At 46.5% G+C, this 61,775-nt stretch overlaps 10 non-coding genes across 10 annotated transcripts; 6 read left to right on the top strand and 4 right to left on the bottom strand.

Annotated features, from left to right (window-relative positions):
• Positions 1-18,444: 18,444 nt before the first annotated feature.
• Positions 18,445-18,516, bottom strand: TRNAA-UGC (transfer RNA alanine (anticodon UGC)). Its single transcript has one exon. It is a non-coding gene; the product is annotated as a tRNA-Ala (tRNA).
• Positions 18,517-19,146: 630 nt separating this feature from the next.
• Positions 19,147-19,218, top strand: TRNAA-CGC (transfer RNA alanine (anticodon CGC)). Its single transcript has one exon. It is a non-coding gene; the product is annotated as a tRNA-Ala (tRNA).
• Positions 19,219-20,820: 1,602 nt separating this feature from the next.
• TRNAA-UGC (transfer RNA alanine (anticodon UGC)) lies at positions 20,821-20,892 on the bottom strand. The gene has a single exon. It is a non-coding gene; the product is annotated as a tRNA-Ala (tRNA).
• Positions 20,893-26,486: 5,594 nt separating this feature from the next.
• Positions 26,487-26,558, top strand: TRNAA-CGC (transfer RNA alanine (anticodon CGC)). The gene has a single exon. It is a non-coding gene; the product is annotated as a tRNA-Ala (tRNA).
• A 4,567-nt stretch (positions 26,559-31,125) lies between these two features.
• TRNAA-CGC (transfer RNA alanine (anticodon CGC)) lies at positions 31,126-31,197 on the top strand. Its single transcript has one exon. It is a non-coding gene; the product is annotated as a tRNA-Ala (tRNA).
• Positions 31,198-31,764: 567 nt separating this feature from the next.
• TRNAA-UGC (transfer RNA alanine (anticodon UGC)) lies at positions 31,765-31,836 on the bottom strand. Its single transcript has one exon. It is a non-coding gene; the product is annotated as a tRNA-Ala (tRNA).
• A 335-nt stretch (positions 31,837-32,171) lies between these two features.
• Positions 32,172-32,243, top strand: TRNAA-UGC (transfer RNA alanine (anticodon UGC)). Its single transcript has one exon. It is a non-coding gene; the product is annotated as a tRNA-Ala (tRNA).
• Positions 32,244-32,809: 566 nt separating this feature from the next.
• TRNAA-CGC (transfer RNA alanine (anticodon CGC)) lies at positions 32,810-32,881 on the top strand. Its single transcript has one exon. It is a non-coding gene; the product is annotated as a tRNA-Ala (tRNA).
• Positions 32,882-33,331: 450 nt separating this feature from the next.
• Positions 33,332-33,403, bottom strand: TRNAA-UGC (transfer RNA alanine (anticodon UGC)). Its single transcript has one exon. It is a non-coding gene; the product is annotated as a tRNA-Ala (tRNA).
• A 337-nt stretch (positions 33,404-33,740) lies between these two features.
• TRNAA-UGC (transfer RNA alanine (anticodon UGC)) lies at positions 33,741-33,812 on the top strand. Its single transcript has one exon. It is a non-coding gene; the product is annotated as a tRNA-Ala (tRNA).
• Positions 33,813-61,775: the final 27,963 nt, after the last annotated feature.

The raw sequence follows: 61,775 nt of genomic DNA, 5'->3' as shown, positions 1-61,775 counted from the left end.
AGATGTCGAGGCAAGCTAATCAACAAAAAAAGTGGCTAGAAGAGGCATAGACTGGGGTGATGTCTAGGGGCGAAAGCAGTGTAGATGTGGAGGCAAGCTAATCAACAAAAAAGGTGGCTAGAAGCAGAGGCATAGACTGGGGTGATGTCTAGGGGCGAAAGCAGTGTAGATGTGGAGGCTAGCTAATCAACAAAACAGGTGGCTAGAAGCAGAGACATAGACTGGGGTGATGTGTAGGGGTGAAAGCAGTGTAGATGTAGAGGCAAGCTAAGCAGCAAAAACGGTGGCTACAGGCAAAGGCATACAAAACTCTTCCCTGTTGCAAGACTTATTCCTAGGTCTGGGACGCGTTAATGGCCCCCCTGGCCAAATTACCGCTACTGAGGGGCCTAGTGTCACCAGGAGGGACAAGTATAGGCGCATGTTATGGGAATACCTGGCCGGCCCCAGCTCTGTTCTCTCCGATCCCTCTGTGCTCTACAGCCTACACTTACGGTCCTATGAAAACGTTTGGGCACTCCTATTAATCTTAATCATTTTTAGCTCTAAATATTTTGGTGTTTGCAGCAGCCATTTCAGTTTGATATATCTAATAACTGATGGACACAGTAATATTTCAGGAGTGAAATGAGGTTTATTGTACTAATAGAAAATGTGCAATATGCATTAAACCAAAATTTGACCGGTGCAAAAGTATGGGCACCTCAACAGAAAAGTGACTGTCAGGATACGGAGTCGCCGCGGTCTCCTTGCTGCGCGGCGTCTCCCTGGGAGACGTGTTAGGAGTTCTATTGGGTGTGCTTAGGTCATTAAGGGTTAATCTTTTCCTTGCTTTCAGTCTCCATGCCATTAGCCATCAGGTGTGTTCTCTGCTGCTATTTAAACCCCACCCAGGCATGGATCCTTGCCAGCCATTCACTTGTGTTTCCTGGTTCCCCTGCTCAGTCTGATTCCCTGTCTGTTTGTATTCGGTCTGTTTCTTGGTTTGTATACCCGGCTTGTATTTTTGACTATCCCTTGTCTTTTGATTTGGTACCTTTATTATATCTCCTGGCTCGACCTCTTGCTCGTCTGACCTCGCCTTCTCTTCTGTGTCTTGCTGGGACTTGTGGTCCTCCCTGGTTCCATGCTGTTTAGTCTTTGGTTTTGCATTGCATTTACACTGTGATTTCTGTTTAGGTGTGACCCCGTGACTCCAGTCCCTAGCACTTTCAGGGCCTCCTCTTCCCTTATCCTAGCCGCCGGGATAGAAGCGTAGGAGTCGTGGTAGGCGCACTTCAATTAGGAAGTGCATGGGTCTGCCTCATCTCAGATACTACAGCATAGTCATAGCCGCAGGGCCTACGACCCCTTTTTGTCATTAGCTGCACAGTGTTGCTTTCCAGCTGTGTCCCTTTGCACTGCCTGACCCTGACTCCAATCCTTACATAATGGCTGGCCCTTACCCTAGGCAGACCGCCCGGCGGTTTAGTATGGATGCCGAACACAGGTGCAGGGCATGGCTGGGTTAATTAACCAAGTCTCGCAGCGTCTCGAGGCTTTGCCTGATCCAGCATCAGCCACTGCAGGTTCTTCTATTCAAACGCCAGTTTTTCTCATATTGAATGCCCGTCAGGATCCTAAAATGCTCTTGCCTGACCGTTTTGACGGTAAACCAGACAGATTCCGAACATTTCGGGAATCTTGCCGTTTATTTTTCTGTTTTAATTTCCTTTCTTCTGAAGCAGAGCAGGTGGCGCTGGTTGTGTCCCTTCTACGAGGGTCACCACAAGACTGGGCCTTGGCTCTACCTGCTGGAGCTCCTGGAATGGAATTTGTTAAATAAGTTTTTTCAAACATTAGGTCAGATTTATGCTTAAACGGGTTTTATTAAGAATTTTTCAATAAAAACACAACACAAGTACAAAGAAAATAAGTCGAGCATCAATGAAAAAGCATATAAATCAGTAGGCTGGGAGGCCAAAAAAGACCCCCCTACACATAAACCAAAAATAGCTCAACAAGGAGGAGAAAAGGAAACAGGGAAGGGACAAGTAGCAAACAGAGAAACACAAGACAAAGACGGAGAGACCACAAACAGTACCAGAACGAAAAACGAAGGAAAGGGGAAGCAAGAAAGAAAAAAGGGAAGGAAACAGACGGCCATGTTACACTCCAGCAAAGGCGGTAGAGAAAGCAGAAGACTCCTGGAACATAATCCAAGGGCGCCATTGAAGCTCAAACTTGGAATAAGCGGGAGAATCCTCCGCCACCAAGGTCTCCATCCTCCGTATAAGAAGGAACTCCTGGAGGAACTCAAGCAGGGAGGGTGGAGTGGAGCTGCGCCAGTGTCTTGGAATAACAGCCCTGGCAGCCGTGAGAAAATGTCTCAGGAGGTCCCCCTTAATCGCCGACAGCTTGCCAGGGATGACTGACAGGAGCGCCAGCTGAGGAGAAACAGTCACAGAACGCCCACTGACCGTGGAATATAATGAGAACACCGCGTCCCAGAAAGGCCACAGAACATCACAATCCCACCAAATACAGTCCTATGAAAAAGTTTGGGCACCCCTATTAATCTTAATCATTTTTAGTTCTAAATATTTTGGTGTTTGCAGCAGCCATTTCAGTTTGATATAGCTAATAACTGATGGACACAGTAATATTTCAGGATTGAAATGAGGTTTATTGTACTAACAGAAAATGTGCAATATGCATTAAACCAAAATTTGACCGGTGCAAAAGTATGGGCACCTCAACAGAAAAGTGACATTAATATTTAGTAGATTCTCCTTTTGCAAAGATAACAGCCTCTAGTCGCTTCCTGTAGCTTTTAATCAGTTCCTGGATCCTGGATGAAGGTATTTTGGACAAACAATTCAAGTTCAGTTAAGTTAGATGGTCGCCGAGCATGGACAGCCCGCTTCAAATCATCCCACAGATGTTCAATGATATTCAGGTCTGGGGACTGGGATGGCCATTCCAGAACATTGTAATTGTTCCTCTGCATGAATGCCTGAGTCGATTTGGAGCGGTGTTTTGGATCATTGTCTTGCTGAAATATCCATCCCCGGCGTAACTTCAACTTCGTCACTGATTCTTGAACATTATTCTCAAGAATCTGCTGATACTGAGTGGAATCCATGCGACTCTCAACTTTAACAAGATTCCCGATGCCGGCATTGGCCACACAGCCCCAAAGCATGATGGAACCTCCACCAAATTTTACAGTGGGTAGCATGTGTTTTTCTTGGAATGCTGTTTCTTTTTGGACGCCATGCATAACGCCTTTTTTTATAACCAAACAACTCAATTTTTGTTTCCAAAATGAAGCTGCCTTGTCCAAATGTGCTTTTTCATACCTCAGGCAACTCTATTTGTGGCGTACGTGCAGAAACGGCTTCTTTCTCATCACTCTCCCATACAGCTTCTATTTGTGCAAAGTGCGCTGTATAGTTGACCGATGCACAGTGACACCATCTGCAGCAAGATGATGCTGCAGCTCTTTGGAGGTGGTCTGTGGATTGTCCTTGACTGTTCTCACCATTCTTCTTCTCTGCCTTTCTGATATTTTTCTTGGCCTGCCACTTCTGGGCTTAACAAGAACTGTCCCTGTGGTCTTCCATTACCTTACTATGTTCCTCACAGTGGAAACTGACAGGTTAAATCTCTGAGACAACGTTTTGTATCCTTCCCCTGAACAACTATATTGAACAATCTTTGTTTTCAGATCATTTGAGCGCGGGCTGTCCATGTTCGGCGACCATCAAACTTAACTGAACTTGAATTGTTTTGTAGAAAGAAATGGTCCAAAATACCTTCATCCAGGATCCAGGAACTGATTAGAAGCTACAGGAAGCGACTAGAGGCTGTTATCTTTGCAAAAGGAGGATGTACTAAATATTAATGTCACTTTTCTGTTGAGGTGCCCATATTTTTGCACCGGTCAAATTTTGGTTTAATGCATATTGCGCATTTTCTGTTAGTACAATAAACCTCATTTCAATCCTGAAATATTACTGTGTCCATCAGTTATTAGATATATCAAACTGAAATGGCTGTTGCAAACACCAAAATATTTCGAACTAAAAATGATTAAGCTTAATAGGGGTGCCCAAACTTTTTCATAGGACTGTATGTAGCATAGTACCCCTAGCGGAGCCACAGCGCCAACATAAGTCTGAAACTGCAGGAAAAATCCTATGAAGAAGCACCGGACACCTATACCACCGGGACAGTATCTTAAAATTTCTCTCCTGAGCGCTACACGGGAGGGCCATCTTATGAGAGAGCAGGAAGGATCTGTCCCAATCCGCAGATGACAGACCTACAGGAAGATCGGAATTCCAGGCAGCAACATAGGAGGGGAGTTCCGCAGTGACATCCGAAAGGAGAACGTCATACAACAGCGAAAGAGCGCGAGGAGGGGAGGACCGTCGTCCAACAAAGGATTCTAAAGCTAAGGCCGGAGGAGAAAGGTGAGAAGTAAGCGAGAACCGCTTCAGAAAGGACTGAAGTTGGGCATACTCCAACCACGAAAGGCGTAAGTCAGGGTGAGAGCTACATAACTGGGCAAAGGGAAGGAGCGGGGAATCACCCGCCACCTCCTGAAGACGAGTACAACTCTCTCTCTCCCAACAGAGGAACCGGTCCACGGAGCACCCAGGGGGAAACATAGGATTCTCGAAGAGAGGAGTCAAAGGGCCCGGAACACGGGCCAAGCGACCAGAAGAGCAGACCAGATCCCACACCTTCAGGAAGTGCGAGGGGAGAACGTAAAGGCCAGGGGGTTTGGGACGAAAGTGAGGTGGAATCCATGGCCAAGAGGAGAGCGAGGAGGATAACAGGTCAAATTCGATGGACATCCACTGCTTATCTTGGCGACGGAATTGCCAGTCAAACAGACGAAGCAAAACCGAGGCACGATAATAAAAGCGCACATCCGGAAGGCCGACGCCTCCCCTGGACTTACGTCTAACAAGAGTACTAAACCCAAGTCTGCTCCGAGAGGAGCCCCACACAAATCTCCCAAACAAGGATTGTACCCTAGCCAAAAAAGTAAGTGGAAGAGGGATGGGAAGGGCCTGAAATAAATACAAAAACCGGGGGAGGACATCCATTTTAAGGGCATGAATTCAACTGAACCAAGAGGGGAGACGAGTGCCATAAGAGCGTAGGTCCATAGTAATGGCATCCAAAAGTGGAAGATAATTAAGTTGGAACAGGGAAGCAGGATCAGGGGAGATACGGATCCCCAAGTATTTGAAGGAGGAAGGTTGCCATCTAAAAGGGAAAGTCTGCGCCAGAAATTCAGCCTCGGAAGGTGGAAGTGTGATATTAAGAGCCTCACTCTTAGATAAATTAACCTTGAAATTACTAAGGGCACCAAAACGGGAAAATTCACGTAGAATAGCCGGAAACGACACCCGCGGCTCAGAGACATAAAGCAAAAGATCATCCGTATATAACGCCGCTTTGACCACGCGAGACCCCAGGGGAATACCGTGAACATCTGGACAATGGCGCAACGCCACCGCCAGGTGCTCCATCACCAAAGCAAAGAGCAACGGCGAGAGGGGGCAACCCTGGCAGGTACCGTTACGGACAGAAAAAGGGTCCGAAATTACCCCCTTCGCCCGGACACGCGCCGACGCATTCCCGTAGAGAGCCAGAATCTTGCCCAAGAAGCCGGAACCAATACCAATTTGCACAAGGGTCTCCCGAAGAAACCCCCAGTGGATGCGATCAAACGCCTTCTCGGCATCAATCGAAAGCAAATTAGATCAGATTTATGATGACCCTAATAGAGTTGCCTTGGCCGAGTCCCATCTGTTGTCTATGCAGCAGGGAGTTAGAACTGCCGAAGATTATTGTACTGAGTTTCGTCAGTGGAGCTCTCAGTCAGGGTGGACAGACAGACCTTTGTTAACCCTTTTTAGACAAGGCTTATCTGATTCTGTAAAAGATGCTCTAGTAAGTCATCCAGTCCCTGAAAATCTAGGAGACTTTATGTCCTTGGCTATTTCTATTGATAGGAGGCTTAGGGAAAGGCGTAGAGAGAAATTAAGCAAACCTGGGTCCTCAGCTAAATCCTGGTCTGTCCTTTCGGAACCTATACCTCCTTCTGCTGTTCCTACCTCTAGTTCTATACCTGAAGAAGAACCAATGATATTGGGGTCCACAACCGCCTCCAGGAGAAAGTATCGCCTAGAAAACGCTCTGTGTCTGTATTGCGGCAAACCTGGACATATTCTGAGAAACTGTCCAACCAGACCTAAACCACCACCGGGAAACGCCAATGCCTGAGTGATTGCCGGGAGGGTCACTCAGGCACACAGGTACCTCCTAATAATATCGAGAAATGTTTACTCCCTGCTATTCTTGTTAATGGTAACAAAACTTTTGCATGTCAGGCGATGGTGGATTCAGGTGCCTCCATGAACTTCATCCATGAAGTTGTGGCGCAAGCTCTAGGAATTGAATTAATTCCCTTGAAATACCCATTTCAGGTATCTGGAGCAGATCTAACCCCTTTGTCTGAAGGGAAAATGTTAGCCCGTACTGCTGAGGTGCAGTTTTTTGTCGGCAGTTTACATGTTGAAAAAGTGTCATTTTTTGTTATGAAAAAACTGGCTGCAGACGTTATTCTTGGTTTACCCTGGTTGCGTGTACATAATCCAGTGTTTGATTGGGGAACTTCGGAGTTGGTTAGATGGGGAGATTCCTGTACTTCTCATATTAATACTGTTTGTACTATCAAAAACTATATCAAAATTCCGGAATTTATTACTGACTTCAAAGACGTCTTTGACGAGCTCAGTGCGGAGGCCTTGCCTCCACATCGACCTTATGACTGTGCAATTGATTTGGTTCCTGGAGCTAAACTACCCAAAGGTCACATTTTTAACCTTTCAGCTCCAGAGCGCGAGTCCATGCGCCAGTACATTAAAGAGAGCCTATCTAAAGGACATATCCGACCTTCAGTTTCTCCTGTGGGGGCGGGGTTTTTCTTCGTTGAAAAAAAAGATGGTGGCCTCTGACCTTGTATTGACTACAGGGAATTAAATAAGATTACGGTCAAAGACCAACATCCTCTGCCACTCATCCCCGGATCTTTTTAACCAGGTGGTGGGGGCTCGATGGTTTTCTAAAATTGACCTCCGCGGAGCTTACGACTTGATTCGGATAAGAGACGGGGATGAGTGGAAAACCGCATTTAATACCCCTGAAGGTCATTTTGAATACCTAGTTATGCCTTTTGGTTTGAGCAATGCTCCGGCGGTATTTCAACGTTTTGTGAATTACATTTTTAGGGATTTGTTAGGTAGATATCTAGTAATTTATTTAGATGACATCCTCATATTCTCACCAGACTGGGAGTCACATCAGCAACATGTAAAAGAGGTTCTTCTTAGGCTACGTCAAAACCTCCTCTGTGCTAAGTTATCCAAGTGTCAATTTGGAGTCCAGGAGATTGGTTTTTTGGGATACATCCTTACTCCTGGAACCATTGGTATGGATCCCAGAAAGGTATCTGCAGTACTTGAATGGGAGAAACCTACTACCTTAAAAGAAGTTCAAAGGTTTCTAGGTTTCGCCAACTATTACCGAAAATTTATCCGAAATTTTTCTTCTATTGTTAAACCTCTCACTGATTTGACCAAAAAGGCTGCGGATCCTGCCTCCTGGACACCAGAGACGAAGGTAGCGTTCGCCACCTTGAAACAACTCTTTACTTCTGCCCCAGTCCTGGTCCATCCTGATCCTGAATTGCCCTTTATTGTAGAGGTTGACGCTTCAGAAGTAGGTGTAGGAGCAGTCCTGTCTCAGGGCACTGAACCATTTACCAACCTCCAACCTATCGCCTACTTTTTCAGGAGGTTCTCCACTACAGAGGCCAATTATGATATTGGCAATAGAGAGCTTCTGGCGATTAAGTGGGCCTTTGAAGAGTGGAGACACTTCCTGAAGGGGGCCAGACATAAAATTACTGTACTAACTGACCACAAAAACTTATTATATTTAGACAAGGCGAAAAGATTAAATCCCCATCAAGCCAGGTGGGCTCTATTTTTCACTAGGTTCCACTTTGTAATTACCTACCGTCCCGGTTCAAGGAACACTAAGGCAGATGCCTTGGCTAGAAGTTTTGGTCTTAGTGGTAGTTCTGATGGGGAACCTGAAAATATACTTGCTCCTGGGGTGGTAGTGGCAGTTTTGATCTCGGATCTTGAAACCCGTATTCTCAACACTCAGGATGCTGCCCCTAGTGCGCTACCACCAGGTAAATTGTTTGTCCCTAGTCACCTCCGCTTGGAGCTCTTAGAGGAGATCCACTCCTCTGTTCTGGCAGGTCATCCAGGCATTACTGGTACTGGGAATCTGTTATCACGTACGTATTGGTGGCCATCTTGGCAACAGGATGCAAAAAGATTTTTTTCATTCTTGTGAGACCTGTGCCAGATCTAAGGTGCCCCATCAACTTCCAGCGGGTCTTTTACATCCACTCCCGCTACCCAATAGAACCTGGTCACACATCTCCATGGATTTTATTACCGATCTCCCTTCCTCTAAAGGGAAATCGGTAATTTGGGTTGTAGTAGATCATTTTTCTAAGATGTCCCACTTTATTGCCTTGAAAAAATTGCCTTCAGCTAAATTGTTGGCCTGGTTGTTTATCCGCCACATTTTACGTCTGCATGGTATTCCTTCAAATGTGGTGTCGGACAAGGGCGTACAGTTTGTATCCAGGTTTTGGAAAGCCTTTTGTAACAGGTTGGGAGTCTCTCTTTCTTTCTCCTCAGCCTTCCACCCAGAGACTAACGGTCAAACAGAGAGATTGAATCAATCTTTGGAACAGTATTTGAGGTGCTTTGTGTCTGATTGCCAAGATAAATGGAGTGAATATTTGCCCATGGCTGAATTTGCACTAAATAATCATGTCAACTCCTCGACTCGGTCGTCTCCTTTCCACATTAACTATGGTTTTCACCCCAGATTCTCCTCAGGAACAGGCAATGAATTTGCCTTTTCCTCAGTAGAGGACGTTGCTAAATCTCTCTGTACTGTATGGGCTGAAAGCCTGGCATCGCTGAGAAAAGCCCAGGCTAATCAAGTAAATTTCACCAACAGGAAGCGCCGCCCTGGACCTGACTTTGTGGTGGGTGACAAGGTCTGGTTATCCACAAAAAATCTCCAACTTAGTGTTCCATCCTCTAAGTTTTCCCCGCGTTTTATTGGTCCATATCCCATTTCTGAAATAATCAACCCTGTGTCATTCAAATTATCACTTCCTAGGTCCCTCCATATTCACCCAGTTTTTCATAAGTCCGTACTCAAAAAGTATGTTCCGGCAATGGTCACTCGTTCCCCACCCAAACCTGTGATCGTTCAGGGGGAACTAGAGTATGAGGTGGAACGGGTCATTGATTCACGCAGAGAATTCCCTTCAGTTCCTCATACATTGGAAGGGGTATGGACCAGAGGAGCGTGTTTGGGAGGCAGCCAGAGACCTTCACGCTCCTAGATTGGTGGAGAAGTTTTACCGTTCTTACCCTACTAAGCCAGGGGGTCCTCTTGAGGGTCCGGAGGCCCCTCCTCAAAGGGGGGGTACTGTCAGGATACGGAGTCGCCGCGGTCTCCTTGCTGCGCGGCGTCTCCCTGGGAGACGTGTTAGGAGTTCTATTGGGTGTGCTTAGGTCATTAAGGGTTAATCTTTTCCTTGCTCTCAGTCTCCATGCCATTAGCCATCAGGGGTGTTCTCTGCTGCTATTTAAACCCCACCCAGGCATGGATCCTTGCCAGCCATTCACTTGTGTTTCCTGGTTCCCCTGCTCAGTCTGATTCCCTGTCTGTTTGTATTCGGTCTGTTTCTTGGTTTGTATACCCGGCTTGTATTTTTGACTATCCCTTGTCTTTTGATTTGGTACCTTTTATTATATCTCCTGGTTCGACTTCTTGCTCGTCTGACCTCGCCTTCTCTTCTGTGTCTTGCTGGGACTTGTGGTCCTCCCTGGTTCCATGCTGTTTAGTCTTTGGTTTTGCATTGCATTTACACTGTGCTTTCTGTTTAGGTGTGACCCCGTGACTCCAGTCCCTAGCACTTTCAGGGCCTCCTCTTCCCTTATCCTAGCCGCCGGGATAGAAGCGTAGGAGTCGTGGTAGGCGCACTTCAATTAGGAAGTGCATTGGTCTGCCTCATCTCAGATACTACAGCATAGTCATAGCCGCAGGGCCTACGACCCCTTTTTGTCATTAGCTGCACAGTGTTGCTTTCCAGCTGTGTCCCTTTGCACTGCCTGACCCTGACTCCAATCCTTACAGTGACATTAATATTTAGTAGCTCCTCCTTTTGCCTCTAGTCGCTTCCTGCAGCTTTTAATCAGTTCCTGGATCCTGGATGAAGGTATCTTGGACCATTCCTCTTTACAAAACAATTCAAGTTTAGTTAAGTTTGATGGTGGCCGAGCATGGACAGCCCGCTTCAAATCATCCCACAGATGTTCAATGATATTCAGGTCTGGGGACTGGGATGGCCATTCCAGAACATTGTAATTGTTCCTCTGCATGAATGCCTGAGTCGATTTGGAGCGGTGTTTTGGATCATTGTCTTGCTGAAATATCCATCCCCGGCGTAACTTCAACTTCATCACTGATTCTTGAACATTATTCTCAAGAATCTGCTGATACTGAGTGGAATCCGTGTGACTCTCAACTTTAACAAGATTCCCGGTGCCGGCATTGGCCACACAGCCCCAAAGCATGATGGAACCTCCACCAAATTCTACAGTGGGTAGCAAGTGTTTTTCTTGGAATGCTGTTTTTTTGGACGCCATGCATAATGCCTTTTTGTATGACCAAACAACTCAATCTTTGTTTCATAAGTCCACAGGACCTTCTTCCAAAATGAAGCTGGCTTGTCCAAATGTGTTTTTGCATACCTCAGATGACTCTGTTTGTGGCGTGCTTGCAGAAACGGCTTCTCTCTCATTACTCTCCCATACAGCTTCTCCTTGTGCAAAGTGTGCTGTATTGTTGACTGATGCACAGTGACACCATCTGCAGCAAGATGATGCTGCAGCTCTTTGGAGGTGATCTGTGGATTGTCCTTGACTCTTCTCACCATTCTTCTTCTCTGCCTTTCTGATATTTTTCTTGGCCTGCCACTTCTGGGCTTAACAAGAGCTGTCCCTGTGGTCTTCCATTTCCTTACTATGTTCTTCATAGTGGAAACTGACAGGTTAAATCTCTGAGACAACTTTTTGTATCCTTCCCCTGAACAGCTATGTTGAACAATCATTGATTTCAGATCATTTGAGAGCGGGCTGTCCATGCTCGGTGACCATCAAACTTAACTGAACTTGAATTGTTTTGTAAAGAGGAATGGTCCAAAATCCCTTCATCCAGGATTCAGGAACTGATTAAAAGCTACAGGAAGCGACTAGAGACTGTTATCTTTGCAAAATGAGGATCTACTAAATATTAATGGCACTTTTCTGTTGAGGTGCCCATACTTTTGCACCAGTCAAATTTTGGTTTAATGCATATTGCACATTTTCTGTTAGTAAAATAAACCTCATTTCAATCCAGAAATATTACTGTGTCCATCAGTTATTAGATATATCAAACTGAAATGGCTGTTGCAAACACTAAAATATTTAGAACTAAAATGATTAAGATTAATAGGGGTGCCCAAACTTTTTCATAGGACTGTATTTTCTCATCTGTTTTTCTGTACTACACATCTCTTGTCAACTTCCTTTGGGATATCAGAGGTGGTGGCCTCAGTGCCGAGAAACACATCTGAGTCCCCTTAGCAATATGCATTAAGAGAACCGTGAAGCAACCAAGTGTAGTCAGCTAGCATAGCATCCAGCATGGCTAAATGCAGAGAAAGACGTTGTACCACTTCCAGTGATGGTAACTTCAGTGCTGCAGTTGGCAATGGACGGTGTAACGGGATTAGCTGAGGGATCGCTGTCTTGACCACTTTTTGGCACAAAATGAAAGTCCAATCAAGCCAAGTATGGTGCAAGGATATGATGCAAGGACACCTACACATCTGTCTCTGACACATTGGGGAGTTCACGCTGATCCGCCCTTTTGACCTGCACCATCATGCGCTTCTTCCCAGCCATTCCCCATCTCCCAGGCGTTTCATTGCAGGCAGAAGTACAATGCAAGCCACCCACATGCCCAAGCCTTTAATGGCATCATCGAAAAACTGCTGGCCCTGGAGATGTTCGCGTTTATGCTTCTGGATACCCAGGCCTTCCGTCACCAGATGGCAGCTGGGGCACCTCCCTATGCTGGGCCTAGCCGTTACTACTTCTCTTTGTTTGCTGTCCCTGCCTGCGCCTGCACGTGTCCCATAACATCAGTCGGGCCCAGAGCTCCGCGCTTTGCTGCAAGGTCCACTTGACCACCGATGCATGGACTTATATGTATATCGAATACTTACGGCGAACGGCGTTTGCTCATCTCTAATCTTCAGGAAAAGTTTTGAAGCTTACCAACAGTGACTATTTGCATGAAAGAACTCATAACGTTCATAGATAACTGATTACAGCATAAACAGATTCAACAGTCGCTTAAAACATTTAGAATAATCGATCCGCCATTGCAAACTCACCTTGATTCAGCATCGCAGGAAATTACAGAAGTTGGTGTACGGTTCTTTTGCAAAGTTCTAAAGAGTTTTCAAATAATGAAGCCAAATTAGCAAATTTTGTAGAATTCCGTAAACGAAACATGCAATGGCGATCACTCAAAAGCTTACGACAGTTCTGTTAACTTGTGTAACTGCACACAATATTGTGTTCCATGCAGACACATGCTTTTAATGAGAGAAACCGAATCAATCCCTTTGTATGATAGGAACTGCTTCCACAAAAAATACTGGGAAAATTTGCAAACTGAGCCTAGTTTTGAAGACACAGAATTTGATTTATATTGTGCTGTGGAAGAACAAGAGTCTATTGACGAAGAACCACTCAGTAGTACTGCTAAGTACAATCTGGCGTTCCAATCCCTAACTCAGTTGGCGGATATTTTATCTAATCACGGAACTTCAACCTTTCTAAACTACTTGGAAGAAATCAAGGTTATCCAAAACAATGCCAGACGAGGTTCTTCGTTATTACAACCCAGCTTGTCATATAACCAGTCTGTACATCAAGATGTTGCAGGTGCTGAGACTTCAAATGTTCCGGATATAGTTGATGGAAATACACCACCTTCTACAAGCTGCAAATCTTCATCTGCGCGTCCGCAGGTAGTTGTACCTTTTCAGGCTGAAGGTATCCACAAAGAGGAGAAAAGGGAAACAACGAAAACACTAAAAAAATTGCAAGGAAATAGAGAAATGTCTGATTTGCCACTTTGATTTGGGGAAAAAGTCTAAAAAATTGACAACTTGTTTTTCTTGTTGTTCCACACTACATGAAGATTGTTATAGAGTGGATGGGTGTCCGCAGTGCGAGGAAGATTAGCCATTGTAACATAAATGTCTTAATAAAGTGAAAATTTACTGGGATAAATATGATACATCTGCAGTTCTTAAGTTTATAGGCACGGTACACGGATGGTACCTAAAAATAGCCAGGAGTTCATAGGTACGGTACCTAGAAATAGCCACATCCAGATTTTAATTCAAATTATTATTATTATTAATTTTTTTTTCACACACACACAGTCACATGACCTTACTTCTGTGATGTCATAAAACTAGGATCTGCTTACCTATTATGTGAGGTTCTGTTCAAATTTGCATATGATGATGTCATAATGCACATATTTGCATATGATGATGTCATAACGGAACCCTGAGGGTATATAAACCCTGCGCGCTGTGACATCACAGCCATTTCTTGAGTTGATGCTTTTGCTGACACTTCACTTTGGTTCTGGAAGAGCGAACTAGTTTGTACTACATATCTAGTGATTACTTCCATTCATTCTTACTGATCTTTGATCAGGGCCCAGTAATATCGGAGCCACCTGAGAACTTAGTTCTCTAATATTTCATCAGATCCGCCTTGGTAACTAAGCCATGAGCGCACGAGAGCTGCGTCAGCTGATAGCTGACAATGATACATGGCTGCGCCGACCGGAGAATCAAGGTAAGTGAATTGTTCAGGAAGAGAGAGACAATATTCCCCCCACCCTAGAGGAGATTTCCTGGGAGGAGTTATCCCTGGGCTCTGCTGAGCAATGTTTCAGGGTAAACAGCACATTTTCCATTCCTAGTCGTTTGGGGTGGGTTTTACTTTCCTCCGAATTCCACCCCTGCCCATGATAGAAAACAGAAGTTCTTTATTCAGGCAATTTGACAAACTGGGCCCCATAATCACAAAACAATAACCCGTCTAAAACATAACTGTTATTCCCAATAAATCAATAAAAGAAATCCCAACAACGTTAAACCCCCCACTCTAAGGGTATGTTCACACGGAGGAAAAGGTCACGGAACATTCCGCAACAGGAAAAGACAAAAGGATATATCCAGCACTCGGAATCCGGCCTAATAAAAATAAACTTAACTTTTATTAAGAATTGGTCATTCTTCCATTAAAATTTTTGATCATACGAGGGGTAAGCTAATGTCCCTTGTATGATCATAATTTTTTAATGGAAGAATGACCATTTCTTAATAAAAGTTACGTTTTTTTTTTATTAGGCCGGATTCCGAGTGCTGGATATATCCTTTTGTCTTTTCCTGTTGCTGCATTTTGGCTTAGCCGAGAGAGCCATTATCCGTGCACCGATCTTTTGGAATCCTGCTACAACGCTGACGGCTCTGACACGTGAGTAGTGCACTCCTAAATTAATATCATTTTTTCTATATTAAGAGCTGTGACCTTCATATATTTTTCACGGAACATTCCATTTGAACATTCCGCGACAAAATGCCGATGCAGCATCAGCTTTCTATCGCGGCAACCCACTCCTGTGTAGACCCGAATAAATGGTCAAACCATGGAATTCACGGCTGATTCTGCGCAGATAGGGCATGTCGCTTCTTTTTTTCGCTACTAGCTAGCGTTCGATCCAGTTTCTTCATATCTCCCATCACTACCTTGTTCAGAAAAGAAACTGCCACCCCCCAGACCCTTAAAGAGGACCTTTCACCGATTTCGGCGTAGGCAATTCTATATACTTCTGGAACGCTGACAATGATCTGAATTCAGCGCACTGTCGGCTTTCCCAATCTGTGCCCCGGGTAAAGAACTATCGGCCCTGGTACCGTAGCTCTTTACAGTCAGAAGGGCGTTCCTGACAGTCACTCAGGTACATCCTTCTCCACAGCAGTGCCTATTGCGCTGTACTGGGTGAGCGGGGAGGAACGCCCCCTCCCACCAGATAATATTTGTCTATGGACAAGCACTGTCAGCTTTCCAGCAGTACAGAGTAACTGTTCAAGCATACATCAATATGATCAGCAAAGTGAGTTTTTGCTGAATAGATTTCTGGCGAGAGGTTACCCTCTTTGAACGGGCAGCGGAACAAACAAGGCTAACCCCGAGAGAAACTGCCGCTATTATTATACCCTGGGGTCTTTTCAGACCCCGGAGTATAATAATCAGAGACTCAGGGGAGGTGAAGAAGCATAATAAACAGTGTAACACACCTCTCCGGGATACATTGTTACTCCTAGCACAGGCTTCAGGACTTTATGGCAATGTCCCAGATGTGACGTCCCCACGTGACATCTGGGACATTACTGTTCAGATCTGTTTTCAGGGCATCCTGTCTTGGGCTGGTTAAGAGAAAAAATAAGGAAAAAAATAAACTGGTAAAATTGCCGCCCCTTTGAAAGTGCTGCCTGAGGCGGCTGCGTGACCTCGCCTCAGAGGTGCGGCCCTGGTTGGGGGAAAGCTAGCGCTCACCTGTGTGGAGAGGGAACTTATGGGCTTTAATCCTTGGTGGCCAGCGCACATACAAGTCTATGACAGGGAGAGGCTGTTGCTTGTGTTTCCAGTTAATTTAGGGAACTAACAGCCCATTGGGGTTAGTGTTTACTGGGGAGAGTGCCTTCTATGCCTCCCTGTTGTTCTTAATGGCATATGCTATGGACATGCATTAATCCCCGCGATTGTCAGGTTGGGCAATTATATCTCCCAAAGATCTTTGTTTGGCATTAGATTAGGCTTCTAATCTCTATAAATCCCCATTAGATTATTATTGTTTTGGTCCCTGTATGATTACTATACACTATGAGCAGCGGAACCATTAGGGCTAGTTCACACGGGGGCAATGAGGCAGATTTTGACAGCAGATTTCACCTCAAAACCTGCCTCCGTACAATGGTGGTCTATGGAGACTGCTAGCTTTCATTTTTCCGCTAGCAGTTTTCCCTCCCCTCTATTCACTTTAGGGGAGGGGAAAACCGCCTGTCATTTTCTGAAAAAACTGCTCCAGAAAACGCTCCAAAGAACGCCTCAAGGTAAAAACAACGCTTCCTAATTAGGAAGTGTTTTTTTTTCGGGACCAAAATAAGCCAGGCGGTTTTTACGTGTGAACTAGCCCTTAGCATTGGGGATTTAACATTGTTGGGAGTTCTTTTATTTATTTATTGGGAATAAAAAAAAAAAAATTTCAGACGACTTATTGTTTTGTGATTATGGGGCCCAGTTTGTCCAATATTAGTTGATGGCGTCCCTTCATCCAGTGAATGATATATATCTTTATTCAGGTTACTGTTGAACTTAACTATACTGGGGTCTCTTCTCCTCAAAACCCTTAGCAATAACAGGATCCATTCCTATGGGCTAAATGTGTTACCTTTATATATTTACAGGTCAGGCAGCAATTGTCCATAGATTGAGGTCATCCCTAGGACATCGTGGAGAACCTTCTACTGGACATCAAAGAAGCAGGAATCCTATCACTGCGAGGACAGGGAGACGCGACAGAGCTCCTCCACAGCACAGAGGACTAGAAGAGAGCAGGGAAAGAAGCCGCTCTCCATTAAGACCCGCCCCTGCAGAGCCCTCCAGAATAATAGGAGAGAGTAGCAGTGATAACAACCATCCAGCAAGTGGATCCACAGCTGACACCACTGAATTTCAACGGCTAAATCCGGTTCCACCCCCTGAGGATCCAATTCCAAGCAGATCTCCTGTATACTCCTACCCTGCAACCCGTGCATTCAGAAGATTCATTCAGCTGCTGGACATGGGTGGGATGACCCCAACGTCACTGGCAATGCCACAGGGGCAACCACTTGAACCACATGCACAATATCTACTTTGGCAGGAGAGACGGCGGCGTCCGCCCAGCAGGAGAACTCTGCAAATTCAGAACTTACCCACTAGAGAGGTAATACCTCAGGAGGAGGCCCAGTCATGTGTAATCTGCATGACTGAATATGAGATCGGAGAGCGAGTCACAGAGCTTCCCTGTACTCATAACTTTCATCAGGGTTGCATCTCGACCTGGCTCCGCTCTCACTCTCAGTGCCCCCTGTGCCGTAACCACTGCTTCCAATGAAGCCCCATGAAGGGCTATGAACAGAGACATCCCAAAATAATGGAAGGTAAGCCATCTATATTTCATCTTTTCCCTCTGCCCTATCAGATGTATGTGACATGTAACATAGAAATAATAACATTTTATCTTTTTCTATCCAGAAAGAATATCCAAGCCTGGAAAAAGAACAGCCTGAACTACAATCCGTTACAGGACACGGCAGCTCCAGACCCGGATGGTGCCATATACTTTATTCCATGGCAAATTCTTCCTAAAAAAAAAAAAAAAAAAAAATGTAAATTAAAAAAAAAAAAAAAAAAAAAAAAAAAGATTGTGTAAATTGTTTTTCTTTTTTTACACTATATAATAATATTTTGTGATCTAGGAGCCTATAATGATAAGTAAGACAGAGGTAGCAGTTACACCAAATACACGACCGCACCAACAGATATACATGGGCCTAAGTGCACAAGGAGGCTCAAGGCCAGCGCCGCACCTCCCATGAGGCGACCTGAAGCAAGCGCTTCAGGCGGCGCTATGCCAGGGCCCCAGGGAGCGCAGTATTTTTGCTTACCTAACCCAGTCCAGGACAAGCTGTCCTAGAATGGCTTAGCACCAAGCGGTGGATTGGGGAGGCCGCTGGAGCAGCGCTGATCCAACGGCCTCCCCTCCCATTCAGGCAGAGAGCAGGTCCTCTCCATGCCTGCTCTCTGCCTGCGAACGCCGCTTCGCCCCGATCCCTCCTCCCGGGGGAGGGGGGGCGGCTTTCTGTCGTTCGCCTCGGGCGGCGAAAGGGGCAGGTTCACCCCTGCTCAAGGCCCCTCTGTTATTCTCCAACTCTCTCAAAACATCTGTGAGGGGCCCCTGGATATGATACGGTGGTATAGGTGAACTGTCTGGCGGTATTATATGAGCAGGGAATACAGGGCCGCATTAAATATAGGGCATATAGTGCACTCCTATCTTTTTTTAGTGATTATTATGTAACACGAAACATGGAGATGCCGGGGATTGAACCCCGGGCCTCATACATGCAAAGCATGCGCTCTACCACTGAGCCACATCCCCTCATACACAGTGTGGAAACGCTCCTGTTTCTGAGACTACATATCACCTATATGGCAGTATTACATTGGTATTGTTATTATTATGGGCAGGTATATGGCACTTATATATGTTGGTACTATTCTGTCTACATTTCAGGTCTGTTATCAGGGGTTGTAACTAGCAAAGACCGGGCCCCATAGTAAACACTGACTGGGCCCCCACAGCACCTACAGGGTATAGTGCACATAGAACATATAGGGGGCTAAAAAGGGTCTCAGACCCCACAACATTGTATATTCATGATCTTTTCTTAGGACAGAACATCAATATTATAGTCTCTGAAAAAATGACATGAAAGTGTTTTTTTACGTGTACTGCGTGGTAGCACTACTAATATGTATAGTATGGGAGTATTATCCGTGTGCACTATATGGTGGTATTATTGTATTGCACAGTGTGACAGTATCATTTATATGCACTCTATGTTTTTAGTATTTATTTGTAGGACAGTGTTATTTCGGTGTACTGTATGTGGGCGCTGTATGGCTACATTATATCTAATCACATAATGATATCCAGTAGTATCAGCACAATAGGGCTACACGTAGTATATTGTCTCAGGAATTGGAGGATTTTTAGAGGTTTCCTATAGGGGATGTAGCTCAGTGGTAGAGCGCATGCTTCGCATGTATGAGGCCCCAGGTTCAATCCCCGCCATCTCCATGTTTTGTGATAAACAACGACAAAAACATCAAAGATCCAGAAAACTGATAAATGTGCAGGAATTCAGGAAACATCTGCCCGTCTGTATTATAAAGGCTGAATATTATCTGTTCACCATTTTAGAATCCTATGCCGATAGTGACCACTAGGAGGCGGTTTAACTAACACAATTCGTGTATAGAAATACATGGCCAGTGATGTAATAAATAGTGCTCCTTATCTCTATAGCGCCATCCTATGTCATTGTGTCACCGGCAATGTATTCCTGTATATGTATTGTGTAGACTAGTCTGCCCCCTAGTCAGGGCCGGCTCCAGGTTTTTATGGGCCCTTGGGCGACAGAGCCTCAGTGGGCCCCCTTGTAAAGGAGGTGGGGGAGTGGAGACACTGTGCGTTGCAGATGAAGCGAGTGACGTCATGCAGGAGTGTGGCGTCACCAACACCATACCTCCCAATCTTTTAAAGAGCAGAAAGAGGGGCAAAATGTGCTCTGCGCGCCGCTGCAAATTTAGCTCCACCCACTTTTATGTTGATTCCACCCACTCATTCATTATGTGCTCCCACACAGTATAATCCTCCTACAGTCACCTGTAAATTATATGCCCCCCTCCATCTCTCCCCCAGTTTCATATACACCCTTCCTCTGCCCCCAGTTTCATGTCCCCCCTCCATCTCTGTCCCCAGTTTCATCACGTTCTCCCCCTTCATCTGCCCACAGTTTCATGTCCCCCGTCTCTGCCCCAGTGTCATGCCGTTCCCCCCCCTCCCCTTCATTTGCCCCTTCAGTTTCATTGGGCCCCCTCCATCTCTGTCCCCAGTTCCATGCCGTTCTCTCCCCACCCCCTCCATCTGCCCCAGTGTCATGCTGTTCTCCCCCCCCCCTCCATCTGCCCCAGTGTCATGCTGTTCCCCCCTCCCCTTCATTTGCCCCCCAGTTTCTTTGGGCCCCCTCCATCTCTGTCCCCAGTTTCATGCCGTTCTCTCCCCACTTCCTTCATGTTCTCCAGTGTCATGCCGTTCTCCCCCTCCCTTTGCCCCCCAGTTTCATGGGCCCCCTTCATTATGTTTCACCTTAATATGTAATACAAAACAAACACTTAACTCACCTTCTATCACTCACCTTCCCTCGTTCCCCCGACGCTCCTCTCTCTCTCCCTCCAATCACATACGCGATGCAGGAGCTGTGAGATCAGCTCCTGCTTAGCTCCGGCCCGGCTTGCGTGTGTAGGCGTGATGTGATGACGTCATCGCGCCTACACACGCAAGCCGGGCCGGAGCTTTAAAGCAGGAGCTGATCTCGCAGCTCCTGCATCGCGTATGTATTCAGCTCATCGGCGGACGGACGCCGATGAGCTGAAATTGTGACAGGCAAGTGCCGGGGGGCCCCCAGAGGCTCTGTGGGCCCCGGCACTTGCCCGACTATGCCGTGCGCTGACGCCGGCCCTGCCCCTAGTGTCCATCATTTTCTCTACAGACAAAAGGTTAAGCTCTTTTACATTAAATTCCGTCTTCGTATTATCCCCGATCATATTTCGTGTGACTTCCTGCCTGTATATCAGTTTTACTGATCTTTGATGTTTTGTAGTTCTTTGTCTCAAAAATTGGAGATGCCGGGGATTGAACCCGGGGCCTCATACATGCAAAGCATGCGCTCTACCACTGAGCTACATCCCCTATGCCATGTTTCTATTAATGCTCCCAATGCATCTGAGAAAAATAGTCGTGGTACCTATCATTCGCTTACACTTCAGCCCTCCAGGGGGCCCTGTGCATTGCATATCACATTGCTGTCAACCACGTACTGACACTGTTCAGCCTCAGCTACATGATATGAGATGCATGGGGCCCCCTAGAGGACTGAGATGTAAGCAAAGGTGGCTGTGAGCAGCGGCAGGGACCGGTAACTAAATAGGACCTAATACCTGCTGGGATTATTTCCCCTCAGTACAGGGGCTCAATGGAACGTGTTGTTTCATCTCAGAATTGGGAACATTAATAGAATAGCTATATAGGGGATGTAGCTCAGTGGTAGAGCGCATGCTTTCATGTATGAGGCCCTGGGTTCAATCCCCGGCATCTCCATGTTTTGTGCAGGTTTATCTAAATACAATAAATATGATAAATTTCAGAGCTCGGGTGTCTGGATGATCCTCAAACAACTGGATTCTGTCAAAAAATAAGCTTAACCTTTTCGCTGCCAAGGGTCTCTGGAAATTTTGCATCTCCAGTAGCCAGAGCAATTTTCACAGTTTTGACATGTAAATAAAACGCATATTTCTAAATTAAATGTTTGTCAGAGACCCCCATACCAATATATTTTCTGAAAGCAGGGAGCCAGGGGAATATAGCTTGAACAGTTCTATTGTGGGATGCTACATTATACTTGTATACATTTGAGTTAAAAAATATTATTATAAAAAAATCCAAAATTCCAAATTTCTGACCTAAACTCTACCACATGCAGGGATATCCTATTAATATTATAAAGGTGAAAGTTTGTGAGTTTGGATGTTTGTGAGTTTGGATGTTTGTTCCTCAATCACAGCCAAATGGCTGAATGGATTTTGGGGTAATTTCACACACACACACACACAGACACACACACACACACACACACACACACACACACACACACTGCCCAGAAAAAGGTAATAGGCTACTTTAAATGTGGGTCGCTCACCTGAAATCGCCTCCGTGACCCTCCAAAGGACCCTCCGCCAGCACTGGTCTGTGCACGCTCCTCCCATTGGTGCATGGCAGGCTGTGGGCGAGCTCTGGAGCCAGGGCTGCGGCACCATAGGTTGGGGGCTGAAGGTGGGCAAGATGGCGGTAGCCCACATGGTCCCGGCACCGCAGCTATCCCAGGCCACCTACACACTTCGCGGACAGCTAAGGAGGAGGCTGCTGCACCCGACACACCACATAACAGGTCAGTGCAGCGGGTACAGGGGGTTGGAGAAGGGCTGTCCCGGGGGGGTGTCCCTGGGTCGTTGTCCCCTGGGATCAACCACATTCCCCAGCTTCATGTCCCCCCCCCACATCGGCCCCAGTGTAGGTGGTCTCACCTTGCCACGCTCCCCATCCGCTCTCTCCACTTGCGCACTGCACATAGGTGTTGGGCGGCTGGCTGCGTATGGCAGGTAGACTGCAATAGAGGCGCCGGTATTCTGCAATGCACTGTATAATACCGGCGCCTCTATTGCAGTCTACCTGCCTAGGATGCAATAGAAGCGAAAGACTGACAAGCCAGGGAGGCAGCGCAAGGTTTCCGTCAGTCATAGCAACCTGACACCCGCCCCCGCTCTGCCTCATATATGCCACACGCAGCCAGACGCCCGACAACTATGTGCAGTGAGCGAGCGGAGAGAGCGGCGGGGGAGCGTGGCAAGGTGAGTCCAACTACACTGGGGCCGATGTAGGGGGGGGAACATAAGCTTGGAGCAGAGATGGGGGGACAAGAAACTGGAGGAAGAGATGGGGGGACAAGAAACTGGGGGCAGAGATGGGGGGACAAGAAATATAAGCGGTTCAGCGCCACCGCCAACCCGCAGACGAAGTCACGGGTAACTGTTAGTAGGGCATATGGTGCACTCCTACTGGGCCCTATGGTAGCGGGGGCCTCTTGGGACACCAGGACAGTCCCAGTTTGCATCTGCTGTGAGGCAGATTGCTGAATCCAGGAGGGGGCAGCACTGAGAGCATTTGTTGGGGGAACCTGGCGAGATTTGTCTCATGAGATCTCCCGGTGGTTTCGTCCAGACCGGAAATGTGCAAAACGGAACTGCGGTACATGTCACTGAGCTGTTAGTGTCCTTGTGAACCCGATATAGACTTCTGCACCTTCTATAGGGGATGTAGCTCAGGTAGCACTACTAATGTGTATAGTATGGGAGTATTATCCGTGTGCACTATATGGTGGTATTATTGTTTTACACAGTGTGACAGTATCATTTATATTCACTCTATGTATTTAGTATTTGTTTGTATGACAGTGTTATTTCGGTGTGCTGTATGTGGGCGCTGTATGGCTACATTATATCTATATAGCGGAATTATTATTATATATTTCCACTTTACTAATCACATAATGATATCCAGGACAGTCCCAGTTTACATCTGCTGTCAGGCCTTAGGAGGCAGATTGCTGAGTCCAGGAGGGGGCAGCACTGAGAGCATTTGTTGGGGGAACCTGGCGAGATTTGTCTCATGAGATCTCCCGGTGGTTTCATCCAGACCGGAAATGTGCAAAACAGAACTGCGGTACATGTCACTGAGCTGTTAGTGTCCTTGTGAACCTGATATGGACAATGTAAACTTCCATACAACCTTGACGCCGGCCTCCGCTCTGCCTCATATATGCCACACGCAGCCAGACGCCCGACAACTATGTGCAGTGAGCGAGCGGAGAGAGCGGCGGGGGAGCGTGGCAAGGTGAGTCCAACTACACTGGGGCCGATGTAGGGGGGGACATGAAGCTGGGAGCAGAGATGGGGGGCAAGAAACTGGGGGCAGAGATGGGGGGACAAGAAACTGGGGGAAGAGATGGGGGGACAAGAAACTGGGGCAGAGATGAGGGGACAAGAAACTGGGGGCAGAGATGGGGGACAAGAAACTGGGGGCAGAGATGGAGAGACAAGAAACTGGGGGCAGAGATGGGGGGACAAGAAACTGGGGGCAGAGATGGGGGGACAAGAAACTGGGGGCAAAGATGGAGGGACATGAAACTGGGGGCAGAAATGGGGGGACAAGAAACTGGGGGCAGAGATGGAGGGACAAGAAACTGGGGGCAGAGATGGGGGGACAAGAAACTGGGGGCAGAGATGGAGGGACAAGAAACTGGGGGCAGAGATGGGGGGACAAGAAACTGGGGGCAGAGATGGGACAAGAAACTGGGGGCAGAGATGGAGAGACAAGAAACTGGGGGCAGAGATGGGGGGACAAGAAACTGGGGGCAGAGATGGGGGGACAAGAAACTGGGGGCAGAGATGGGGGACAAGAAACTGGGGGCAAAGATGGAGAGACAAGAAACTGGGGGCAGAGATGGGGGGGACAAGAAACTGGGGGAAGAGATGGGGGGACAAGAAACTGGGGGCAGAGATGAGGGGACAAGAAACTGGGGGCAGAGATGGAGGACAAGAAACTGGGGGCAGAGATGGGGGGACAAGAAACTGGGGGCAGAGATGGAGGGACAAGAAACTGGGGGCAGAGATGGGGGGGACAAGAAACTGGGGGCAGAGATGGGGGGACAAGAAACTGGGGGCAGATGAAGGGGGGACAAGAAACTGGGGGCATAGATGGAAGACAAGAAACTGGGGCAGAGATGGGAAGACAAGAATCTGGGGGAAGATGAAGGGGGGCACAAGAAACTGGGGGCAGATATGGGGGGGACAAAAAACTGGGGGCAGAGATGGGGGGACAAGAAAGTGGGGGCAGATGAAGGGGGGACATGAAACTGGGGGAAGAGATGGGGGACAAGAAACTGGGGCAGAGATGGGGGGACATGAACCTGGAGGCAGAGATGGGGGGGACAAGAAACTGGGGGCAGAGATGGGGGGGACAAGAAACTGGGGGCAGAGATGGGGGGACAAGAAACTGGGGGCAGAGATGGGGGGACAAGAAACTGGGGGCAGATGAAGGGGGCAAGAAACTGGGGGCAGAGATGGGAGGACAAGAAACTGGGGGCAGAGATGGGGGGACAAGAAACTGGGGGCAGATGAAGGGGGCAAGAAACTGGGGGCAGAGATGGGAGGACAAGAAACTGGGGGCAGAGATGGAGGGACAAGAAACTGGGGGCAGATGAAGGGGGGGACAAGAAACTGGGGGAAGAGATGGGGGACAAGAAACTGGGGCAGAGATGGGAGGACAAGAAACTGGGGGCAGATGAAGGGGGGCACAAGAAACGGGGCAGAAATGGGGGGGACAAAAAACTGGGGGCAGAGATGGGGGGACAAGAAAGTGGGGGCAGATGAAGGGGGGACATGAAACTGGGGGCAGAGATGGGGGGACAAGAAACTGGGGCAGAGATGGGGGGACAAGAAACTGGAGGCAGAGATGGGGAGGACAAGAAACTGGAGGCAGAGATGGGGGGACAAGAAACTGGGGGCAGAGATGGGGGACAAAAAATATAAGCGGTTCAGCGCCACCGCCAACCTGCAGACGAAGTCGCGGGTAACTGCTAGTACTGACATAATTTCTTTATGGCCAGTTTCACCAACGCATGTTAAATTTCCAGTTAGCTAACCGAAGTTAAAACTAACTAACTTCTGTTAGTGTCTAGGAGTTTCACCAAAGTCGTGTACAGGTAATTAACAGCCAGTTAGTTAACTGAATGAGGTTTTTGTAACAAGCGTCGTGATTGGCAGAAGCAGTGGCACATGACACGTTTACAAATCAACTACACATTAGAATACTAAGTCTAAGGTGCCTTTAATTCATCAATACTACATATATGTGACTAAACGTCCTTTAAGACCCTAAAAAACTGCACCTCAAAATCTTGATTTTGGCCTTAAATGTGAAAAAAATAGCAGCATGGATAAAACATGGCATAGACATTACAATCAATGACTAAACCCCATAAACCAATATATTTCCAAACAGCAGACACCCTGACGATCATAAAAATACCATCTAGCTTATTATACTCACAGCCACCTTCATGCAACTTTTTATCAAACATTGATTTTTTGCAAAAATTACACAAAAGTTCAGCTTTGAGACAAAATCTCTGAGACAGTTTGAACTATATATACAGAAAAGTGTCAGAGCTGAGTTCTTTGTGCACTAAGCAATACTAACTTGTAACAGTATATAATTGCTTAAGTTTAAAGAAGAATCCCTTAACTTAAAGACGTTATAGGAAATAGGGGGTTTGGATAATAGAAGGGGAGTGGGGTCGTATATCAGGGACAGGGGTAAGGTGCTTAGAATTTTAAAAAGGGGTATGTACGTGTATAAATGTTATTCTGTTAGTGTAAGTGAATGTGGTGGAAGTGCTTAGTGACACTGGGCTCCTCACTTTACACAGGTAAGGACAGTTTCTATGCAGATAGGAATGATCTGATGACCTGTATGTGGGCGCTGTCGGTGTGCTGTATGTGGGCGCTGTATGGCGACATTATATCCATATAGCGGTATTATTATTATTATATATTTCCACTTTACTAATCACATAATGATATCCAGTAGTATCAGCACAATATGGCTGCATGTAGTATATTGTCTCAGGAATTGGAGTATTTTCAGAGGTTTTATAGAGGTTTACTATAGGGGATGTAGCTCAGTGGTATAGCGCATGCTTCGCATGTATGAGGCCCTGGGTTCAATCCCCGGCATCTCCATGTTTTGTGATAAACAACTATAAAAACATCAAAGATCCAGAAAACTGATAAATGTGCAGGAATTCAGGAAACATCTGCCCGTCTGTATTATAAAGGCTGAATATCATCTGTTCACCATTTTAGAATCCTAAGTCGATGGTGACCACTAGGGGGCGGTGTACCTAACACAATACATCTATAGAAATACATGGCCAGTGATGTAATAAATCAGGGGTCTCAAACTCGCGCCCCCCCCCCCCCCGAAAAATTTTGTACGGCCCGCACAAGCCTAGGGACACCGGATCCGAGTTGAATACATTGCGAGATGATTATATCCACTAGCCGCTACGTTCCGGCTAGTGGACATATAGGCGCGATGTGATGACGTCACATCATCACATCGCGCCTACAGGTCTATTAGTGAAACTGCAGAGCGCGGCGGGGGAGCGTTGGATGGTAATTATAAGTGTTTTTTTGTGTGTTAAAGAGGACCTTTCACCATTTTGCCCACAGGCAGTTCTATATACTGCCGGAAAGCTGACAGGTGTCATTATTGGCTCTTTATTCTTCCCTGCTTCAGCCCTCCAGGGGGCCCCGTCTGTCCCACATGATGTCATCGCTGATGGTATTCACTGAGGGGATACACGGTGAGTTTCTTGGAGTTATTTATTTTGTTTCTCCATTCTTCAATGTACCGCTCTCTGTTTGCCTCTGTGGTCGCCTTTATTTCGGCCTTGGTTATCATCTGTTGGTGTTTTTGGTTTGGTGGTTGGCTGTTGTTTGGTTGGTGAGTGTCTGGTTTGCTCAGGTGGCTTAGCCATGCTTGGTGGTGGTAGGAGTCGGGCTTGCTCCCCTGGATGTGTGCCTGGAAAGCTAGCGCCCTCTTCTGTATGGTGAGCCATAGGGGGAGTCTGCCTAGCTCAGCCCTGCAGGCCATGTTGGTGGTGTTGCGATGGACATGGAGCAGGTATTTGCAGAACTCCAGGTGGAAGGTCTCTGTTGGGCTGGAATCCCACTTTGACTGGTCTGGGTAGGTGGCTGGGCCCCAAACCTCGCTGCCATAGAGAAGGATCGGGGAGATGACTGCGTCAAATATCTTCAGCCAGACCCTCACCGGTGGTTTGAGGTGGTACAGCTGTCTTCTGATGGCGTAGAACAGGGGTAGGGAACCTTTGGCTCTCCAGCTGCTGTGAAACTACAACTCCCAGCATGCTCCATTCACTTCCATGGGAGTTCCCAGAACAGCAGAGCCAGTATGCATGCTGGGAGTTGTAGTTTTGCAACAGCTGGAGAGCTGTACGTTCCCTACCCCTGGCGTAGAAGGTTCTGCAGGCTTTTGCTTTCAGGGTTTCTATTGCTGCTTTGAAGCTTCCTGATTGGCTGAGCTCCAGCCCCATGTAGGTCTAGCTGTAGGTTTTCTCCAGTGTGGAGCCATTCAGTGTGAATTGTGGGGTGGAGACTTTATTGTGGCCCTTCTTCTGAAATACCATGACTTTGGTCTTCTTCTGGTTGATGGGTAGAGCCCATGTTTTGTAGTTGTTTGTCTCAAAAGATGGAGATGCTGGGGATTGAACCCGGGGCCTCATACATGCAATGCATGCGCTTTAGCACTGAGCTACATCCCCTATAGAACATTCCAAATAATGCTCCCAATTCATCTGAGAAAAATAGTTGTGCTATCTATCATTCGCTTACACTTCAGCCCTCCAGGGGGCCCTGTGCATTGCATACCACGTTGCGATCAACAACGTCCTGACACTATTCAGCCTCAGCTACATGATATGAGACGCATGGGGCCCCCTAGAGGACTGAGATGTAAGCAAAGGTGGCTGTGGGCAGCGGCAGGGACCGGTAACTATATAGGGCCTAATACCTGCTGGGATTATTTCCCCTCAGTACAGGGGCTCAATGGAACGTGTTGTTTCATCTCTGGGTTTGTAGCTTCTTAGATCAGCTACAAAGATGCTACAACCCCAGAGAACTTTCCTGTGAACTGATATATATGGTTTTTTACTGTTTATTTACATTGTGTTCTGTTCTCCATCTATTTTGCATCTAACAATCCATTTCTCTGTGTATATATATGCCTACCTTCAGAAATTGTGTTATACCATCCTGATGAAGAGACCTCTATAGTCTCGAAAGCTCGAAATATGTCATCAAAAAACAGGGGCGGATCCAGGGCCGGGCGAGCCGGGCAACCGCCTGGGGCCCCGCGGCGCGGCCGGGACCTAACAAAATGGTCCCGGTCGGCATGTCCCGACTCCAACTGAGCTCAGCGTTAAAGCAGGAGCTGAGCTCACAGCTCCTGCTTTAAACGCCTATGTATTTCAGCTCATCGGCGGTAGGACGCCGATGAGCTGAATGCATAGGCATTTAAAGCCGGAGCTGTCACAGCTCAGCTCCTGCTTTAACGCTGAGCTCCGGCATTTGTAGCCGCGATGTGATGACGTCATCACATCGCGGCTACAATATGTGTATGAGGGAGAGAGCTGCAAGGGAACGAGGAATGATGAGTGTGTGTGTGTGTGTGAGAGAACGTGAGAACGGCATGACACTGGGGCAGATGGAGGGGGAGAAAGGCATGACACTAGGGCACATGAAGGGGGGAGAATGGCATGGCACTGGGGCAGATGAAGGGGGGAAGAACAGCATGACACTGGGGCAGATGGAGGGGGGAGAATGGCATGACACTGGGACAGATGGAGGGGGGAGAATGGCATGGAACTGGGGCAGATGAAGGGGGGAAGAACAGAATGACACTGGGGCAGATGGAGGGGGGAGAATGGCATGGCACTGGGGCAGATGAAGGGGGGAAGAACAGCATGACACTGGGGCAGATGGAGGGGGGAGAATGGCATGACACTGGGGCAGATGGAGGGGGAGAATGGCATGACACTGGGGCAGATGGAGAGGGGAGAATGGCATGACACTGGGGCAGATGAAGGGGGAAGAACAGAATGACAATAGGGCAGATGGAGGGGGAAGAACAGCATGACACTGGGGCAGATGGAGGGGGGAGAAAGGCATGACACTGGGGCAGATAGAGGGGGAGAGAACAGCATGACACTGGGGCAGATGGAGGGGGGAGAACGGCATGACACTGGGGCAGATGGAGGGGGGAGAATGGCATGACACTGGGGCAGATGGAGGGGGGAGAACAGCATGATACTGGGGCAGATGAAGGGGGGGAGAACAGCATGACACTGGGGCAGATGGAGGGGGAGAACGGCATGACACTAGGGCAGATGAAGGGGGGGAATGGCATGACATTGGGGCAGATGAAGGGGGGAGAACGGCATGACACTGGGGTAGAGACGGGGGGAAATGAAACTGTGGACAGATAAAGGGGGAGAATGGCATGAAACTGGGGACAGAGATAGAGGGGGGGGTGACATGAAACTAGGGGTAGATGAAGGGTGTATATGAAAATGGGGGGAGATATAATTTACGGGTGACTGTAGGAGGATTATACTGTGTGGAATCACATGAAAATAGAATGAGAATGGGTGGAGTCAACATAAAAGTGGGCAGGGCCAAATTTACCACACGTTTTGTTCCCTCTTTCTAGTCTTCAACAGTTGGGAAGTACAGGTTAGAAGTGCGAGACCCCCAGTAAGTAGGGCCCCGACAAAGTCAATTGCCCAGGGCCCCGCAAACCCTGGATCCGCCACTGTCAAAAAGCTTTTTAAGTTAGCCATTAAAAAAGGTATCTACTGAGGACTTCTCTCAAAAAATTTATTTCATAATTTCTTTAGTATACTAAATTCTAAGGTGCCTTTAATTCATCAATACTACATATATGTGACTAAACTCCCTTTAAGACCCAAAAAAAGTGCACCTCAAAATCTTGATTTTGGCCTTAAATGTGAAAAAAATAGTAGCATGACTAAAACATGCCATAGACATTACAATCAATGACTAAACCCCATAAACCAATATATTTCCAAACAGCAGACACCCTGGCGATGATAAAAAAAAATACCATCTAGCTTATTATATTCACAGCCACCTTCATGCAACTTTTTATCAAACATTGATTTTTTGCAAAAATTACACAAAAGTTCAGCTTTGAGATAAAATCTCTGAGACAGTTTGAACTATATATACAGAAAAGTGTCAGAGCTGAGTTCTTTGTGCACTAAGCAATACTAACTTGTAACAGTCTATAATTGCTTAAGTTTAAAGAAGAATCCCTTAACTTAAAGACGTTATAGGAAATAGGGGGTTTGGATAATAGAAGGGGAGTGGGGTCGTATATCAGGGACAGGGGTAAGGTGCTTAGAATTTTAAAAAGGGGTATGTACGTGTATAAATGTTATTCTGTTAGTGTAAGTGAATGTGGTGGAAGTGCTTAGTGACACTGGGCTCCTCACTTTACACAGGTAAGGACAGTTTTTATGCAGATAGGAACGATCTGATGACCTGTATGTGGGCGCTGTATGGCGACATTTTATCTATATAGCGGTATTATTATTATATATTTCCACTTTACTAATCACATAATGATATCCAGTAGTATCAGCACAATATGGCTGCATGTAGTATATTGTCTCAGGAATTGGAGTATTTTCAGAGGTTTCCTATAGGAGATGTAGCTCAGTGGTAGAGCGCATGCTTCGCATGTATGAGGCCCCGGGTTCAATCCCCGGCATCTCCATGTCTTGTACAGGTTTATCTAAGTACAATAAAGATGACAAATTTCAGATCTCGGACGTCTGGATGTTCCTCAAATGACTGGATTTTGTCAAAAAATAAGCTTAAAAATAAAAAGATTGTATCGTTCACATCATATAATGTGGAAACATAAGCGCGTGGTGGACAGTAGGGGGCAGTCAACTCAAATACAAAAACATCCATGTACGTACTTCAACTTGTAAGGACATATTGGATACGGATCCTTGTAGACCAGGGCTTGGCTCCACAATGACAGGAGGTGCAAGATGTTGGGCACATGATAATTTATACTGGATTTCTGGCATACCATGTTGGTGGTAGGATGTGAAGTCACCAGATGCTGCAGGATCACCGGCAATGTATTCCTGTACATGTATTGTGTGGACTAGTCTGCCCTCTAGCGTCTATCATTTTCTCTACAGACAAAAGGTTAAGCTCTTTTACATTAAATTCCGTCTTCGTATTATCCCCGAACATATTTCCTGTGACTTCCTGCCTGTATATCAGTTTTACTGACCTTTGATGTTTTGTAGTTCTTTGTCTCAAAAGATGGAGATGCCGGGGATTGAACCTGGGGCCTCATACATGCAAAGCATGCGCTCTACCACTGAGCTACATCCCCTACACAATGCTCCTACTTATGCTTCCAATGCATCCGAGAAAAATAGTCATGCTTACACTTCAGCCCTCCAGGGGGCCCTGTGCGTTGCATACCACATTGCTATTAACAACATCCTGACACTGTTCAGCCTCAGCTACATGATATGAGACGCATGGGGCCCTCTAGAGGACTGAAATGTAAGCAAAGGTGGCTGTGGGCAGCGGCAGGGATCGGTAACTATATAGGGCCTAATACCTGCTGGGGTTATTTCCCCTCAGTACAGGGGCGCAATGGAACGTGTTGTTTCATCTCAGAATTGGGAACGTTAGTGGAATAGTTATAGGAATTGTTATATAGGGGATGTAGCTCAGTGGTAGAGCGCATGCTTTGCATGTATGAGGCCCCGGGTTCGATCCCCGGCATCTCCATGCTTTGTACAGGTTTATCTAAATACAATAAAGATGCCAAATTTCAGAGCTCAGGTGTCTGGATGATCCTCAAACAACTGGATTTAGTCAAAAAATAAGCTTAAAAATAAAAAAGATTGTATCGTTCACCATCATATAATGTGGAAACATAAGCGCATGGTGGACAGTAGGGGGCAGTCAACTCAAACACAAAAACATCCATGTACGCACTTCAAATTGTTGAAACACAAAAGTGGGGTTTTTTACGTGTACTGCGTGGTAGCACTACTAATGTGTATAGTATATATAGTATTATCCGTGTGCACTATATGGTGGTATTATTGTTTTGCACAGTCTGGCAGTATCATTTATATGCACTCTATGTTTTTAGTATTTATTTGTAGGACAGTGTTATTTAGGTGTACTGTATGTGGGCGCTGTATGGCGACATTTTATCTATATAGCGGTATTATTATTATATATTTCCACTTTACTAATCACATAATGATATCCAGTAGTATCAGCACAATAGGGCTACACGTAGTATATTGTCTCAGGAATTGGAGTATTTGTAGTGGTTTTCTGTAGGGGATGTAGCTCAGTGGTAGAGCGCATGCTTCGCATGTATGAGGCCCTGGGTTCAATCCCCGGCATCTCCATGTTATGTGACAAACAACTACAAAAACATCAAAGATCCAGAAAACTGATAAATGTGCAGGAATTCAGGAAACATCTGCCCGTCTGTATTATAAAGGCTGAATATTATCTGTTCACCATTTTAGAATCCTATGTCGATAGTGACCACTAGGGGGCGGTGTAGCTAACACAATACATGTATAGAAACACATGGCCAGTGATGTAATAAATAGTCCTCCTTATTTCTATAGCGCCATCCTATGTCATTGTGTCACCGGCAATGTATTCCTGTACATGTATTGTGTGGACTAGACTGCCCCCTAGTGTCCATCATTTTCTCTACAGACAAAAGGTTAAGCTCTTTTACATTAAATTCCGTCTTTGTATTATCCCCCAACATATTTCGTGTGACTTCCTGCCTGTATATCAGTTTTACTGACCTTTGATGTTTTGTAGTTGTTTTTCTCAAAAATTGGAGATGCCGGGGATTGAACCCGGGGCCTCATACATGCAAAGCATGCGCTCTACCACTGAGCTACATCCCCTATAGGCTATCCATACTAATGCCCCCAACACATCTGAGAAAAATAGTCTTGATAGCTATCATTCGCTTACACTTCAGCCCTCCAGGGGGCCCTGTACGATGCGGATCACGTTGCTGTCAACAACATCCTGACACTGTTCAGCCTCAGCTACATGATATGAGACGTATGGGGCCCCCTAGAGGACTGAAATGTAAGCAAAGGTGGCTGGGGGCAGCGGCAGGGATCGGTAACTATATAGGGCCTAATACCTGCTGGGCTTATTTCCCCTCAGTACAGGGGCTCAATGGAACGTGTTGTTTCATCTCAGAATTGAGAACATTAATGTAATTCTTATATAGGGGATGTAGCTCAGTGGTAGAGCGCATGCTTTGCATGTATGAGGCCCCGGGTTCAATCCCCGGCATCTCCATGTTTTGTACAGGTTTATCTAAATACAATAAAGATGCTAAATTTCAGAGCTCAGGTGTCTGGATGTTCCTCAAACAACTGGATTCTGTCAAAAATAAGCTTAAAAATAAAAAGATCGTATCGTTCACCATCATATAATGTGGAAACATAAGCGCATGGCGGACAGTAGGGGGCAGTCAACTCAAACACAAAAACATCCATGTATGCACTTCATCTTTTAAGGACATATTGGATATGGATCCTTGTAGACCAGGGCTCAGCTCCACAGTGACAGGAGGAGCAAGATGTTGGGCACATGACAATTTATACTGGATTTCCTTGTTACTAGAGATGAGCGAACAGTGTTCTATCGAACACATGTTCGATCGGATATCAGGCTGTTCGATGTGTTCGATTCGAATCGAACATCACGTGGCAAACTCCAAAAAAATTTGATTCCCCTCCCACCTTCCCTGGCGCTTTTTTTGCACCAATAACAACGCAAGGGAGGTGGGACAGGAACTACGACACCGGAGACATCGAAAAAAATCGGAAAAAGTCATTGGCTGCCGAAATCAGGTGACCTCCATTTTAGACGAATAGTGGATTTCAAATACGGGTCATATGAGAATGTGAACTTTGTGACTGAGACAGGGATAGCTGTACAGGCAGGGATAGCTAGGGATAACCTTTATTTAGGTAGGAATGTTATTAAAAATAACTTTTTGGGGCTCTATCGGGTGTGTAATTGTGATTTTTGTGACATAAACATTTTCCCATAGGTATGTATTGGCCAGCGCTGATTGGCCAGAGTACAGAATTCGACCAATCAGCGCTGGCTCTGCTGGAGGAGGCGGAGTCTAAGATCGCTCCACACCAGTCTCCATTCAGGTCCGACCTTAGACTCTGCCTCCTCCGGCAGAGCCAGCGCTGATTGGCCGAAGGCTGGTCAATGCATTCCTATTGGTAGCAGTGCTGAGCCAGTTCTGCTCAACTACATCGTGTGCCGGTCAGCCCCTCTGATATAGCAGAGCCGAGTGTGTACACTCAGCTCTGCTACATCAGATGTAGCAGAGCCGAGTGTGCCGGTCAGCCCATCTGATATAGGAATGCATCTGATATAGGAGTGCACACTCGGCTCTGCTATATCAGATGGGCTGACCGGCACACGGTGTAGTTGAGCAGAACTGGCTCAGCACTGCTACCAATAGGAATGCATTGGCCAGCCTTCGGCCAATCAGCGCTGGCTCTGCCGGAGGAGGCGGAGTCTAAGGTTGGACCTGAATGGAGACTGGTGTGCAGCGATCTTAGACTCCGCCTCCTCCAGCAGAGCCAGCGCTGATTGGTCGAATTCCGTACTCTGGCCAATCAGTGCTGGCCAATGCATTCCTATGGGGAAAAGTTAGCTTGCGAAAATCGAAAGCTGACAGGGATTTCCATGAAATAAAGTGACTTTTATGCCCCCAGACATGCTTCCCCTGCTGTCCCAGTGTCATTCCAGGGTGTTGGTATCATTTCCTGGGGTGTCATAGTGGACTTGGTGACCCTCCAGACACGGATTTGGGTTTCCCCCTTAACGAGTATATGTTCCCCATAGACTATAATGGGGTTCGAAACCCACTCGAACAGTGAGCGGCTGTTCGAATCGAATTTCGAACCTTGAACATTTTAGTGTTCGCTCATCTCTACTTGTTACGTCTCCTCCTGTAACTTTCGGCTCTTTTATTCTATTATATTGGCGGTATTATTTTATAGATGTCACACTCAGTATCCGTCTTCAGATATATCTACATACACAGATCCAAGATCTACAAATACAAAAAAAATTCTGTCTACATTTCAGGTTTATTATTAGCGGTTGCTGATTAGCAACGATTAGCAAAGAACGGGCTCCATAGCAAAAATTGCCTGGGCCCCAACAGCACCTATGGGGTATAGTGCCCGTCTCGTGACTCCCACACAGTATAACTCTCCCTTTAATATCCCCACACACTATAACGCCCCATTTACTGGCCCCCAAGTGGTATATTGCCTTGTTATTGGACAATTTTCTACCTCCTTTACTGCCCTCCACATAGTAAATGCCTCAGTTACTGACCCCCCCACACAGTATATGCCCCCATGTACAGGTGCCCTGAAAGTAAAGGCCACCCATAGTGACTTTTGGCCACTACCTCCTGGAATACTCCAGCAGGTAACGGCCGTCAATCTATTTCCTTCCCCATCACCAATACCACAGTCTCTGCCCCCATTAGTGAATAGCATCAGCGACGACATCATGTGGGACAGAGGAGGCCCCCTGGAGGGCTGAAGTGGAAGTGGAGACGGTGGTGGCTGTGGATACGGCGGGGATCAGTAAGTAAATAGTGGCAGTTACCCACTAGAGCAGGGATCGGCAACCCCTGGCACACGAGGCATATTTTGTCGGCACGCCAGCCAGCCCACAACCTTCATGCACTAATTTAAGAGAGAGCGTCCCTTCAGTACTCTGCTAGAGCTGAGGTGTAGGACACGCCCCCTTCTCTCCCTGCCACCAATCAGAGGTGAGCCTCTCACTGTACAGGATAAGGGCTCCCTGGACCTGCTGCTACACGTGAGGAGGAGCTCCTGCCGTCTGCAGCCCTGAGGAGGAGAGGAAGCTCCGGGGAGCAAAGTGAAAGCAAACACAACACCAGGTACGTGTGTTACTAACTATTCTTATTAATGTCAGGCATTTGGGGTTATTACTTTAGTTTTAGTAACTCCATGTGGCTCACATTAATAGCAGTTAACCCCATCATGTCCCTCACATTAACCCCTATGTGGCTCACATAAGGGTTACTGATGTGTGAGACATATGGAGGTACTAATAAGGGACCTATATAATGAAGATGTTCACTTATTACCTCCATGTCTCTCACATATCAGTGTCCCTTATGTAAAGCACACAGGGGTTAATGTGCGGAACATGATGGGGTTAACTGCTATTAATATGAGGCACATTGAGTTACTAAGCTGTAATGTACATGACTGGACTTTTTATCCACAACTTTGGATAAGAGTACAGACTTATACATTTCAATTGACCCATATACACAGCCACCTACACATTTGTCTCTGACACATTGGGGACTTCACGCTGATCCACCCTTTTGGCCTGCACCATCATGCGCTTCTTCCCAGCCACTCCCCATCTCCCAGGCGTTTCATTGCAGGCAGAAGTACAGCGCAAGCCACCCACATGCCCAAGGCTTTAATTGCATCATCGAAAAACTGCTGGCCCTGGAGATGTTGACGTTTATGCTTCTGCATACACAGGCCTTCCGTCACCAGATGGCAGCTGGGGCACCTCCCTATGCTGGGCCTAGCCGTTACCACTTCTCTTGGATTGCTGTCCCTGCCTTGCGCCTGCACGTGTCCCATTACATCAGTCGGGCCCAGAGCTCCGCGCTTTGCTGCAAGGTCCACTTGACCACCGACGCATGGACAAGCGCCTGTGGTCAGGGATGCTGCTTATCTTTAATGACAGGCAGGATGAATGTAGGGGAGTCTGGGCCGGGTGTGCAAACTGGGGTGGCCTATCTCCTCTCCCAGCCCAAAATTCATACCACGGGTTATCTGAAAGCCTACTGCGCTGCAACCTCCACCCCAGCTACAAACTGGAAACGCTGTAACACTGGCGTGGGGAGATGTCAGCAGGACGTGCTGAAGCTCATCAGCTTGGGGGACAGACAGCACACTGCCTCCGAGGTCAGGGATGCCATCCTGGCTGAGATGGCAATGTGTTTTTCCCTGCTGCACCTGGGGCCAGGCATTTTTGCATATGTGATAATGGCCGGAACCTTGTAGCAGATCTGGAGCTTGCCAGACTCAAACACGGTCCACACATGGCCCACATTTTCAACTTGTTGGTGCAAAGGTTCTTTGAAACCTACACCATTGTGCCTGATATACTGGTCAAAGTGCGGCCATTTTCGTAAGTGAGAAGTAGCCTCTACTAGGCAGAAAACATTCATAGCGCACTCCTGACATCTTCGCACCGTTGGCTGGTGGAGGAAGATGAGGGGGATGAAGTGGCATTTCATGTCACTGTCCCACACGAGGCTTGAGAGTGCATTTTAGTGCATCCCATTGCTTCAGCATGGATGGTGTGAAGGGGAGTGAAAAATGGAGGAAATGGAGAGTGACCCTTACAGTTGGGGGTAGCAAAGTCATGCCAAGTAACACACTGGCACACATGGCTGACTTCATGTTGGGTTGCTTTTCAAGAGACAAAGGCATAGTTCACATCATGGAGAGCAAACAATATTGGATTGAAAAAAAAAATTGGATTGAGCTGATACAGCCTGACTGAATTGCTGTGTATCACACTTAGCTTTTGGGGGTAGACCCTTAAAAATTGGATTGAGCTGATATAGCGTGACTGAATTTCTGGGTCTCCCACCTAGGTTTTGGGGGTACACACCCTGAATATCTGGATTGAGCGTACATAGCCTGAACTAATTGCTCTGTATCCTTGTTTTGGGGTTACACAGCCTGAAAAGCTGCTTAGCACGTATGTAGCAAGAAGTAACTGCTGTGGATTGCTGCTATGTTTCAGGCCCCCCAAAATTCAAGGCTTTTTCCAGCTTTATGAACTTGTAATTTCTGTGGATTGCTGCTATTTTTCAGCCCCCCCCCCAAAAAAAAAAATAAAAAAAATAAATAAAAATAAATTCAGGGCTTTTTTCATCTCTATATGAATTAGTCACTGCTATGGATTCCGGCTATTCTGTGTGCGGACAGCTAAAAATGAAAGCTGTTTCTCCGCTATATATGAAGTTGTATCTGTTGTGTGTCCCTGTTTTCCACCGTCCGGGGAAAGCTGGACTGATGTCCCTACAGTGTATAGCTCTGAGAAGAGCTGGTGGCTTTCTTCATTACTTCTTACCTGCCTATATGAAGCTAATTTCTATCTAGCCCTCAGCAGATATGTTTCTCTCCATATGTCTGACGGCAAAAATGTCGAATAGGGCAGCGGCCGTTCTTATGAATGGGAGGGCACATGTTTTCGGCAGACAATGGTTTTTTTCTATTTTTTTCACTGCCTCCATTGTCGTAATTTCTGTCCCACCTCCCCTGCACAGTTATTGGTGCAAAAAACACACCAGGGAAAGTGGGAGGGGATACGAATTTTTACTGTGTATGCGGCCTGGTATTCGATTGTGAACGAATACATCGAACGCCATGATATTCGATTGAATACTTATTCGATCGAACGCCGTTTGCTCATCTCTAATCTTCAGGAAAAGTTTCGAAGCTTACCAACAGTGACTATTTGCATGAAAGAACTCATAACGTTCATAGATAACTGATTACAGCATAAACAGATTCAACAGTCGCTTAAAGCATTTAGAATAATCGATCCGCCATTGCAAACTCACCTTGATTCAGCATCGCAGGAAATTACAGAAGTTGGTGTACGGTTCTTTTGCAAAGTTCTAAAGAGTTTTCAAACGATGAAGCCAAATTTGCAAATTTTGTAGAATTCCGTAATCGAAACATGCAATGGCGATCACTCAAAAGCTTACGACAGTTCTGTTAACTTGTGTAACTGCAGTTTCCGGCTACAATATTGTGTTCCATGCAGACACATGCTTTTAACCGGTTAAGGACCGGGCCCAAAAGTATGTTAAAGACCAGGCCTTTTTTTTCAAAACTGACATGTATCACTTTAAATGGCAATAACTTTGAGACGCTTTAACTTACACAAGTGATTTTGAGATTGTTTTTTTCGTAACACATTATACTTCATGTTAGTTGTAAACACTAATCAATATTTTTGTATTTATTTATAAAAAAAACTAGGAAATTTGATGGAAATTTGAAAAAAATTGCAATTTTCAAAATGTGAAATTTTCTACTTTTCAGGCAGATAGTTATACCATCCAAATACATGAATAAATATTATCTCCCATATCTCTGGTTTATATCGGCATCATCTTTTGATTGTCTTTTAATTTATTTTGGACGTCACAAGGCTTCCAAGTGTAACAGCGATTTTCCAGATTTACAAGAAAATTCTCCAAACCAATTTTTTAGGGACCACTTCAGTTCTGAAAGTAATTATAAAGGCCTGTATAATAGAAACCCCCATAAATCACCCCATTTTCAAAACTGCACCCCTCAAATTATTCAAAACAGCATTTGGGATGTTTTTTTAACTCTTTAAGCATTTCATAAGAATAGAAATAATATGGCAGTGAAATTTAGACATTTCATTTTTTTTCATTAATACATTCATTTAGACCTAAAATTAACACATTCAAAAAGGGTTAAAGGAGAAAATGCATCTGACAGTTTATTGTGCAATTTCTCCCGTACACAGAAATACCCCACATGTGGGTGTAAACTGATTTTTGGGCACACGGCAGTGCATGGAAGGGAAGAAGCGACACTGGGTGTTTAAACAGCAGATTTTGCTGGAATAATTTTCAGGCACCATGCCTCATTTGCAGAGACCCTAGAATACCAAAACAATGGAAACCCCCAAAAGTGACCCCATTTTAGAATCCACACCCCTCACAGAATTCATCAAGGGGTATAGTCAGCATTTTCACCCTACAGTTGTTTCACAGATTTTACTACCATTGGGATGTGTAAATGAAACATTACTAAAATGTCACTTTATCTCCAAAGTTTTCATTTTCACAAGGGGTTAAAGGAGTAAAAGCCCCCCACAGTTTGTTAAACAATTTCTCCTGAACACGGAAATACCCCATATGTGGCCATAGTATGCTGTATGGGTACATGGCAGGACTCAGAATGGAAGGAGCGCTATTTGGCTTTTGGATGGCAGATTTTGCTGGAATTATTTTTAGGTGCCATGTCGCATTAGCAGAGCCCCTAGAGAACCAATACAGTGGAAACCCCCTAAAAGTGACCCCATTTGGGAAACTACACCCCCCACAGAACATATCAAAGGGTAGAGTGAGCATTTTGACCCTACAGCTGTTTCACAGATTTTATTAACATTGGGCCATGAAAATGAAAAATTACTTTTTTTCCAATAAACTGTCAATTTAGCCCCAAATTTTTAATTTTCACAAGAGGATAAAGGAGAAAAAGCTCCCTAAAGTTCGTTACACAATTTCTCCTGAACACGGCAATACCCCATATGTGGCCATAATCTGCTGTATGGGAACATGGCGGGGCTCAGAATGGAAAGAGGGCTATTTGGCTTTTGAAGGGCAGATTTTGCTGGAATAGTTTTCAGGTCCCATGTCGCATTTGTAGAGCCCCTAAAGTACCAATACAGTGGAAACCCCCTAAAAGTGACCCCATTTTGGAAACTACACCCCTCATAGAATTTATCTAGGGGTAGAGTGAGTATTTTGGCCTCACAGGTGTTTCACAGATTTTATTAACATTGGGACATGAAAATGAAAAATTACTTTTTTTTCCCAATAAATCGTCCATTTAGCGCCATAGTTTTAATTTTGCAAGTAGTTTAAGAATTAAAAGCCTTCCACAGTTTGTTACACAATTTTTTCTGAACACGGCAATACCCCATATGTGGCCATAATCTGCTGTATGGGTACATGGTGGGGCTCAGAATGGAAAGAGCGCTATTTGGATTTTGGAGGGCAGATTTTGCTGGAATAGTTTTCTGGTGCCATATCGCATTTGCTGAGCCCCTAAAGTACCAATACAATGGAAACCCCTCAAAAGTGACCCCATTTTAGAAACTACACCTGTCAAGGAATGTATCAAGGGGTATTATCATTTTGAGCCTAAAATGCTTCCCAAAAATTAATGTACAAAATGAAAATTGAAATTTTTAAAAATATGCCATTTCAGTGCCCAACACGTTGCACCCACTTTGTGTTGTCAGAGACCTGCACTCCTAAAACTATTAAGGGGCCATCCCGGGGGTTAAAAAATTATATATGTGGGTGTAAACTGCTGCTTGGGCACACAGTAGGGCTCAGAAGGGAACGACCACTGTGTGTTTTAGCTTTTGGGGTACATATTTAGAGGGACCCTCTGGGCACCATGTTGTTTTTGCAGAGCCCTGGAGGTGCCAGTAAACTGGAATTCACCAAGAAGTGACCCCATTTTGTAGGGGCAATTTTAGGGTCTCTGCAAATGTGACATGGTGTCCAAAAACGAAGAATCTAAATCTGCACTCCAAAAGCACATAGCGTTCCTTCACATCTGCACCCTGCTGGGTACCCAAATAGCGGTGTATGCCGACATGTATGACACTGGTGTACCCCGGATAACGGACTTAATGCCATATGTGGGTAGAAATGGCTGTTTGGGCACAGCCGGACACAGAAGGGAAGGAGCGCTATTTTGGTTTTTGGAGCACAGTTTGGTTTTTGGACATCATGCCACTTTTGCAAAGCCCCTGAATTGTCAATAAAGTGGAATCCGCAGACATGTCACCCTATTTTGGACACTACCCCACTGATGGGATCTATCAAGTGGCGTAGCGAGAATTTTTAACCCTTGAGTGTTGCATTTATTTAGTTTCCAGAAATGAAATCGCAACTGATAGAGAAGTTAAAAATGAAATTTTTCCAGAGATTCGCCATTTTAGTGCCCGATATGTTGTGCCCAACTTATGTCAGCAGAGATACACACTCCAAAAACTGGTAAGCGGGTATCCCGGGCACAACAGCTTTTAGAGCGTTCATCTCTGATACAAGGCGGGCACAACATGTTAGGCACTGAAATGACAGATTCCTGGAAAAATTGTTATTTTCACCTCTCACCTCGCTTCATATTCATTTATGGATAATAAGTTATAGCAACACTTGGGGGTTAAAAATGCTCTCTGTACCCCTGGATAAATCCTTCAGGGGTGTAGTTTCCAAAATAAGGTCACATATCAGGGGATTCCACTTTACTGGTGTTTCAGCTCTGCAAAAGTGTCATGGCATCCAAAAACCAAACCGTCTGCGCTCCAAAAACCCAATAACCCTTCTTCCCTTCTGTGTCCAGCTGTGCCCTAATATCAGTTTATACCCACAAATGACATTACATACGTTATCCGGGGTACAGCAGTGTCATACATGTGTCATACATGTGGCATACACTGCAGTTTGGGCGCACAGCAGGGCGCAGAAGGGAAGGAGCGCGATGCGGCTTTTGCAGCACAGATTCAGATGTTTGGTATCTGAACGCCATGTCATGTTTGTAGAGCCTGTAAGGTACCAGAAAAGTGGATTCCCCAAAGGAGTGACCTAATTTTGAAAACTGCACCCCTCAAAGAATTTCTCAGGGGGTGTAGTGAGTATTAGTATCCCGGACGTGACTGCACAGCGGATGGCGAAGAGGGAATATATAAGAGGTGCGGAGGACATTGCAGACACCAAATTCCCTAATATGTCCCAGTAGCTCCTATGATTGGGGGAGTTGCTCTGGGGGTCACTTTGGGGGTCACTTCTGGTGTCTTTTCCCTCATAAGCTGTAAATCTGGGGTGTCCCCTGATATTCGCTCGCACAGCTTATATATTCCCTACCTGCCGCAGCCAGTCGTGTTCTAATGATTTGGCGATTTTTGCGGGTTTTTGTCTTCACATTATTAGATGCTATATTTTCTTTATTTTTATGGTGACGCGGCCATATAAGGGCTTGTTGTTTGTGGGATGAGATGCATTTTGTAATGACACCATCTTTGGGTGCCTACAACTTACTGAATACATTTTATTAACTCTTTCTTGCTGGATTAAAAAAAAAAAAAAAAAAATCAATCCTGGCATTGAGTTTCACATTTTAAATTTTGCGTCATGCAGCGTACAGTATAAGCGACATGTGACCTTTATTCTGCGGGTCGGTACGTTTACGGCGATACCTCATTTATGTTATTTTTTTATGCGATACTAATTCTGTAGAATAAAAACACATTTGGGGACATAAATCAATGTTTTTTGCATCGCCATCTTCTGAGAGGCGTAACATTTTTATTTTTCAATTGACAGTGCTGGTTGAGGGCTTATTTTTTGCGGGACAATGTGCGCTTTTTATTGGCACTGTTGTGGGGTGCCTATGACTTTTTGATCACTTTTTATAGCATATTTTGTAGGATGAGATGGCAAGAAATCATTACTTCCGGAAAGTTTTTTCCATGTTTTTTTTCCCGACGTTCATTGTGTACATTAAATATTATTTCAGTTTTATTGTACAGGTTGTTACGCACGCGGCGATACCAAATATGCTTTGCTTTTTTTATTTTTAGTGCTTATTTATATAATTCATTTTGTATAGAAAAAAAGAGATTTTTGGTCTTTATAACTTTATTACTTTTTTCATACACTTTATTTTTTTGTTTTTTTACTTTTTTTTTTACTTTTTCATGTATCCCTTTAGGACACTTGAATCAGTTGATGCTTTGATGAAAGCATCAACTGATTCTGCACAATAGCAGACAGGACACGAGCAGGACATGAGCCTGCTCGTATCCTGTAAGCTACAGAGGAAGTGAGACACATCGCTCACTTCCTCCATCGCCTGGCAGGATCACCAGGTATGTGGGGGCTCCGGTAGTCTGGGGTCACTGGCCAGACCCCAGACTACCTTTTACTGACATCGGCACCCCCCGATCTCGCCGCGGGGGATGCCCATCACCTTCAATTGTCGGCGGATCCCAGCACATGAGGCTGTAAATTTACGTACGGCGGTCCTCATGTGGTTAATGAGAGAAACCGAATCAATCCCTTTGTATGATAGGAACTGCTTCCACAAAAAATACTGGGAAAATTTGCAAATTGAGCCTAGTTTTGAAGACACAGAATTTGATTTATATTGTGCTGTGCAAGAACAAGAGACTATTGATGAAGAACCACTCAGTAGTACTGCTAAGTACAATCTGGCGTTCCAATCCCTAACTCAGTTGGCGGATATTTTATCTAATCACGGAACTTCAACCTTTCTAAACTACTTGGAAGAAATCAAGGTTATCCAAAACAATGCCAGACGAGGTTCTTCGTTATTACAACCCAGCTTGTCATATAACCAGTCTGTACATCAAGATGTTGCAGGTGCTGAGACTTCAAATGTTCCGGATATAGTTGATGGAAATACACCACCTTCTACAAGCTGCAAATCTTCATCTGCGCGTCCGCAGGTAGTTGTACATTTTCAGGCTGAAGGTATCCACAAAGAGGAGAAAAAGGGAAACAACGAAAACACAAAAAAATTGCAAGGAAATAGAGAAATGTCTGATTTGCCACTTTGATTTGGGGAAAAAGTCTAAAAAATTGACAACTTGTTTTTCTTGTTGTTCCACACTACATGAAGATTGTTATAGAGTGGATGGATGTCCGCAGTGCGAGGAAGATTAGCCATTGTAACATAAATGTCTTAATAAAGTGAAAATTTACTGGGATAAATATGATACATCTGCAGTTCATTTAAGTTTATAGGCACGGTACACGGATGGTACCTAAAAATAGCCAGGAGTTCATAGGTACGGTACCTAGAAATAGCCACATCCAGATTTTAATTCAAATTATTATTATTATTATTATTATTATTATTATTATTTTTTATTTTTGCACACACACACACAGTCACATGACCTTACTTCTGTGATGTCATAAAACTAGGATCTGCTTACCTATTATGTGAGGTTCTGTTCACATTTGCATATGATGATGTCATAATGCACATATTTGCATATGATGATGTCATAATGCACATATTTGCATATGATGATGTCATAACGGAACCCTTAGGGTATATAAACCCTGAGCGCTGTGACATCACAGCCATTTCTTGAGTTGATGCTTTTGCTGACACTTCACTTTGGTTCTGGAAGAGCGAACTAGTTTGTACTACATATCTAGTGATTACTTCCATTCATTCTTACTGATCTTTGATCAGGGCCCAGTAATATCGGAGCCACCTGAGAACTTAGTTCTCTAATATTTCATCAGATCCGCCTTGGTAACTAAGCCATGAGCGCCCGAGAGCTGCGTCAGCTGATAGCTGACAATGATACATGGCTGCGCCGACCGGAGAATCAAGGTAAGTGAATTGTTCAGGAAGAGAGAGACAATATTCCCCCCACCCTAGAGGAGATTTCCTGGGAGGAGTTATCCCTGGGCTCTGCTGAGCAATGTTTCAGGGTAAACAGCACATTTTCCATTCCTAGTCGTTTGGGGTGGGTTTTACTTTCCTCCGAATTCCACCCCTGCCCATGATAGAAAACAGAAGTTCTTTATTCAGGCAATTTGACAAACTGGGCCCCATAATCACAAAACAATAACCCGTCTAAAACATAACTGTTATTCCCAATAAATCAATAAAAGAAATCCCAACAACGTTAAACCCCCCACTCTAAGGGTATGTTCACACGGAGGAAAAGGTCACGGAACATTCCGCAACAGGAAAAGACAAAAGGATATATCCAGCACTCGGAATCCGGCCTAATAAAAATAAACTTAACTTTTATTAAGAATTGGTCATTCTTCCATTAAAATTTTTTTGATCATACGAGGGGTAAGCTAATGTCCCTTGTATGATCATAATTTTTTAATGGAAGAATGACCATTTCTTAATAAAAGTTAAGTTTTATCTTTATTAGGCCGGATTCCGAGTGCTGGATATATCCTTTTGTCTTTTCCTGTTGCTGCATTTTGGCTTAGCCGAGAGAGCCATTATCCGTGCACCGATCTTTTGGAATCCTGCTACAACGCTGACGGCTCTGACACGTGAGTAGTGCACTTCTAAATTATTATCATTTTTTCTATATTAAGAGCTGTGACCTTCATATCTTTTTCACGGAACATTCCATTTGAACATTCCGCGACGAAATGCCGATGCAGCATCAGCTTTCTATCGCGGCAACCCACTCCTGTGTAGGCCCGAATAAATGGTCAAGCCATGGAATTCACATATCAATATGATCAGCAAAGTGAGATTTTGCTGAATAGATTTCTGGCGAGAGGTTACCCTCTTTGAACGGGCAGCGGAACAAACAAGGCTAACCCCGAGAGAAACTGCCGCTATTATTATACCCTGGGGTCTTTTCAGACCCTGGAGTATAATAATCAGAGACTCAGGGGAGGTGAAGAAGCATAATAAACAGTGTAACTCACCTCTCCGGGATCCATTGTTACTCCTAGCACAGGCTTCAGGACTTTATGGCAATGTCCCAGACGTGACATCCCCACGTGACTTCTGGGACATTACTGCTCAGATCTGTTTTCAGGGCATCCTGTCTTGGGCTGGTTAAGAGAAAAAATAAGGAAAAAAATAAACTGGTAAAATTACCGCCCCTTTGAAAGTGCTGCCTGAGGCGGCTGCGTGACCTCGCCTCAGAGGTGCGGCCCTGGTTGGGGGAAAGCTAGCGCTCACCTGTGTGGAGAGGGAACTTATGGGCTTTAATCCTTGGTGGCCAGCGCACATATAAGTCTATGACAGGGAGAGGCTGTTGCTTGTGTTTCCAGTTAATTTAGGGAACTAACAGCCCATTGGGGTTAGTGTTTACTGGGGAGAGTGCCTTCTATGACTCCCTGTTGTTCTTAATGGCATATGCTATGGACATGCATTAATCCCCGCGATTATCAGGTTGGGCAATTATATCTCCCAAAGATCTTTGTTTGGCATTAGATTAGGCTTCTAATCTCTATAAATCCCCATTAGATTATTATTGTTTTGGTCCCTGTATGATTACTATACACTATGAGCAGCGGAACCGTTAGGGCTAGTTCACACGGGGGGCAATGAGGCAGATTTTGACAGCAGATTTCACCTCAAAACCTGCCTCCATACAATGGTGGTCTATGGAGACTGCTAGCTTTCATTATTCACTTTAGGGGAGGGGAAAACCGCCTGTCATTTTCTGAAAAAACTGCTCCAGAAAACGCTCCAAAAAACGCCTCAAGGTAAAAAAAACCGCTTCCTAATTAGGAAGCGTTTTTTTTCGGGACCAAAATAAGCCAGGCAGTTTTTACGTGTGAACTAGCCCTTAGCATTGGAGATTTAACATTGCTGGGAGTTCTTTTATTTATTTATTGGGAATAAAAAAAAAAATTCAGACGACTTATTGTTTTGTGATTATGGGGCCCAGTTTGTCCAATATTAGTTGATGGCGTCCCTTCATCCAGTGAATGATATATATCTTTATTCAGGTTACTGTTGAACTTAACTATACTGGGGTCTCTTCTCCTCAAAACCCTTAGCAATAACAGGATCCATTCCTATGGGCTAAATGTGTTACCTTTATATATTTACAGGTCAGGCAGCAATTGTCCATAGACTGAGGTCATCCCTAGGACATCATGGAGAACCTTCTACTGGACATCAAAGAAGCAGGAATCCTATCACTGCGAGGACAGGGAGACGCGACAGAGCTCCTCCACAGCACAGAGGACTAGAAGAGAGCAGGGAAAGAAGCCGCTCTCCATTAAGACCCGCCCCTGCAGAGCCCTCCAGAATAATAGGAGAGAGTAGCAGTGATAGCAGCCGTCCAGCAAGTGGATCCACAGCTGACACCACTGAATTTCAACGGCCAAATCCGGTTCCACCCCCTGAGGATCCAATTCCAAGCAGATCTCCTGTATACTCCTACCCTGCAACCCGTGCATTCAGTAGATTCATTCAGCTGCTGGACATGGGTGGGATGACCCCAACGTCACCGGCAATGCCACAGGGGCAACCACTTGAACCACATGCACAATATCTACTCTGGCAGGAGAGACGGCGGCGTCCGCCCAGCAGGAGAACTCTGCAGATTCAGAACTTACCCACTAGAGAGGTAATATCTCAGGAGGAGGCCCAGTCATGTGTAATCTGTATGACTGAATATGAGATTGGAGAGCGAGTCACAGAGCTTCCCTGTACTCATAACTTTCATCAGGGTTGCATCTCGACCTGGCTCCGCTCTCACTCTCAGTGCCCCCTGTGCCGTACCCACTGCTTCCAATGAAGCCCCATGAAGGGCTATGAACAGAGACATCCCAAAATAATGGAAGGTAAGCCATCTATATTTCATCTTTTCCCTCCGCCCTATCAGATGTATGTGACATGTAACATAGAAATAATAACATTTTATCTTTTTCTATCCAGAAAGAATATCCAAGCCTGGAAAAAGAACAGCCTGAACTACAATCCGTTACAGGACACGGCAGCTCCAGACCCGGATGGTGCCATATACTTTATTCCATGGCAAATTCTTCCTAAAAAAAAAAAAAATGTAAATAAAAAAAAAAAAAAAAAAAAGATTGTGTAAATTGTTTTTCTTTTTTTTACTGTATATAATAATATTTTGTGATCTAGGAGCCTATAATGATAAGTAAGACAGAGGTAGCAGTTACACCAAATGCATGACCGCACCAACAAATGCTCCAATATATGGCAGATATATGTAAATGTGTATATTGTGTAATGAGGAGATCATAGCTCCAGGGGCTGCGGGGAGGGCAGATATACATGGGCCTAAGTGCACAAGGAGGCTCAAGGCCCCTCTGTTATTCTCCAACTCTCTCAAAACATCTGGGAGGGGCCCCTGGATATGATACGGTGGTATAGGTGAACTGTCTGGCGGTATTATATGAGCAGGGAATACAGGGCCGCATTAAATATAGGGCATACGGTGCACTCCTATCTTTTTTTAGTGATTATTTTGTAATAGAGACGAGCGAACACTAAAATGTTCGAGGTTCGAAATTCGATTCGAACAGCCGCTCAATGTTCGTGTGTTCGAACGGGTTTCGAACCCCATTATAGTCTATGGGGAACAGATACTCGTTAAGGGGGAAACCCAGATCCGTGTCTGGAGGGTCACCAAGTCCACTATGACACCCCAGGAAATGATGCCAACACCTCTGGAATGACACTGGGACAGCAGGGGAAGCATGTCTGGGGGCATCTAACACACCAAAGACCCTCTATTATCCCAACATCACAGCCTAACAACTACACACTTTACACACTCAATACCACCTCTCTGACAGTAGGAAAACACCTTGAAACATGTGTATTTGGCACTTGCAGTGAGGAGAGCTTGTCACCAGCAGTGAATTTGGCCCTTGTAGTAAGTTGAGGTTGGCACCAACATTTGTTTTGAAAATCAGGGTGGATTGAGCCTCTAACCAGCAGAGTTGGGGCAAATTCATGGTGGAGGGAGCCTCTAAAAACCCCAGTTTGGACCAATTCATGGTGGAGGGAGCCTCTAAAAACCCCAGTTTGGACCAATTCATGGTGGAGGGAGCCTCTAAAAACCCCAGTTTGGACCAATTTATGGTGGAGGGAGCCTCTAAAAACCCCAGTTTGGACCAATTCATGGTGGAGGGAGCCTCTAAAAAACCCAGTTTGGACCAATTCATGGTGGAGGGAGCCTCTAACCAGCCCAGTTTGGACCAATTCATGGTGGAGGGAGCCTCTAAAAAACCCAGTTTGGACCAATTCATGGTGGAGGGAGCCTCTAACCAGCCCAGTTTGGACCAATTCATGGTGGAGGGAGCCTCTAAAAAACCCAGTTTGGACCAATTCATGGTGGAGGGAGCCTCTAACCAGCCCAGTTTGGACCAATTCATGGTGGAGGGAGCCTCTAAAAAACCCAGTTTGGACCAATTCATGGTGGAGGGAGCCTCTAAAAACCCCAGTTTGGACCAATTCATGGTGGAGGGAGCCTCTAAAAACCCCAGTTTGGACCAATTCATGGTGGAGGGAGCCTCTAAACAGCCCAGTTTGGGCAAATTCATGGTGGAGGGAGCCTCTAAAAACCCCAGTTTGGACCAATTCATGGTGGAGGGAGCCTCTAAAACCCCCAGTTTGGACCAATTCATGGTGGAGGGAGCCTCTAAAAACCCCAGTTTGGGCAAATTCATGGTGGAGGGAGCCTCTAACCAGCCCAGTTTGGGCAAATTCATGGTGGAGGGAGCCGCTAACCAGCCCAGTTTGGACCAATTCATGGTGGAGGGAGCCTCTAAAAAACCCAGTTTGGACCAATTCATGGTGGAGGGAGCCTCTAAAAACCCCAGTTTGGACCAATTCATGGTGGAGGGAGCCTCTAACCAGCCCAGTTTGGACCAATTCATGGTGGAGGGAGCCTCTAAAAACCCCAGTTTGGACCAATTCATGGTGGAGGGAGCCTCTAAACAGCCAAGTTTGGGCAAATTCATGGTGGAGGGAGCCTCTAAAAACCCCAGTTTGGACCAATTCATGGTGGAGGGAGCCTCTAAAAACCCCAGTTTGGACCAATTCATGGTGGAGGGAGCCTCTAAAACCCCAGTTTGGACCAATTCATGGTGGAGGGAGCCTCTAAAAAACCCAGTTTGGACCAATTCATGGTGGAGGGAGCCTCTAACCAGCCCAGTTTGGACCAATTCATGGTGGAGGGAACCTCTAAAAAACCCAGTTTGGACCAATTCATGGTGGAGGGAGCCTCTAACCAGCCCAGTTTGGACCAATTCATGGTGGAGGGAGCCTCTAAAAACCCCAGTTTGGACCAATTCATGGTGGAGGGAGCCTCTAAAAACCCCAGTTTGGACCAATTCATGGTGGAGGGAGCCTCTAAACAGCCCAGTTTGGGCAAATTCATGGTGGAGGGAGCCGCTAACCAGCCCAGTTTGGACCAATTCATGGTGGAGGGAGCCTCTAAAAAACCCAGTTTGGACCAATTCATGGTGGAGGGAGCCTCTAAAAACCCCAGTTTGGACCAATTCATGGTGGAGGGAGCCTCTAAAAAACCCAGTTTGGACCAATTTATGGTGGAGGGAGCCTCTAACCAGCCCAGTTTGGACCAATTCATGGTGGAGGGAGCCTCTAAAAACCCCAGTTTGGACCAATTCATGGTGGAGGGAGCCTCTAAAAACCCCAGTTTGGATCAATTCATGGTGGAGGGAGCCTCTAAACAGCCCAGTTTGGGCAAATTCATGGTGGAGGGAGCCTCTAAAAACCCCAGTTTGGACCAATTCATGGTGGAGGGAGCCTCTAAAAACCCCAGTTTGGACCAATTCATGGTGGAGGGAGCCTCTAAAAACGCCAGTTTGGACCAATTCATGGTGGAGGGAGCCTCTAAAAAACCCAGTTTGGACCAATTCATGGTGGAGGGAGCCTCTAACCAGCCCAGTTTGGACCAATTCATGGTGGAGGGAGCCTCTAAAAACCCAGTTTGGACCAATTCATGGTGGAGGGAGCCTCTAACCAGCCCAGTTTGGACCAATTCATGGTGGATGGAGCCATTAAAAACCCCAGGTTGGACCAATTCATGGTGGAGGGAGCCTCTAACCAGCCCAGTTTGGACCAATTCATGGTGGAGGGAGCCTCTAAAAAACCCAGTTTGGACCAATTCATGGTGGAGGGAGCCTCTAAAAACCCCAGTTTGGACCAATTCATGGTGGAGGGAGCCTCTAAAAACCCCAGTTTGGACTAATTCATGGTGGAGGGAGCCTCTAACCAGCCCAGTTTGGACCAATTCATGGTGGAGGGAGCCTCTAAAAAACCCAGTTTGGACCAATTTATGGTGGAGGGAGCCTCTAACCAGCCCAGTTTGGACCAATTCATGGTGGAGGGAGCCTCTAAAAACCCCAGTTTGGACCAATTCATGGTGGAGGGAGCCTCTAAAAACCCCAGTTTGGACCAATTCATGGTGGAGGGAGCCTCTAAACAGCCCAGTTTGGGCAAATTCATGGTGGAGGGAGCCTCTAAAAACACCAGTTTGGGCAAATTCATGGTGGAGGGAGCCTCTAAAAAACCCATTTTGGACCAATTCATGGTGGAGGGAGCCTCTAAAAACCCCAGTTTGGACCAATTCATGGTGGAGGGAGCCTCTAACCAGCAGAGTTGGGGGAAATCAGGGTGGAGGGAGCCTCTAACCAGGAGAGTTGTGGGAAATCAGGGTGGAGGGAGCCTCTAACCAGCAGAGTTGTGGGAAAGCAGGGTGGACGGAGACTCTAACCAGCAGAGTTGGGGGAAATCAGGGTGGAGGGAGCCTCTAACCAGCAGAGTTGGTGGAAATCAGGGTGGAGGGAGCCTCTAACCAGCAGAGTTGGGGGAAATCAGGGTGGAGGGAGCCTCTAACCAGCAGAGTTGTGGGAAAGCAGGGTGGAGGGAGCCTCTAACCAGCAGAGTTGGGGGAAATCATGTTGGAGGGAGCCTAGTATTAGCAGAATTGTGCAACGCTTATGGTGGATGAGTATGAGGATGCGGAGGAATTGGAGAGGTTGAGTACAGACATGGAGTTTCATGTTGGGGTGCTTTACACAGGTGGGCACAAAAATGAAGGCTCTATCCAGTGGTGGTTCATTTTTATCAAAGTGAGCCGGTCGGCACTCTCAGCTGACAGACGGGTGCGCTTGTCAGTGATGATGCCACCGGCTGCACTGAACACCCTCTCAGATAGGACGCTGGCGGCAGGACAGGACAGCACCTCCAAGGCATATAGGGCAAGTTCAAGCCACAGGTCCAACTTCGACACCCAAAACGTGTAGGGCGCAGAGGGGTCGGAGAGGACAGGGCTGTGGTCGGAAAGGTATTCCCGCAACATGCGCCTATACTTCTCACGCCTGGTGACACTAGGACCCTCTGTGGCGGCACTTTGGCGAGGGGGTGCCATCAAGGTGTCCCAGACCTTAGACAGTGTGCCCCTCGTTTGTGTGGACCGGTGAGAACTTGGTCGCCTACTGGAGGAACTGTCCTCCCTGACGCCAACGTCACATGCTGGAAACATCTCCATCATATTCTGCACCAATTGCCTGTGGCAAGCATTGATGCGATTGGCCCTCCCCTCTACCGGAATAAAAGACGAGATGTTGTTTTTATATCGGGGGTCAAGGATAGCAAAGATCCAGTACTGGTTGTCCTCCATGATTTTGACAATACGCTTGTCGGTTGTAAAGCACCCCAACATGAACTCAGCCATGTCTGCCACAGTGTTAGTTGGCATGACTCCTCTGGCCCCACCGGAAAGTTCAATCTCCATTTCCTCCTCATCCTCCATGTCTACCCATCCGCGCTGCAACAATGGGACGATTCGAAGTTGCCCGGAAGCCTCCTGTATCACCATCACATCATCGGACAACTCTTCTTCCTCCTCCTCCTCCTCCTCCTCCATTAAACGCGATGAAGCGGACAGATGTGTGGACCTACTCTCCAGCTGTGACGGATCGGATGCTATCCCTGACTCCTCTGTGTGATCTGAGTTATCCCTGATGTCAATCAGGGATTCTCTCAGAACACACAAGAGCGGGATTGTAAGGCTCACCATCGCATCCTCAGAGCTCACCCTCCTTGTGGACTCCTCAAACACCCGTAGGATGTCACAAAGGTCTCTCATCCATGGCCACTCATGGATGAGAAACTGAGGCAGCTGACTTTGTGGCACCCTAGGGTTTTGTAGCTGGTATTCCATCAAAGGTCTCTGCTGCTCAACCACTCTATTCAACATCTGAAACGTTGAGTTCCAGCGTGTGGGGACGTCGCACAAAAGCCGGTGTTGTGGCACATGCAGGCGTTGCTGGAGAGATTTTAAGCTAGCAGCGGCTACTGTCGACTTGCGAAAGTGGGCGCACATGCGCCGCACTTTCACCAGTAGCTCTGGAACATTGGGGTAGCTCTTTAGGAAACGTTGCACCACTAGGTTGAAGACGTGGGCCAGGCATGGAACATGTTGGAGTCCGGCAAGCTCCAGAGCTGCTACCAGGTTCCGGCCGTTATCACAAACGACCATGCCTGGGCCCAGGTGCAGCGGCTCAAACCATATTGCCGTCTCATCGAGGAGGGCATCCCTCACCTCGGAGGCAGTGTACTGTCTGTCCCCCAAGCTGATCAGCTTCAGCACATCCTGCTGACGTCTACCAACGCCAGTGCTGCAACGTTTCCAACTCGTAGCTGGGGTCAATCTAACAGCGGAGGAGGAGGCGGTGGCGGAGGAGGAGGCGGTGGCGGAGGAGGAGGCGGTAGAGGAGGAGGAGGAGGGGGGTGTTCTTCTCGTGTCCCTGCCAGGAATGTTAGGCGGGGAGACGAGGTACACCGGGCCAGTTTGGGAAGCAGTCCCAGCCTCAACTACATTCACCCAGTGTGCCGTCAGTGAAATGTAGCGTCCCTGTCCGCATGCACTTGTCCACGCGTCGGTGGTCAAGTGGACCTTTGTGCAAAGCGCGGAACTAAGGGCCCGCCTGATGTTGAGTGACACGTGCTGGTGCAAGGCGGGGACGGCACACCGGGAGAAGTAGTGACGGCTAGGGACGGCATAGCGAGGTGCCGCAGTTGCCATCAGGTCCAGGAAGGCGGGAGTTTCAACAAGCCGGAACGCCAACATCTCCTGGGCCAGCAGTTTAGCGATGTTGGCGTTCAAGGCTTGCGCGTGTGGGTGGTTAGCAGTGTATTTCTGCCGCCGCTCCAATGTCTGAGAGATGGTGGGTTGTTGTAAAGAAGCGCCTGATGGTGCCTTTGATGGTGCAGGAGAAGGAGATAAGACAGGAACAGGGGAGGATGAGGGAGAAGTCAACAAAGTGGCGGAGGCAGATGAAGTGGTGTCCTGGCTCGTCCTCTGGAGTGCATCGCCAGCACAGTCAGCAGTGGCAGTGGCAGAGGCAGAGGCAGTGGCAGAGGCAGTGGCAGTGGCGTGAACGGCAGGCGGCCTTTGTCCTGCCGTTGCTGCCTGCCACTGATTCCAGTGCTTGGATTCCAAATGACGGCGCATTGAAGTGGTGGACAGGTTGCTCTTCTCAGAGCCCCTAATCAATTTTGAGAGGCAAATTGTGCAGACAACACTATATCTGTCCTCGGCGCATTCCTTGAAAAAACTCCACACCTTCGAGAAACGTGCCCTCGAGGTGGGAGTTTTTCGGGGCTGGGTACGAACTGGAACATCTTGGGAGATTCCGGGTGTGGCCTGGCTTCGCCTAAGCTGCTGACCTCTGCCTCTGCCTCTAGCTACCCTTTTTGGTGCTGCACTTGCCTCAACATCCACACTACTTTCCCCGCTTGACATCCCCCCTGTCCAGGTCGGGTCAGTGTCCTCATCATCCACCACTTCCTCTTCCAACTCCTGTCTCATCTCCTCCTCCCGCACAATGCGCCGGTCAACTGGATGCCCTGACGGCAACTGCGTCACATCATCGTCGATGAGGGTGGGTTGCTGGTCATCCACCACCAAATCGAACGGAGATGGAGGAGACTCTAGTGTTTGAGCATCTGGACACAGATGCTCCTCTGTTAGGTTCGTGGAATCGTGACGTGGAGAGGCAGGTTGAGGGACAATGAAAGGAGCGGAGAACAGCTCTGGGGAGCAGGGACAGTTGGGGTTATTGTTCTGTGAAGCTTGGGAATTTTGGGAGGAAGGAGGACAAGACTGTTGGGTAATAGGAGGAGAGGAGGCAGAGTCTGACTGGCTGCTGGACAATGTGCTGTAAGCGTTCTCTGACAGCCATTGCAAGACCTGTTCCTGGTTCTCGGGCCTACTAAGGTTTGTACCCTGCAGTTTAGTTAATGTGGCAAGCAACCCTGGCACTGTGGAGTGGCGCAATGCTTGCTGCCCCACAGGAGTAGGCACGGGACGCCCTGTGGCTTCACTGCTACCTTGCTCCCCAGAACCATTCCCCCGACCTCGCCCACGGCCTCGTCCACGTCCCTTTCCGGGAGCCTTGCGCATTTTGAATTCCCAGTTAGAAATTGGCACTATATACCAGTAGCAAAAATTGTGGGTGCACGTAACCCCAATATATTCTTTGAATTCCCAGTCAGACAATGGCACTATATACCAGTAGCAAGAAATGAGGGTATTTGTAACCCCAATATATTCTTTGAATTTCCAGTCAGAAACTGGCACTGTATACCAGTAGTAAAAATTGTGGGTGCACGTAACCCCAATATATTCTTTGAATTCCCAGTCAGACAATGGCACTATATACCAGTAGCAAGAAATGAGGGTATTTATAACCCCAATATATTCTTTGAATTCCCAGTCAGACAATGGCACTATATACCAGTAGTAAAAATTGTGGGTGCACGTAACCCCAATATATTCTTTGAATTCCCAGTCAGACAATGGCACTATATACCAGTAGCAAGAAATGAGGGTATTTGTAACCCCAATATATTCTTTGAATTTCCAGTCAGAAACTGGCACTGTATACCAGTAGTAAAAATTGTGGGTGCACGTAACCCCAATATATTCTTTGAATTCCCAGTCAGACAATGGCACTATATACCAGTAGCAAGAAATGAGGGTATTTATAACCCCAATATATTCTTTGAATTCCCAGTCAGACAATGGCACTGTATACCAGTAGTAAAAATTGTGGGTGCACGTAACCCCAATATATTCTTTGAATTACCAGTCAGAAACTGGCACTATATGGCAGTAGCAAGAAATGAGGGTATTTGTAACCCCAATATATTCTTTGAATTCCCAGTCAGAAACTGGCACTGTATACCAGTAGTAAAAATTGTGGGTGCACGTAACCCCAATATATTCTTTGAATTCCCAGTCAGACAATGGCACTATATACCAGTAGCAAGAAATGAGGGTATTTATAACCCCAATATATTCTTTGAATTCCCAGTCAGACAATGGCACTATATACCAGTAGTAAAAATTGTGGGTGCACGTAACCCCAATATATTCTTTGAATTCCCAGTCAGACAATGGCACTATATACCAGTAGCAAGAAATGAGGGTATTTGTAACCCCAATATATTCTTTGAATTTCCAGTCAGAAACTGGCACTGTATACCAGTAGTAAAAATTGTGGGTGCACGTAACCCCAATATATTCTTTGAATTCCCAGTCAGACAATGGCACTATATACCAGTAGCAAGAAATGAGGGTATTTATAACCCCAATATATTCTTTGAATTCCCAGTCAGACAATGGCACTGTATACCAGTAGTAAAAATTGTGGGTGCACGTAACCCCAATATATTCTTTGAATTACCAGTCAGAAACTGGCACTATATGGCAGTAGCAAGAAATGAGGGTATTTGTAACCCCAATATATTCTTTGAATTCCCAGTCAGAAACTGGCACTGTATACCAGTAGTAAAAATTGTGGGTGCACGTAACCCCAATATATTCTTTGAATTACCAGTCAGAAACTGGCACTATATGACAGTAGCAAGAAATGAGGGTATTTGTAACCCCAATATATTCTTTGAATTCCCAGTCAGAAACTGGCACTGTATACCAGTAGTAAAAATTGTGGGTGCACGTAACCCCAATATATTCTTTGAATTCCCAGTCAGACAATGGCACTATATACCAGTAGCAAGAAATGAGGGTATTTATAACCCCAATATATTCTTTGAATTCCCAGTCAGACAATGGCACTGTATACCAGTAGTAAAAATTGTGGGTGCACGTAACCCCAATATATTCTTTGAATTACCAGTCAGAAACTGGCACTATATGGCAGTAGCAAGAAATGAGGGTATTTGTAACCCCAATATATTCTTTGAATTCCCAGTCAGAAACTGGCACTGTATACCAGTAGTAAAAATTGTGGGTGCACGTAACCCCAATATATTCTTTGAATTCCCAGTCAGACAATGGCACTATATACCAGTAGCAAGAAATGAGGGTATTTATAACCCCAATATATTCTTTGAATTCCCAGTCAGAAACTGGCACTGTATACCAGTAGTAAAAATTGTGGGTGCACGTAACCCCAATATATTCTTTGAATTCCCAGTCAGACAATGGCACTATATGGCAGTAGCAAAAATAGTGGGTGTATATAGCCCCAATTCTATTGCTAGGGGACTTGCAGGGTATTTCTGGGGTGAAGGTGGGGGGGCACACCGTTGGAACGGGTATCGGGGGTATATATCGGGTATACGGGAATACACTGACAGTGTATTCCATTCAGGATCCTGGGAAAGCTGGGTTGCGGCGATTGAGCCCGTCAGTGCCACGTTACACTGACAAGCTTCTCCCTGGAATTTAGCTCTTACAAGAGCTGTTGTGGTTGTCTTCTCCTTCCTATCCTAGCCTGTCCCTGCCTACCCAGAATCTAAGCCCTAGCTAGCTGGACGGAAACCTCCGTCCTCGGTGAATTGCAAGCTCAGAATGACGCGAACCTGGGCGGCGCTGTTCTTTTAAATTAGAGGTCACATGTTTTCGGCAGCCAATGGGTTTTGCCTACTTTTCTCAACGTCACCGGTGTCGTAGTTCCTGTCCCACCTACCCTGCGCTGTTATTGGAGCAAAAAAGGCGCCAGGGAAGGTGGGAGGGGAATCGAGTAATGGCGCACTTTACCACGCGGTGTTCGATTCGATTCGAACATGCCGAACAGCCTAATATCCGATCGAACATGAGTTCGATAGAACACTGTTCGCTCATCTCTAAATGGCACTATATACCAGTAGCAAAAATTGTGGGTGCACGTAACCCCAATATATTCTTTGAATTCCCAGTCAGACAATGGCACTATATACCAGTAGCAAAAATTGTGGGTGTATATAGCCCCAATTCTATTGCTAGGGGACTTGCAGGGTATTTCTGAGGTGAAGGTGGGGGGGCACACCGTTGGAACGGGTATCGGGGGTATATATCGGGTATACGGGAATACACTGTCAGTGTATTCCATTCAGGATCCACGGAAAGCTGGGTTGCGGCGATTGAGCCCGTCAGTGCCACGTTACACTGACAAGCTTCTCCCTGGAATTTAGCTCTTATAAGAGCTGTTGGTTGTCTTCTCCTTCCTATCCTAGCCTGTCCCTGCCTACCCAGAATCTAAGCCCTAGCTAACTGGACGGAAACCTCCGTCCCCGGTGAATTGCAAGCTCAGAATGACGCGAACCTGGGCGGCGCTGTTCTTTTAAATTAGAGGTCACATGTTTTCGGCAGCCAATGGGTTTTTCTTACTTTTTTCAACGTCACCGGTGTCGTAGTTCCTGTCCCACCTACCCTGCGCTGTTATTGGAGCAAAAAAGGCGCCAGGGAAGGTGGCTGTTCGATTCGAATATGCCGAACAGCCTAATATCCGATCGAACATGAGTTCGATAGAACACTGTTCGCTCATCTCTATTCGTTATTCGTTACGAATAGCATCTCAATATTTGACTATTCGAACGAATATCGAACCCCATTATAGTCTATGGGAGAAAATGCTTCGTTTCAGGGGATCCCACCATTCGATGCCAACACGTCTGCAATGCAACTGGGACAGCAGGGGAAGCATGTCTGGGGACATCTAACACACCAATGTCCCTCTATTACCCCACTATCACAGCCTAACAACTACACACTTTGCACATTCAAAAAAACCTCTACCAAAGTGGGAAAATATCTGGAAACCTTCTTTACTCCCCAAATGGATGGACACAAACCCAAATTTAAGCTAAAAAAACATTAACAAGCACCCCTTTAAATCACATTGCCCATTACAATCACAGATGGAATAAGCAATGGGAAATCCAACAGTACCCACCCTCAACTGTCATTGTGGATGTGTGTGTGTGCAGTGTCGCACCTCCCATGAGGCGACCTGAAGCGAGCACTTCAGGCGGCACTATGCCAGGGCCTCAGGGAGGGTGGCATTTTTGCTAACCCAAGCCAGTCCAGGACAAGCTGTCCTGGACTGGCTTAGCACAGAGCGGTGGTTTGGGGAGGCCACTGGAGCAGCGCTGCTTCAGCAGCCTCCCCTCATGCTCAGGCAGAGCGCAGGAAGTCTCCGGGCCTGCTCTCTGCCGGCGAACGGCGCTAAGCCCTGACCCCTTTCGAGACACCACGCCCCCTCCGCTAAGCCACGCCCCCGGTCTGCCCCTCCTCCCGGTGCGGGGGGGGGCGGCTTTCTGTACTTCGCCTCGGGCGGCGAAAGGAGCAGGTTCACCCGTGTGTGTGTGTGTGTGTGTGTGAGATGTGGTAAGACCTTTCAAAATTCACTTTTCTAGCCCTTAACATGAGCCCTTCCAAATTAGCTAACAGGTAGGGTTGAGCGATCATGTTCGGAAAGATCTGATTCCGATCGGCGATCGAGAAAATTTCATCATCGGAATTCCGAACACGATCTATTTATGTGGGATCGAGATCGGTGATCTTTTCCGACAATGCTTTGCTTAGCCTTCACACTGAGTATCCGCTGTATACTCAGTGTGAAGGCTCCGCTACAGTTCCATAGGAATGAATGGAAGCAGCCGGCACATAGCCTTAACCCCCTGCGCGCCGGCTGCCTCCATTCATTCGAATGGGAGGCTAAACTAAACATTTCTAGCAGCTTCTTACCTCTAGAGATGGCTGCTCCGGTGCCCTCCTTCTTCTTGCCTCGCTGCCCCGCCTCCCAGGTTAGTGTTTAAAGCGCTAGGTAGGCGGGTCTTGCGGCCTAGGAGAGTGTGGGCGGGTACAGGGCGGGGAGACGTGACGTCTCCCCTCCCAGTACCCGCCCACACTCTCCTAACCCGCCCACACTCTCCTAACCTGGCAGGGAGGGGCAGCGAAGGGAGAAGAGCAGCGTGGAGCGGCAGTGAGGCAAGGAACAAGGAAGGCACCGGACCAGCCATCTCTGGAGGTAAGTGGACACCAGGGGGGAGTAAGTTCACCATCATCATCCTGCTGAGATGGAGCCACTAAACGAACCCTTGCCTTCAAAGGCATGTCCTGGAGCTGCAACTGAGCCAAATCTAAACACAGAGTCCTTTGGAACTGAACAAAACTCAAAGTGTCCAAAGACTTTAGAGACTGTTGAAAGTAATGGGATCCAGAATGAGGAGTATATCACAAGGCTGACAGACACAACTCCACATGCTGCAGCAAAAGCAACCAGCAGTCAGACTAAGATGGTCTCTTCTTCAAGCAAAACACAAGATTCTTTGGCAGCCTGCTTTGTCTCCCCGCCCAATGTTCCTGGCAGGACTGCTGAAACACCACTCTCCTCCTCCTCCGCCGTTGAATCGACCTCAGCTACTGACGTGGGGAGACGTCAGCAGGCCGCGCTGAAGATCATCAGCTTGGGGGACAGACAGCACACTGCCTCCAAGGTCAGGGATGCCATCCTGGCTGAGATGGAAATGTCTTTTTCCCTGCTGCACCTGGGGCCAGGCATGTTTGTCATGTGTGATAACGGCAGGA

Source organism: Leptodactylus fuscus, unplaced genomic scaffold (assembly GCF_031893055.1).
Source record: "Leptodactylus fuscus isolate aLepFus1 unplaced genomic scaffold, aLepFus1.hap2 HAP2_SCAFFOLD_235, whole genome shotgun sequence".
In the NCBI taxonomy this organism is placed as follows: domain Eukaryota; kingdom Metazoa; phylum Chordata; class Amphibia; order Anura; family Leptodactylidae; genus Leptodactylus; species Leptodactylus fuscus.
Note: the sequence above shows the minus strand (reverse complement) of the source record. Positions and strands in the feature narration are given on the sequence as shown.